We start from the raw sequence: 72,089 nt of genomic DNA, 5'->3' as shown, positions 1-72,089 counted from the left end.
CGTCATTATGAGAGTACAATCAAGACAAAATGAAGTGTAGAAGAAAAAAAATTTCAATGCATTGGCTGTATGACAGCTTACTTAATATCTAGATGGGAACAAAAAGGTTGAGAGGCATGAAAAAATAAATTACTTTTTAAATGCATTACTGGAATGCCAGTCAAAATCAAGTATAAGAAAAACAAGCAGCACTTAACTCAAACCACTTCTCCTTGCACTGCAGTTCTAATTATAATTTATATTCAGCTTTATTAAAGTACCAAGTAACATGTTGAAAGTAGTAATCTCTGTGATACCCCCACTTGTAAAAATGTTTCTTATCCAAAAAAGACCTGCTGCCTGACAACAACTATCTACTTGTTTCGTGGGGAAAACATGATCCAAGTAAAAAATGAAAAGCAAACAAGAAACAAGCTTAAGATACATTGCTTAAAGGATTACTGCACAGGTTATGGACCACACATGATAGATTTGCATTCTGTTTAGTTTACAGGTAAAGCCTGCAAAGATGACTGCAAGTCTCCAACAAATGTAATGAGCTTCTTAAAATAATGTAATCCTGTCCTCTGTTACAAATACTGTCATATGCATTTCAATACCCAAGGCTTATACGTTATCTAGTTATGTAAGTATTCCCTGCATGGCAACAACAGAAAGGCTTTCAATGTTGGCAATTCTTTAATAGTATGCTTATTAAAGCTTACTTGCATCTTACAATCTCAGACAAGCTTATCTGATGGTCATTAAAGCATTGCTACTTAACTCAGAGCAACAGGCACTTTCTGAATAATAAGCATAAATCAACAGTATAAAAATATGACAGAAACTAGAACATTCTGCAAAATCAAGGACAGATGAAAAGTCACTGTAGTACTTGTAACTACCTTGGATGGGGGGATACTCTGCACATTTACACTGCATAACTGCTGCTTGCCTTGCTTGGACACATCCAGAGTCACTACATGGGGGAGTAAGGGTGCAACAAGTATGTCACAATTTGAAATATCTCTGGCTGACTGTGATGGCCCTGACACATTTGTCATACCTCTTAACCTAAGAGCAAGACATCTGGACAAAGCCATGCATAGAAGTGGGACAAAGGCCCAAAAATAAGGACAAATTTTAAATATTGCTCTTATAAACTTAGAAAGATAATAGAGTAGTAGGTCTTGCATTAGTGTGAATTTTCTGAAGGGTATGAAATCTGAAACTCAAATGTCTGTCATTATTTTCTAACTTAAGTCTTTAATGATTTGCCACTAATTTGCCAAAAAAACACAATTTTATGAAAAATTGACCAAAATGTGATGCAAAAATATAAAATAGCCACACAATACAGCTGGGAACCTGTCAAAGAAGGGACATTTTTTTTTAATATTAGTACTGCTAACTTGAGCAGCTGACAAAAGAAAAGAGTCTACATGCATTTCTGAAATAAAAGTAATCTATAACTCTGATTATTACAATTATTTATTAATTGTAAACCCTCCATGTTTTCTTCTAAAATTGCTATTTTGTGGAGGGATTATTAGGGGAAGAGCAACATTTTGTGCCAAAATCAGGGACAGTTGAGAGGTTTGGATATGCCTAATTCTATAAAGCAATTTATTTGCATGTACCTCTCAACCTGTTAATGCAGAACATCTGGACAAGGTCAAATATATTGGGGGAACATATAAACTACTAAAAATTGCTCTTATATTGTATCAACTGTCTCAGTTTATACAACAGGTCTTGCTTTAGCATGCATTTTTCTGAAGGTTATGAAGTCTGAAACTCAGTGCCTGTCATTATTTAGTGACTTAATTCCTTAATGATTTGTCAGAAAACCACAAATTTTATGAGGAACAAACCAAAAATAAGAAGCAAAAATCTATTCATTCTGTGAAAATCTGGACAGTTGAGATGTATAGTTCAGCTGGTGCTGTCTTTGAGTTTGCTGCCCTTCCCCCTCACATCATTGTCGAATGGCGTCTCCCCCCTGCAGCCATTCCAATGAACCATTATTTGGCTATTTCACCCCATTTACCATAAACACTAATGTGCATACTGTTTTACCTCTACGATGATTTGGACTTCATTTGAAAGTTTTATTTTGCATTTTACAACACAACTACTAAGACATCTGCTAAACAAAGCAATGCAGTCTCACAATGAAAACAGACTTACCATTAAAACTTCTCTGCCCTTAAACCTCACATTCATTGAAACAGCATTGAAACCTACATTCAAAGAAAATACATTTTGCCAGTGGCAGATAAAGATTAACTTTGGGCTGTTTTCAAATCATAGACCCCTTGCACATGAAACATACACATGATCTTTGATACACCTTCCTGATTGAATTAAATTATATTCCTTGTACAATACAGTACAGTTGTTAGAGGGCATTTTAAATGTATTGTTTTAAACATTTTTCCAGTAAACAATGAAACAAAATGATTGCACCAATAATGACAAAACTGCCCAATTCTGAACATTTTTCCAGTAAACAATGAAACAAAATGCATGCACCAATAATGACAAAACTGCCCAATTCAGAGCATTTCCATCATAAAAGTCTATCAAACTTCTACAGTCCACCAGTATTAGTAAATGTGCACAATCTCTGAAGAAGTAAAAGTCATCTAAATAATTCCACATTAAAGAAATCTGTAAATAATGAAGAGGTTACTGCTAGCAAACAACTTTATATTTCATTCTTTCATCTACAAATAAAGTGCCTGTTGCCCTTGAGGAATAAATTACCTATGTTGCATTAAAAAAATGATAAGATAGTAATATTGCAATAGGGACTGGATGGCAAACTGATAACAGGTTCATAGTTACTAGGTATCTTCACCAAAAAGGACTGCAGCATCCACTCCCTTTACAACACAGTACAGTATTAGCAATGCATCTACCTGCTGTGGGAGTAGAACCCACAGCCTTATGCATCAAAAGCAAGTATACTACCTGCTGGGCTAGTAACAATGCAAGCAGGCTCACCATAAGCAGCACTAAACTTTTGTTCCCCTGCAGCTCTCAGCTTCTTGTAAAATCTACTTGACACTCAGCTGTATCTCTGTACTTTGCAGCACAAGAAATCTGGAAAAAGCCAACATTTATTGGGGGGGGGGGGGGCAAAAGCCCAAAAACCAGGGACACATTTTACACATTGCTTGTATAATGTTGGAAAGTTGCTAGAATAAAATAATGTGTTACCACCATACATTTGATTTCTAAGTATTGAACCTAGGACCCTGTGCAAAACAGTCAGAGAAACATACCACTATGCCAAATTTTCGGTTTTGTGAAAGTGAGGAAGACAGAAACTTAAATGGCTACCATTTAGTGAATTCAGTTTTCACCATAGTTGTCAACCTCTTAGCACAAAACACCTCAACAAAGCCAATAATGGGGGAATACAGCCCCCAAACATATTCAGTGAATTCAGTTCTCACCATAGCTCTCAACCTCTTAGCAACAAACATGTAGACAAAGCCAGTAATGGGGGAATATGGCCCCCAAACATATTCAGTGAATTCAGTTCTCACCATAGCTCTCAATCTTAGCACAAAAAACCTGGATGAAGCCAATAATGGGGGAATACAGTCCCAAAAATAGGGACAAATTTAAAACACTCATGTTATAAACAGAAAATTGCTAGAATTAAAGGTCATGTACTTTCTGAAGAATATGAAGTCTGAAATTCAAATGCCTCTTTATTTTTATTTAACATTTGTTAACCAGGAAAGTCTGACTTGGAACAAAAGCCAATTTTCAGCAGAGCAGGGAGAAACACTCCAGACACATGCCTTTGTAAGATGGGAAGACATGCAGACTCCATGCAGAAAGCACCCCAGCCAAGAATCATACCAGAGAACCTGTAGCCAGTAGGCAACAATGTTACCAGTACACCACTGCACTACTGACTTTACCAAGAACAACAAGCATATAGAAACCACAGATTTTATGAAGAAAAGAACAAATACGATGCAAAAATCTGCTATTTTTTTTACAAATGGTGGTGGGTAGGGAATTCAGGCCCTTACCACCTGCGCCCAAGGTACAAGGTTCAAGCCTGAGTATTCTCTACCCACCACCATGTGTTCTCTCTAGACATCAGCATACAGCAAGTGGGGCATTTTACAGAGACACACACACACACTAGCAGCCAGATCAGTCCTGCATACACACTCTACCTCCATAGCAGCAGATCAAACTCCTCATTTGTCATGCATACACACCCTACCTCCATAGCAGCAGATCAAAATCTGTTCATCCTCCATAGCAGCCTGAATCCATCCTCTGCAGCAGCCCACTCTCAAGCTATACAGATTGTCTGTCCTCCGTAGCATCCCATGCAAGCTGTTCTGGTTTCTTCGTGAGACGAGAGTAGGCTGGAGCCTCCAGCCTACGGGTGATGCAGTCCGGTGTCCTTCCAGTCTGTGCAATCATCACCACACAGACTTATGGGGCTGCAGGGCAGAGATCCCTTTCTTTCCTATCCGGACTGCCTAACACAGCAGTCTGGAGTTCAACTCCAAACACGCATGCGTGGAGTTCCAGGATTCGTGATATTTTTTTTATTCTTTTTTTTTTTTTCTATTTACAGGTGGGGGGACTTACAATTTATTTTTTATTCTTTTTTTTTTCTTTCTATAGGTGGGGGGGCTGCAGTCCTGAAGTCCGATAACATGAGCCGCCCCTGAAGACAGCACATGTCTACAGGTCTACAAGCTCCAGCATGGTGTCTCTGTCTACACAAAAGCATCCAGCTGTATTTCTGTAGTGGAAGCGATGGTAGATTAGGTTCTGTGAGATCCATCTACAACACTGAGGGTGATGGTTTGCACTGTCATGGATGCTGGCATTGAGATCAGACCCTAACATATGCAGTACAGCCAATGCAGGTGCTACTCCTATATCCTTAGTTTGGACTTTCCCTTTCTCTCTCATTTCAGCAAGAAGTGATGATGCACAAAAATACTCCCAGAAGTGACTCATCATTCAGTGTTTATACATGTCTAAATCACTCTGCTGTGTTGTTTATCCTCACTTGTATTTACAGCCGATCCCATTATTGTCGCTTCCCATGCAGTTGTTGGTCATTTGCATATGATTCTGATCACACAGTTTTCCCAGGTAGCATGACTTTGCTTACTGTCTCAGAATTGCCCCTTCCCTATACATTGTCATTCTCCACAGTATTTCACATTTCACATTATGGTAATTGTTACTAAATACAGACCTCTTACTGTTTTACTTTTCTCTTATAAATAAATACATTGGAAAATCACATAGACCTGATTGATATAACTTCATTAAATAAACTCTCCTGACATCAAATATTTTACTTTATTCATCCAGGACATGCCCCCTGAAAATATTTTGGCTTGTTATCAAGATTATTGAGTCTTAAGAAGTTATAATGACAGCAGGGAGATAATGTGACCGCAAATCCATAGTTTATTCTGAATAAATAAGGCAGAGGGAGATGTGCCTTTACAGAAATCAAACACAAAATGACAATGCCATTTTAAGCCTACTCACTAATGAGACAATTAAAATTGTCGGGAGGAGCTATTCTTGTTTCACTAACTACTCTTTTCTAGACCCAAACCTGCCAGCAGTTAAAGGAATGAAAGATACAGTCATAATATAGTATAAAATGTCATACAGAACTAAAATTTGCAGAGCAATTAAGATAAATCTCACTGTGGGACAAAAAAACTTACTTGTAGACGATGTCTAATCTAAAATGAAAGCTGTCAGCTGACATTCTAGGCCCAAGAATGGATTTTACTCCTACTGGGGACTGTGCACATGGACACTGTTGTTACAGTTCATATGCGATATCTTGGCAGTCAAAGGGCAAATCCAGATGTTGTTGGGCAGTGCAACAGTAAAAGGGGTACAGCAGATATATGTGGAAACTATAAGCACCTTAAAAGGATAATGATGTCTTAAGCATTACTTTGTCCATGACAAAGCTCATTTCCTAAGCACAAAAAGAAGGCAGTGATACTTAACATTGGTTGACTAAATTACTGATGTGAGGCAGTGTAATGTTTCTGAAAGCAAGAAATAGCGTTAAAGTGCAATTACCTCTGTCTTTCTTGTGTACAGTTCTCTGTAAACATTCCATCAGCAAAAAACAAAGGGAACTTAGTCATGTTTTGCATTTGATCTGAGAAGGCCTTGTACTTGTTTATCAAAACTAAGGGAGGGTGAGGCGGTCCTTACCACTATCAGACTGTAGTGTAAGCCTACACACACACACACACACACACACACATATATATATATATATATATATATATATATATATATATATATAGTTATGTGTCTGTGTGTGTGTGTATTTATATATATATATATATATATATATACATATTTATATGTACGTGTCCCCACACACACACTCACATACACATGCACATGTACGCACACGTAGGGTCAGAGGCATAGCTATATAAGGTGAAAGGGGACAACCACCCAGGACACAAAGTGTTGTGGGCATAATCGACTGACAGATATCAATCTTTTCTTTTTTTTTTTGCTGATCACCTAAGAGTCGAAGAGTGTCAATTATGAAGAATGGCGCTTGAGGGGGAGCCTCATCGAGGGCTGGCACTGGGATCCAGAATAACTAGCTACAACTCCCTGCACAGTGTTCATTTGATTAATTACTTCACTTGTCAAAAGTCATCCTCTAATGAGCTCATTTAATTAATGGACTCAGACTAACAAGTTTAGAAACTCAGCCTAAGGTTGAAGAAGTTAGGTAGTTTGGGCTGTCAGGCCAATGGCTGTTGCATGTGGGAGTGAGGGAAGCAGTTGGAAGCTTTTTTCCATTTAAGAAAATCATTAACATTCTTTGGTTTATGAAAACCAACTACCAAAGAATAGCATAACACAAAGAGAATTTTAATGCAAAGCAAAGTATGTTCTCCTAATGTTTTTGCAAATATAAAAGGTTACTGTGATACGAAACTTATGGTCATGCTACGGTATATGAAAATATATGAAAGAAAACTGTCAAAAATACATGTTTAATGCTGAGTAGATCTTGAATAATTGCTTTCACATATTGAGTAACTAAGTTAGTAGCCATATGGACAGAATACTCCCCAGTTTAGTTCAAACTGTAAATTATCATTATAGTTTGCACTGAATGAGCCCTTCAGGTTTACTTGTCTTACATGCACTTGCTGTGATGTTGCACCATACATACTTAGACAGGCACTTAGTTTGCAAAGGCAGTTATTCATGCCGATTATTACAGCTATGTGGCTTGTGTACTGGTGCTTTATTTACTCTAAAACAATATTCCTGGGATTAAGAAAGGCTTACAGCAATGCAGAAGCCTTATTATGGGAGGCTTTCCATATAATGGTAAGCTCTCCTGATTCAGAGACTGCTCTGCCTTTACAGTTTTCCCCTTGTGGGGGTTTTAGTCCAGAATGTGGCCTCGCTAGGGAAGCTGTGTTACAGTCTGGTGAAGTGGCTAATGTGAATTAGCCATGTGCTCACCCAGGAAATGTCCCATAACTCCCAATTAACTTAGCAGAGTGATTCCCTGCTGAGCTATTTCTTAGCTCTAGGAGGAAAAGTGAATGCAGTCTTTTGATAACTTTCACCCAGACACTCATTAGGGAGTATGCATTGTGCAAGCAAGTGTAGCAGAACTCTGTGTGTGTGTGTGTGTGTGTGTGTGTGTGTGTGTGTGTGTGTGTGTGTGTGTGTGTGTGTGTGTTTGTTTGTACATGTAGGGGGGAGTGCATTAGCTCCCATAATGTATAAGCTGCTAGAGAGAACATCAGTGTGGTGAGGACCAGCAGAGCAGTGTTCAATTCAGAGAATGGTAATGAGCTTCTAAGGATATGGTTCTCTGCGTGGCTTTGCCATTTTTCTCCCTCACAACACACATTGGCCATTTACTGAGGGTGGGGGGGGGTCTCTCTGTTTCCAGCACATATCATTTGGAAGCTCTGCATATACTATTTTCACTGGTGTAATAGTAATGGTGAAGCAAAAAGGTTTATTTTACATTTAGGCTGGAATTTATAAATACTGTGCACAACTGTGCTGAGTTGGTGTGTGGTGCAAGCAACACAGAGCCTAGTGAATTTCATAAACAGACTGGAGTGCAATGGAGTATTGATGTGCGCTACTGTGTAATCGAATGAGCCATTGTATGCAATAACTATGCAAATGTGGATCCACAGCATGGTCTGTGACCCATCAACATGTGAGATGTGGTGTATACTGCAGAAGGGTTGCCAGATTTTATATTCATGCAAAAGCATATTCCAGTATAGACAATGGTACACACAAGCGCCATGGTGCAATCATATACTGTCCTGCCAGAACATCATTACATCAGCAAGCTCCTGCTATTGGAAGCACATTAATCATCATATTCCTTCATCATAATAATAATAAAATAATCCCTACTCTACTGTTAGGGCAAAGGAGTCTGAGGTTATCATGAATTTCTCCCTGGCAAGATGGTGAAGTAGGCAACAGACCCTGGGTGCTGCTATCCCCCACACATAATTATACTGATATTGGTACCACTTGCATGTTGCCATAGCAACTGCTAATAGTGATGTATCTACAAATGACTGCTGCTATGGTTTCATGTCTGCTCTGCACCCAGTGTATTACCCACTCAAGAAATTAAGGGAGGAGAGTCATTGCTTTATTATGGCTCCTAACAGATTATGGGGTAAGTTGTACTTGGCCACATTTTCAGCTACTCTGGTTACCTTTGACCAGTTATGCATGCATGACTGTATGATCAGGCAGAGTGAACACGTTGGGCTTAGTATTCCCATAGCTGCTGTAACATACAGCATAAGCATTTCGGATGCTGCATGCAATGTTTTGCTTCCTGGCACCAAGGTCATGCTTGCAGGTGAAGCCTCTGTAATTAAGATTACTAACCACATCATATAAAGTAGCAAAGTCATCCTTACTGGAGATGTCTACATCGGCTAAAACATGAAAACCATGGGACAACATCAGTTATGTGTGTCATGTCCTTCCCAGTGCACAGACAGTCCAATCAGTCAAATTGCTGGTGATGTGAAAAACATTGATTTGGAATGGGTGTAAATATCCCTTTCTCATAAAATCAGGATCTCAGTCATGTCAGTGCAGTTCATAAGGTTCAACTCTTAACCAATATCTCTTCTGTCTTGCTTACCATCTCTTTATATTGGATAGCATATAACTACAATCTTATAAAAAGTTGTGTTTTCATCAAAAAATTTTACAAGTTTGCTTACATATCGATAATAGTCTTTACCTAAAGTGTACATCTGTGCATTGTCTGTAAACTGCATTATAAACATACTGAGTGCTTTTCCTGCATTATTTATATTCTATAATACACTCTGTTGTCAAAAGTTACATTCACAGAGCCATAACGTGATGTGCTGTTCGTCTTCTTCACCAATTATGAGTGGTGAGTCAGCAAATGCACAACAGTGCCACGACTCACATCTAGGCATCTGACTATTGTACAGAGCCTGTACAGGGATAGGATCACACAAATGTATGCCACTATGCCTACTATATTGAATATGCTGGGTAATATTTTGTTTCTGTAAGAGTAGTAATAAATTAATAAATGCAGAGGTCTAAACATAACTTTGCTAATAGATCTCTGTTTTCACTCATTTAATAACCAAAAATATTTACACCAGTTGAATATTTTTTAGAAGTTAGAGACTGCTTTTTAATACCAGCTATTTAACTTCATTGTTGGCGGTGAGAGCAAGTCTGCTTTTTTCATGCATCTATTATAATACAATGCAATATTTACATTGTGAAAGAGATCTTAGCCACCACCTTTCTTCAAGGAAAACTATTTTAACAGTTAGCTATTCTCTTTGAACCAAAGAACATTCTGCAAATCTTTCTTCATGACAGCAAACAATGACAGTAGCAATGCTTTACACATAAAATGAGTCTTTTATATTTCAAATAGCTTTATGTGAGAATCTATGATGAGCATAAGAAATAGCTGTACATTATGGTAAAACATATGTAGGAAAGCAGTTTAAAAACAGACTGTATTGTCCTGGTCTTACTTTTCCCAAAGGGTACGTGACAAGCATATAGGCTTAAAGGAAAGGGCCAGACTCAGAGTGTAGGGAGGGATTAGGGCTAGCACAAAAGAAAGGGACAGAAGTAAGCAACTGTAACTAGGGGCACAGTCTAGGCAGCTCTGTTTCTTAGAGGACCTGATGCAAACTCTAAATACAGATTTGTTTGATTTCTTCTTGGCTAGTGAAAGGTGTGGTTATTATTAATAATAATAATAATAATAATAGTAACAGGACAGGATTTGCTGAGGTCAAGTTGCAGCATCACATAATTAAGGGCTTTCCAAGATAAATTTTTGGGACATTAATGAATTCAGTATATATAAAATGAGAACATGTGGAAAGGTGTCAATGTTCTGTTGCAATTAAATACAATATTAAAGATCAGTGGTACTTCTGATGTGTCTCAGGCATAACAGTAGTGTGAGTTATTTACTGTTTGAAAGTTAATTCTAAATGCACATTAAGTAAAATATATGGTTTAAATCCTAATTTTGTGGAGGAACTGGGGAGTTAAATATAAAGCATGTTAAGTAACAATTTGTGGTTTATATCTTAATTTTATGGAGGGACATGGAAAACTGGGGCAATGGTGGGAAATCCATGGACAGGATGAGTAAGAGCACTATTCTGATGGAGTGGGCTTCAGCGGGATGAAACAAAGCAGTATTTCTGTACAAATGGGGAGAAGAGCTATATGGTGGTAAGTGATGTAAAGAAAATATATCTGAGTTATGAGGTCTGACGTAAAAATTACAAAAAATCAGTATATGGAGATATAATTCCTTTTGAATTATAGTGTACATTGGAGTCTAATACCTTTTCAGACCCTGAACTCAATTAACAAACTTTGTTTTATTTTTTACATTGTGAGTTTTTACTTACTGGTATGCTTTCTGTGTTACAGAGCTCCAGTTTTATTATTTATTTGTGCTTTTTTTTTTTTTTTTTGCTGTAGTGGTTATGTGCATTGAGGCACACACAGCCTGGAGAACCTAGGGAGTGCATTGAGGCACACAGGGCCTGGAGAACCTTGGCTGTAAATTGAGGCACACAGGGCTGGGAGAACCTCTGGGCTTTAACATCTTCCTAAAATAGTGCTTGTGTGAATGGATGAGCTTTTCAGACCCTGAACTCAATTAGAAAAACTTTACTTTGTATTGATATTGCGAGCTTTTACATGGTAATTTCTCTGCGTGCTAGGGCATGTTCATTCTTATTTTTCTGCTGGGGATGCGTATATTGAGGCAGCTAGGGCCTGGGCATGCTAGTAAACACATGGCTATAGTCTTTATTTGATGAAAAGGCCGGCTTCCAGCATGTTCTTTAATCAATATGCAGCTCATCCAGCAACAGTTCTGTCAATGAAGGCTGAACATAATGTAATAAGTGCAGCTCACTGGTAGATTTAGAATCAGAAACTGAAGCAATAAGAAGAGAGGTTGGAGATGATAATCTTGAAACTGTTTTGGGTGAAAATTTTAATTTTAAAAGTGGTTTCTTTTCAATGAAATGCTTTGACAGAGTGTCTTAAGTGTAAAGAGATGTGTTGCAGCATATACAAACCGATAATAGTATTTTAATAAGTGATGTTGGCATTCAGATCAGTATTTGTCAAACAGAATATAATAACAGCAGGTTTGGTGTACATATTCAGGAAAGGGAAAGCCTGAACTTAAACATTAATATCTGAAGTGAATTAATGAGGGTCGTGCTTATAAGGGCAATGATCATTGTTTAGAAAAAAAAGATCTAAAAGGAATAGAAACAGTAACGATGATGATTCTATCAGATAAATACAAATAAAAAGCTTAAAACACAAGCTGTCCGTGACAATCAGCTCAAATTTTCAAGCTTAGGAAATGAAGATAACACCTCTAAGCCTTCACGGCAAAGTGGTGTGTCAATATTGGGAGATTTACTTAACAAAGAAATCTATCAGACCTGCCTGAGATATTGAAAAGAAAAGGTAACTGTCTCCAGTCTTAGTGGATGCAAGTTATCTGATATAACTAAGGTCTTAAAAATGTACTGTCTGGTTAAAGATTCTGACTTCATTATGATCCCTAACTGTGTCAATAACTTTTTTCATATTCCATTATCCTACATGCATGGCCAGATTATGGTGAGCCTTTGTGTTTCAGAGATTATACTATTTTGACCCTTATCTATCAACTTTCAAAGTCATTATTATTTACTAAGTGGGTGTCTATTTTTTGTAATACAAAGGATTTTGCCATTATAAATGTGTGGGATTTTTCTAGAAAATAAGATCTTTTTGACAGAGCTAACTTCTGTTTGAATTTTCATGGAGGCAATTTTATTTTATCACATTAGTGAACATTTTTATAGGGAAGGGAGTTGGGTGGTCATCATTAGAAGTTTGTCCTTCTCCCGACTGTAGTGTGATGCTGGAGTTGGTATATATAAGCGGGGGTTGGTGTAGCCTCCAACCTTCGTGAGTTTGAAATAATGCACTGTGTGTGACGGTCACTGTGGTGGACAAGTAATTCCTTTTCCTATGAAAAACATTCGCTGATATGAACATTTGATGAATGGCTGATTGATGCTTTGTGTTTGATGAACAGCCATTCACTGTAATTAGTTTTCGACAAAATAATACAAACCCGTGGTGTGTGTGTGTGTGTGTGTGTGTGTGTGTGTGTGTGTGTGTGTGTGTGTGTGCATGTGTGACTGTGTGCGTAGCTATAAGAGATTATTTTTAGAAATTCATTTTACAGATTATGTCCCTATAATAAAAAGGCAGGCAGAGGTCCAAAGCTGTTTCCAGTTTCTGTTGCATCATTCAAATATACAAATTAAACTGATAATTGAAAAGTCAAATACACAACTTACAGTGTCAAGTTTATTACTTCAAATGATGGTGTAGTGATGCAGGAGCCAACCACAGAGCCATTATAGATCAACATTACATTATCTGCATGTAAGAAGCACCCTTTCAGAGATGTTTTTTTCAGACATTCAAAACAGAAACACAGAGGGAATTTTTCTAGTATTAGCAACACCAAATTAGTTCATAGGTTCATAGGTGTGTACTAGGCTAATGGCCCTGGAGTCTTTGCAAGCCTAGCCCATAGGATTACCCTGGCATTGTGCCCCCCGACCTTAGTTTCCAGTGCTTCTGTCGAGTAGAGCCACTGGAGTGATCCCCGGGGTGAATTTTCTATTTCCCATCCACTCATCAAGATTTCTGTTGAAGAGGGCCAGTGAGGTGCTCTGTTTGACATGTATGGGAAGTCTATTCCATAGCATGGGCAGTCTCTGGGTTATGAACCTGTCCCTCCAGCACATTCTGTTGATTGTGGTAATGAGGCTGAGGTCTCTGGAATGTGTGGTGCAGAGGGATTGGGATTTCTTTAGATGTAGCATTTCTAACAGCTGGGTCAGCCATGGCTTTGTAAGTCAAGCAGAGATCGCCTCTAAGTAGGCGATATGAGACAGAGAATAGTTCATATTTTTTGAGTCTGTCTATATAGGACAAGTGTTTAAGGCCTAGGATCCTCTTTGTGAGGTACTTTTGTGGCCTCCCGAGTTGTTGCAGGTGTCTAGTAAGGTACATGCCAAGTGGGGCATTGTACTCTATGACTGGCCTAATGAGGGAAGAGTAGAGGGAGACAACGACCTCTTTCTTCCTGGATAACAAACCCTTAGTAATGAGATGTGCCACATAGAAGGACTTTCTGACCATGGTTGCAGTGTGGCGGTCAAAAGAGAGGTTGCTGTCAACCTGTGTTCCCAGGTCTCTTATAATGCCTTCTGTGTTCTATGGACTACCATCGATGTGGTAGTTCATGGCAACTGGGTTTTTCTCAAAGGGGATGACAATACATTTTTTGGCATTGAGCTTATGGCCATGGTTCTGACACCAGTTGTTGGTCTCAATGAGGGCTTTCTGTAGGATGTCAACATCACTCGGGGAGTTAATAATGGCTCCCAACTTGCAATAGTCTGTGAACTTTGTCAGCCAGAGCCCCTTTGTGTTGGCCTGGACTTCTGCGAAGTAGATACCAAACAGGAGAGGACCCAAGACTGATCCCTGTGGGACTCCACTCATGACTGGTTGGTAGTCTGACTTGGAGTCAGCTACTTTCACACTGTGTGTTCTGTCAGACTAATGAGTGATGTGTTTATTGTGGTGATCTGGTTACATACCTTATATTTTCAAATCAGGAATTCTGTCCACGTATAGCACTTTTGCTTGAAAGTTATTCTGTCAGCATAATCTTTATTATGGGGTTGGGAGGGTGGCCTAATGGTTAAGGTGTTTGCCTTACAAACACAAGGTGCAGGGTTTGAGCCTCACAAGGGATAATTGGCTAGGCTTAAAATAGCTCGCAAGGGCAGTTAGCCTAGTACTAATCTATGAACCTCTATGAACCTTTATAATGTTCAACAAATCAAATGCTCAAGCTGTCTTTACCTGCAAAGCTAAAATAATTTACTTTAAGTAACATGGAAGTTGAACATCAGCCAATAATATGGACATGACTATTTCATTAATGTGATAATAGCATATCCATGTTGGCACTAAGACAGACAACCAATTTTCCAGTTATGACAGGAAGGACCAGATTCTTAAAGAGTTGCTCTCAGTGTAAGTGATTTACTTCAGTGCAAGGCCTATCTATAAACAGGCTTACAGTAGGGACCACATTCCAAAACACCTGCTCTTAGCCTGCTCTGTGTAAGTAGTCACTTACACTAGGAGCAAATCGTTTAGAATCAGGGCCAAAATATGTTACATTTTCCAAAAACATTTGACAATGACTGTGACAGTGTTATATGGAGGCAAAATATAAATATTTAGATCCTTTTCAGTCAAGAAGTAAAGCACTATCTTCCATTCAGTATGAACAAATACATTCTTGCAAAGAATGAACAGTAAAAGATGTTAGTCATTTTAACATTCTAATCCATGTTTATTAAACTGAAAGGTTATTAATTTGATGTTGTACTAGTTCATTATTTTTTATTTCATCAAAGACATTTTAAACATTTATTTTTTTCATATAGTTGTACAGATCATCTCCTTAATTAGTCCCAACTGGTGTAGCCTAGACAAAATATGCATATTTAAAATTCTTCCATATTTAACACCATTACTGTTCTTTACAATAGGTGGATATCTGTGTTTCATAGACTGTATCCCAGAGATGCATGAACAATTACTATTTGCATACTCTTAATAGGAAGCAGGCTATACATATATATATATATATATATATATATATATACATATATATATATATATATATATATATATATATATATATATATATATATATATATATATATATATATATATATATATATGTATATGGTTCTACCTGACATAATCGACACGCCAGAAGACCGACAACGCAATCTCCGAAACCACATAACCGACAGTGCAAAAACACGAAACCCCACATGCCCGACAACGAAATAACCGACGGTACACAAACACGAAACCTCATACACTGCACACACCACAATCACAACAATCAACAAACAAAACACATTCCCTGTCCAAAAACCACATACACAACACAAGCACACCAAAATCCCTACAAACCCACACTAAACCTCACATACACAACTATCTACAACCCTAACCCAAACCCTAACCCTAAGGTCCGTCACTATTGCATACTCAGCTAACCTGCGCCCTAACCCAAACACAATCACTACCGCACACTTACCTGACCCGCTCCCTAACCCTAACTCACTTAACCCACCCCTAACCCAAACACAATCACTACCGCACACTTACCTGACCCGCTCCCTAACCCTAACTCACTTAACCCGCCCCTAACCCAAACACAATCACTACCACACACTTACCTAACCCGCGCACTGACCCTAACTCACTTAACCCACCCCTATCCCCACAGACCGTCAATATCCACACTTACCTTACTCGCACCCTAACGTCCGTCACTACCGCATACTTACACAGCCTTTTCCCATGTCGGCATCCTCGGCGTCGGTGTTTTCATCCGTCGCGTCAGTCTTCTGAATTGTCGATCTTCTGGGGCTCGCGATTCGCTTGTCGGTCTTCTGGCGTGTCGACTAACTCAGGTAGACCCATATATATATATATATATATATATATATATATATATATATATATATGTGTGTGTGTGTGTGTGTGTGTGTGTGTGTGTGTGTGTGCGTGTGTGTGTGCATGTGCCTGTATATTTAATATTTAAACACTGTTACATTTGTTAGAAACTAATACACCCAGACCTGTAAATAGGCCTTCCATTACATTTCACATTTTCCTGATTAAACTTGTAATCCATTTATTACTATAATAACTATTATTCCCAAGTTAATACATTATAGACATAGAAAATAAGCTTATTTTATGTATTCATTACATAAAAACAATGTCTCATCTACCATCTTCTCAAAATACAGAAGGAAGCAAGCAATTACTCTAAGTAAAGAAGAAAACATAAGGACATAGACTATCACAATGAAAACAAACTAATAACTGGAATTTAATTATGTAAATAAATGAAGATGCTTATTACTTACTTCTTCCGATACAATGTACACCATGATCTGAAAAATCATCCAAATTAAAGATCCATTCAATTAGTGACTCAGTTTCACCATGTGGATTGAATACTACAATAGAAACTATAAACTGCTTAATTTCAAGATCAAGTATCTGTTTAAAAAGAATCAAGTTAGGAAAGAATCTTTTCAGTTAAAGCTACCTACCATAAACTGATAAACAGATGTCTACCAAAAATATTAACCCTGTAGTAGCTTTCTGGTAAGTAGTTGCAGATAATATAACTCAGACAATATAACTCATCATTGTCAACTAGCAATGTCTGCAAAAAAATGAATCATTAATATTTCAAAAAGTTAAAAAAGTTGTACTCCCATCCACAGGCTTGCCCCTTACATTTCTTACTAGAAAATACGTTGGAAATGTCAGTGCCTCAGAACTGTGTTCATGAAATGTCAACATTTTATTTCAATCGTAAATATCACGTTTATAAACAGGGCACTAAACTGCATATGGCACCATTTTATTTAGTAGAAAACTGCATGTTCATGTTGTAAATTATAGCAAAGAAATAGTAAGACTCACTTGGGAGTCTTTTTGTTACCGCAAAATGGGATACACTGAAACAAATATCAACACTATGTACATTGTGCAACTGCAACACAACAAACTGACACACTTGTGTATGAGCATAAGGCACATGTGGCTACAGTCACAAAACCTGTAGCATTCTGCCTCAGTAAGAGAAACAGTGGGTAAACCTATCTTGTGAATGACACTTGTATAATATATTAAAAGTTAACACATATTGTTAGACAAATGTTTTTCATTGCTGCTTTCACTACTCATTCATGTCCACTAAATTCTCATACTCACAGGAATTGATTTCAAGATGCCTCTTTCAAACCAACATACAACAACAGTCACCGCACTGCAAACATTGGATAAACAGGCAGATCTTCTAAGAGGTAATGCTAATGTTGCAGATAATTTTAAATATTCAAGCACAATTTATCTACTTGCAGACTGGCTAGCTAGTGACAATTATAGAGCATGGTTGGATATAAAAATGAATTCTGTACAAGAGCCAGGCAACACCATATTACAGTCTGCCTCATACAGCCATACATTAAGGAAACCTATAATAATCCTTACATGATTTGAAAGACATGGCATTACTCTGAAATATTAAACTTCAAAGTGACTACAAAACTTACAATGAAATTACTGCCATTGCAACAGGTTATGGATGTAGATGGAGATTCTCAGACGCCTTTTATATCAGACCATTCTGCTATTGTTGTCAGTTATTGATCATAATTTCCTACTTTAATTCCTCTATTACAGAACTGCCACACTGTTTCAATGTATGTTACAGATATTTGGTTAATAAAACTAGTTATAAGGCAGAAATAGGTTATAATTACAAGAATGCAGTTGTAATATTTTACTACTAATCACCACTGGCCTTTATACACATTTTCAGCTGCAATAATATTTACTTAATGCAACATCTGTCTCAACTACATGATAAATTATTCAGCTGGTATGCTGATAAAGCATGGTTATTTTCCAAGGCTGCTCTGTGTAGTATGATTGCTTTCTTTAAGCATTTTAAGGTAACATTACATCTTTATATTGTTACACTGTGCAAACGTTCATCTCTACAGCACATTCCACTTCCAACTGGCCTTACGTTAAGGATATTACATGCTACGGGGTCTGTCAAATTCTTAATAATTTATTTTAGAAAATGTGAAATATGGAAACATGAACAATTTACATTCTCGAAACAACGGATGAAATTACTAGACAAATGTTTGAAGTTTTATTAAAAATTGTGATGCCAGAAGACTTGTGTAAAACAAATACAGGTTTCTTTTTCTTCTCTTTGTATCTTTCAGTGACCTGAAGGACTGAGCACATCTGCTTCCATTGTTATGTGGCTCATAACATTTCCGGATTTTAGTCTTCAGCCTGAACAAACAAACTCCCATCCTCTATCCATTTTAATTTCATAGTAGTATGGCCTGCTTCTCCAATCCTCCACAGATGAGAGTAGCTGCAAGTAAAGAAAATGTCAGCATAATTAAGGAATGAATTCAACAACTTGGTAAGAAGGATGGAATGGGAATTCATTTTAGCCACAAGCCAGGCAAGAATAAGCAACTGCCCAAGTCAAACAAAAGTCATGCACATGGCTTCAAAATAACAGCAAATAACAAAGAAAACACATTTAAATACATACATGATTTGACACTCAGCTATACAGAATAGAAAAAATAAAAATGGGATGCAGCACTAAATGGTTAAAACAATGGAAGCGTAATGTTCTATATGCTTAAAACAAATACAACCCATTTAGTTTCCACATCACAAAATGATTTTTGACAAATGACTGAATAAAAAAAATCACCACATGACTGAAAAAAGCTAATGACTAAACGTAATTTGAAAATTCACTACAACGCACATTTTGTAAAACAGTCGCATTTTATACATGCTTTTTTTACAGGACATGCAAATTATGCCTACTTTTAATATATTTTATTAGAATACTGTTAAGCCTGCACAGCCCAATAATAAAAAAAAATGCATTGGTGTACATTTTCTCCGTGTCCTACTCATGGATTATATGAGCTCAGAATAAGAATACCCTAGTAAGTGCTGTGGGGGCTGCAGGCTTGCACACGTGCATGCTGGGTAGGTTACTCACTGAAAGAAAATCTGTTATAGTCAAGTCAGGATACTGAGTTGGTTTTTAATAAGATAGCACTTGGTCTTTTGTTGCGAGATTGGTTAAAACAGGAATCATGACTTATGTGCACTTTGGCAACCTCAATTTCTTTTTAAATTAGAACTCAACCATTGATTTTAATTCATTGGTTTTAGTTTTAATCTTTCAGAAAACAAAGAGCGGACTTTCTATTTCTAGTATTCAGATATCTACATCAGTGTTCTACTGTCCACATTCTTACTGCAAATGGTTATGCTTTTCAGCTTTACAAATGTCCAACAGATTTAAGTCAAGTTTTTGTAATCATCGAGAACTCCTGGCGGCAAAGCCCATGAAATCTTCCTTTAGGCCAAGTTCCCTTTATAGTCAGACTTTAACTTTTTGACCAGTCCCATAAGGGGTTCTACTTTGTCAACTTTTGTCCTTTATTGCCTATTGATCTGATGCCTAAGCTTCTTACCAACGTGTTTCTTATCTTGTAGTTCCAATCACTGAAATAACCCATGCTATGCAGCTTTAAGGATCCACAGCTGTTCAGTTATCTCTTAATTTTGGGCTTTGTAAACTCATATCTGTAACTCTTGAATCCTGCTGTTGTCTATACTTTAATTAAACACAATTTGCTTCTATTGCGTTGTTTGTTTGATGTATATCTTCACTTTCTGAATTGATTTATTTACTTCTTACTAAGCAAAGATGTAGGGTCCTTCCTAGCTGGTACACCTTCTCTAGCTCCAATATCCTTACCTCGGCAATGCCTTTACTAATCAGAACCTTACTACCCATGAAGGCTAACTGATACAACAAGAGAGTCAAGGCTGAAAATAGGTTATGCTTTGATCCTGAGCATGCAATCTTTAAACCATTCCAGTATATCTTCTAGTAGATTGTGTTCAATGATCCCCCTTTTTTCTTGTATCCATTGTTGATGTTTATCTTCTGCCAGACCACTAAAACCCACCTTATCTCCCACACTTTGTGCTATGCCGCACCAAAGAGTTCCCTAACAACTGACCATTCCATTGTGTTGATCATTAGTGTTATTTTTTTGAGTTCCAGCATGGACCATATAACTGCCTCATGAGTTTGGCTCCTCCCTGTTAGTCCTGCTTTCAAACAAAATGGTAATACTTTCTGAATGCTTCCAGCAATTTTGAATTCATGAAGCCATGACTAGAAGGTCTACCTATTAGTGTTATTATGACTAAACTTACATATGAAGTTAGGAAACACTCTTCCCTATGGCCAAACATTTGGCACACGTTTGAGAATCCTGTAAAATGAAAAATATGACAGAGTTTCAGCAGTGGTATAACCTCATATTATGCACATATTCTCCTCTAATAGGCATATTAGACTACATCATCATGTGCACTGTCTCTCCATAACTTATCATATCCTCTGGCACTTGGCTCTATGCTTATTCAAGATTACCTCAAGTGCTTTGCTTTCTATCATTGCAGCATTTAAGTACATCTGGAGGATTTGACTGCCAAGCCACCCAGGTTGTCATATTTATATGCCACCAAACTGTTGCAGAAACCTCTGCACCTACCTTTACACAATCCCCTCATCATATCTGTATTCAGCCACACTCAATACAGCCCTTTGCCTTGTTTTTGAGTCAGAACATTACATATACCTTTTATAATGAGATACTGCATGAAGCTACCTGTACATAAAAGCTAAGTGCCAGGCAAATCCTGGACCTCAACTGCTGTGATCTTGTTCTTAGGTAGCATTTTCTCTATCAAGGCTTTTAGCACCCTGATTTTTGTGACTGAGAAACACTTTCACTTGGCACATAGAGGGATCCCTAGAAAACCCAAGTACTTCACAGGCCAACCATTTGTTATTATGTATTAATTTCCAAACCTGCTGCTTGTTTCTGCATTGGAAGCAAAGGTAATGTACCACCCAGCTTTCCAAACTACCTTACACCAGGAATGTTTGCAAGAGCCCAAATTCAGTATTAAACTTTTGAAAATATATTTATTTGCTTATTTATTTGTATTCTACTTTTTCTGGCCAAGGTCTGTTGACTATGTCCTATTTTCATGGGTGACATGAGGTGGGATTTATACCTATTAGGAGAAATCTGGCCATAATATTGTAGAAATGCTCTCCCTGTGCTGCAATCACTGCAGCTGTAAGAATCAAAGAGGAAATGTTGGATACCCTTGAGAAGGAGTCGATCTGTATAGACATTGTTGTTATAAAAGCACTGGAATCATGATAAAGAATTTAGATCCTATAAGTCTAAGAGTTTTGTTTGAAATTAAATGAGTCATTGATTCTCAGGCTGTGGATGGAGAATATACATGGCCTACTGCTGCTGATTGCAAAAACTAAAGCATCACATACAGAGGTACTAACTAACCAGATGACGAATACTTGTCTTTGTGAGAGTGATTTGGAACAGCGCTGCCAGCCTGTGAAGTTATAACAGGATTAGTGTATGTCTATCAAAAGGCAGATCACTTCATCTGATGTTTACAAACAGAACAAAGAAAGAATATATCTGCAGCATTACTGGATCACGTTCCATGGGTCTTCACTTAAGTTGTGATTATGGAAAGTAGTTCTCTGGTTTCTTTCAAACAGAATAGTTTTTTGTTAAGATTTTGAATACTATGCATCTGAAGGCCCCCAGTGGGCAGGTACATACTTTGCAGAATATTCTAAAGCTATTAGGCATGTCTTCACTTCAGTGAAAATCTCTAGTTCATTGCATTTTAAAAGCCACTTACAACTTGTGTTTATAGACAAAATAGGCTTCAACAACTATTTGTGAAGCAGGCAGTTTAATAAGAAGTTTAGCATTGTTGTCAATCTTTTCCAAGACTTCATTAAAACAAAGTTTCACACTGTTACCTCACCCTTTTTAAATATGCAAAAATACATCATGTGACTCAACAAAACCAATCACACTTAATGTTCTTTTAAACAAAGTGGAACATGATAATACATGATGACTTGCCAATGCAACTCTTTTTAGTGCATTGTGTAAGTCTCAACTTCTTTTTTAGTGTATTGTCTAAGTCTCAACTCCTTATGTCAAGATCCACATGGCAAGTTCCAAAGAACAAAAACTTATAAAATTTGGAACAGCATGCTGAATATTTATAAAGAGCATTGCTATCATCCTTTTAGAGAATTACATGTAAGTGCTCATAAATATGTTTAGACAGTTTCCTAATCATCTTTCCTAAATAAAAAAAAGCTGTCACATGTTATACAAGCTGCAACATAAATAACACCACAAGACTCACAGGTGTAGAGCATCTCAGCCTCAGTTAAGACCTTCCAAATGTATGCTTGGCCCTTCAAAAATGTACCTAAACCTTTTGCAGGTCACACATATGAAAGTACCCTGAGGTTAATTGTTCAACCTACTATTAATGTTGTCAAGTTCTAAAAATGATTTAATCTTCTCACTCTTTTTGGCCACAAAATGTGGGATGCTCCCAAGAGTTTGATGTAACTCATTAATCTGTAGGATACTTTTCCAAATATGATGAACTCGTTTTTATACTATTACTGTCTACTGACACAATGACCAGAAACAAAATGCTTTGATTATGACTTTCCATCTCTTTTTGTTTGACTATTGAACACAATTTTATAAAATGGGATCAAATTTGTTAGCTCTCAGTTGCACGATTTCTTTCATTATTTGGTCTAAAATTTCGCTGGAAAGCCACTCTCCAAAAACATATCCTTCAAAAGTTTCCATTCAGCACAAAAATTCAGGAAGAAGTACTGAACTTCTTATTAAACTATCTGTTTTTCTCTTTGGTGTTGTTTCCTTTGTTTTACATTACTTTACAATGAGTTCCTGTTTGAAGAGTGTATTTTGTCAGTTTAACTATTTGCAAAGAATTTGATGCACATAAGGACAAATTTCCTCAGAATTTGCTCAGTTTTTATTATATGTATTTGAACAAGAAATGCAGAATAAAGATTTATGCCAAAATGTGTTTCTTGATGCCTAGAATACACTTATGGATATTAAAAAAGTGTGCATAATAAGTCTGGACTTGACTAACCTAAAAGACAAATAACTGTATTTGATTGGGAGATTTGAAAGGAACACCAAAGTGTTTAACATTAGTGGAAAGTATTTGATTTTCTCAGTAGTAATTGCTTGACAAAATAAGCTGGACAGCTAAAGAAGAATTTTTCATGCAGTAAATTAGGTCATTATAGGATGCAGTGTGCAATTTGTGGACTGCATGCAATTAAATGAAGTATAATAAGAAAACTGTGATAAAAGTGTACATGGGGTGCGGTAGCTGAGAGCATTTTAATGGATTTCCTAAAAAAAAATCAATAACAAAAATGGTAAAGAATATGATGACTCAAACAAAAATGACACAATACTGATTAATGAAGATAACATCCCTTCAGTAGGTAATAAAAATGCACTCATGAGAAATAACCAGCTTAAAAAAAAATCTCAGATTGCAGAAACTAGTAATAAATAAGACAGGTAAGAACATGATAGTAAATAGACAAAAGAGGATTTAAGAAATGATGCAGATAAAAAAAAGGAAATTATGTACAAGGAGAAATAGAACTAGCATAATTCAAAAACATGAGAATTATTGTTTTTACTCTAATAATTTCAGTTTTACATGGCTTGAGGTAGTTAAACATGGTTGATAAACATGATTTGTTGAGGTTTCTCAAAGAAATCATTGGTCCAAACACTAAGGATACAGAGATGGGTACACAAAAAAGTTGTAACTTTAATGAAACAAAAGTGACAGAAAGCAAACACAACCTGTTTTAAAACATCAGTGTGTTTTCATCCCCTAAAAACACAAGACTTCATCACAATGTAAACCAAATAAAAAATAAAATGCATATATACAATTTAATATCATCACATGACAAGGATAATCCAACCACTGGCCCTGAGGGTAAAGCTACTTAAATGAGATGCTTAAAGAAATAGTGAATTAAAGTAAACCCAAAAACAGGTTACTTGTAACATTATAGCAAATAAAAGAATAATACATGGAAATGTAGGAATAAATGACAACAGAGACAACTTTCAACACTTATAATTAAAACAATGAAAATGCACTTAGTAATGGAATATAAAAATGCATATTAAGGTCCAATAAATCTCTCACTAATAAATAAAACTAAAACCCTGCTCTCCATCAGTAAACAACATTCCTCCCTACTTCCTTTAAGTAGCGGAAAACTCTCTGGCTCTTCCTGTACTATTCTCATAAACCGTTCCATCTCTGAATCAAAAGTTCCCTCCATTTGGAAAGAATTCTATACTCTGCCTACATACAAAGGTGGTAACTCCACAGAAATCTCCAATTTCAGGCCTACTGCTATCCTCTCAACCCTCTCAAAAATCTTATAAAAGTACATACACAAGCAAGTCATGCAACACTTACTGCAAGAAAATAAACTCACCCCAACACAACATGGCTTTTGCCCAAAACACAGTACTGCTACTGCCCTTCTTTCCTTCATCAACACTATCTCTGAAGCTAGAGACAACAACAAACTTGTCTCCTGCTTATTCCTTGATTTTTCAAAAGCTTTGTTGCCTGGTTTTCTAGCTATCTTTCTGATTAACAACAATCTGTAAAGTGGCTCTCTGCTCTCTCTCCCCCTTCTGCCTATTAAAACTGGTGTTCCCCAAGGTTCTATTCTTGGTCCATTACTTTTACAATATCTTCACTAACCTACTTTACACATCTTGCCCTCAATCATCATTGGTCCAATATGCTGATGACTCTACACTTATCTCTATTGCAGACACTCCCTCTAATCTTATTTCACTTACTCAGTCTTCCTTTAACTCTATCGACACATGACTATCCAATAACCAGCTTATACTGAATCCTAAAAAAAAACCTCTTCTTTTTCTTCCCCAAAACCTTAACAACATTAAATCCACATTCTCTATACTCTCTCTCTCTCAACAACACACCAATCACTGTCGAATCTTCTACTAAACTTCTAGGTGTCATAATTGATGACCAATTAAAATTTGAACTACATGTTAACAACTGCATCAGGAAAACTCACCAAAAACTGGGCTTCTTATACAGAAATAAGAAGATCCTCACTAACAAAGCTAAAATATCCCTCTTACATGCTTATCTGTTAACAAGCCTATTGTACAGCTCCCAAATCCTCACAAACATCAACTCATCACTCCTAACTTAGTTAGAATCTACCTATAACAAAGTGGCCAGATTTGTAGCAAACCAAAATTATAAATCCCATCACTATGCATTCCATATTATATCAACCATCATACTGTCCCAACCTATCTCCCCTAGTCTCCTACCATATTCCGTCTAGGACTCTTAGGAGCTCTGGCCAAGACCTACTACAAATCCATCAAGCTAAGAACAAAATGGGCTGTAACCTTTACAGCTACAATCCAGCCATATCTTGGAACAAACTCTCACTGGAAATAAGGACTCGCAATAAAGCTGAAGAATTCAAATCAACCACAAAAGAATACCTGAAACGTCAATGGTCCTGCTACTGTACTCACCCTCCATAATCCGTCTCTTCATATCCTAGTACAGCACACTTGCCTGCCTCTCTCCAGTGTTTATGTTCTGTTTATTACCTACATAACCACCCTATCTATGTATTTTTCACTTTCCACTCAATCTAACCATACTCCCACTCTCATATCATTTATATTTACCACTTCTTACTGTGTCTTTCTTAACTAAGATATCTCTAAATGCTGCATCTACTAAAACTTAACTGATAGCAATCACAATCAAAGCTCTGTAGCATTGTTGTTACTTGTTTCTTACTGACAATTTAAATTGTAATAGTCTGCATATAATATAAATGTACATTATAAATATTTTTATATTTTAATTACTCTCTGTACTTGTATAATTAACCCATTGAGATTTTTTTTTTCAAAGTTTTTCTTTTTTATTTTACTTTAAGTACTGTCTGTACTTGCATTATTTAACTGTGGAGCTTTTCTCCCTGGGCCTCTCTGCTGAATAAGGGCTATCAGCTCAAACGGACTAACCTAGTCAACAAATGTAAAATATAACAAATAATAATAAATAAAATCATTTCAACATCCATCAAAATAAAAATAGAAGAAAAAAATGCAAAACCTTACAGATAAAAAAATCTATCTAAAGATACGTATGATATAATGTTATATGAGAACTCGGAACAAATGCCAACATCTTCTCTGGTATTAATGACACAGTATCAATTGCTACTATTTTAAAAATAAGGGCTGCCAAATTATGATAATATTATGATTTACACTATTTCTTTTATTGGGGTCTCAGGTATATTTTAACATCCTATTGGCATTACATATACACATTCTTTATGGAACAGATTTTTTTAATTTTCAGATCATCTTCACCATGTGTATTACAAATGTATTTTAACATTATATCATCCATATTTTTAGATGGATTTTTTATCTGTAAGGTTTTTCATTTTTTTTTTCTTCTTGTATTTTTATTTTTCTTGCTTTTATTATAAGTGTGGAAATGTTTTCTCTGTTGGTATTTATTCCTACATTTCCACGTATTATGCTTTTATTTGCTATAATTTTACAAGTAACCAGGTTTTGGGTTTACTTTAATTCATTATTTCTTTAATCAGTTCAATTACGTAGTTTTAGCATCAGGTCCAGTAGTTGAGCTATCCTTGTCATGCAATGACTGTTAAATTGTATATAGTCATGTGATTTTTATTTGGTAAATGTTCTGATGAAGTCCGGTGTTTTTAAGGGATGAGAGTGCATTGATATTTTTAAATGGGTTGTACTCAAAACTTTTTCTATCACTTTTGTTTTATTAAAATTACAGCTTTTCATGTACCTGGATCTGTGTCCTTGGAGTCTAGAGCAATGTACATCTGCTTTTTGTTATTACCAAATAGTGCATAAACATCTGTCATTTCAGCCCCAGTAGAAAAAACTATTGCACTGAATATAAAAACATTGATCCTAAGTCTTTATTCATGACTTATATATAGCTTTAGAAAGCAAACCTCAAAGTCATGAACCTTACAAAGAAAGATGGCTAAATGAATCCAAACCCAAAACCAACTAGGTAAAGCATGGCCAAAGGAGTTGGAGAAAATGGAAAATGTGGATGTTAGGGATATAGTTTCTATCACTGTATGATGTACAAGCATTGAGTCCATTAGAAAAAAAATGTACTATAGAAATGTTTTACATTACCATATTGATTTAGCATTTAAATTAAAATATATTAAGGAAATACAGGGGAAGATAATGTAGACACAATTTTCCAATCATAAATGTACAAGGATCAATATAGAAGAAGGCATGGTTCTTAGGTAATGAATACATAAAATGAATACTGAGCAATCTACTATTCAAGGCATTAAATAAACCATATACAAAAAATATTGGTGGATCATTTGCAGTTATGAGAATGGTGTTATATCTGCATAAAATTGTGGTATCCCCCAAATATATATATATATATATATATATAGTAAGCAAAAGCAAAGATATGTTGAGCATACAATAATTAAATAGATGTACAACAAATTTTCTGAAATAATATAAAGACATCCAACATCACATATTTAACAGAAATACTGAGAAAATGATGCAGTGGTATAAGAGAGAAATGTATGGAATTTGCCAAAAAAAAGAAGACATGTTACCTATTTATAGAGAGGTTAAATGTGAAGAACATTGAATGGAACCAATTGATGGACAACTATATAGTAGTTATAACACAGATGTGGTAAAAAAAAGTTGTATGGTAAAGGCATTTCAAAATGTTCATCGTTTGTTGTAAAAGGTGATATGTGGATGGAGAAAGTGCAGATGTTACCCTTATATTTGGAAGAATCAGATATAGAAAAGAAATGACTGTTGTGGTACAAAAGAATGTGATATGTGAATGTCATTCCAGAAAAGTCTGAAAAAAAGTATTTTTGAAACAGTTGGGGAAGTGGCCTGAGTCCAATTAAAAGGTGCACCTTGTGACACTTAATGAAGAGTAGAGATATTTCCTTGTTGCTCTGCCCAAACTTCCCTTATGCAGTAGAGATACAACCTCAGTTCATCCTTGAAAAGAGGTCTTCTGGTCTAGTGAGACTAATCTTGTCAACAAACCATAAATAAATAAATAAATAAATAAATAAATAAATAAATAGTATCAACCTAAACATTGTAGAGGTTTGGAAATAATACATCCAATAATTTTATGATAGTATTATTTTTTTCAATATTTTGGAAAACTAAAAGCACCCATATTAATTATTTTGTTTAGGCATGAGAGAAAGCAGCTAAGGGTCATAGTATATAGTAAAATGCTGTAGACTATAAAATGCGATTAACAAAGATAAGAAAATTAAACATTACACTAGAAGAAATGTTACATAAAGAGAAAAAATGTACTGTAAGAGTATCAGTACTACTTAGAAAAAAATGTTGCGATGCCATCAATGTAAAAGGCCACAAATTATATTTCTGTTTATTAAATATGCTACAGAAAGAGATATTTTAATGTTAAAGTATTTCACATAGAGACTGACTCGCAGAAAGATTCCTATAAAAGGGGAAAGTGTACTACAAATGTTTAATGGAAAGAAGTTGTTTCTATGGCTAGTGAAAGTGAAAGACTTTCTGAGATATGATAAATCATATGCAGGGAAATCTGCCTTTTGTTTTTTAAGGGATGCAAATGTTACCCCCACATGACTGGGACTAAGTAGCAAGAGGGTGATGTGCTTTGAATCTCACAGTATTGTTTCTAGTTATGATTTGCCAAAACAGTTTACAAATATCCACTACTATTTTGAGGTATGACTAATACTTGCCACATGCAAATAAGCTTTACAATGCACAGCTCCAGAGCAGGGTAATAATGATTAACTCACCAGCATTTCATTCACCTTAGTATGAGCTCAGTTTTCTAGAGCAATCTTTCAACAGTAACTGAGACTTAGCCAACCTAATTTTACACATATGCACCCAGACACAAACACACATGCATGCACTTGGACACACACATACACACACTGACAAAATGTTTCCATGAGGGGCAACTGATACCTTTCCAGTGACAATATGTTTTCCTATGCCTTAATTACATGATACCACTAACTATATTGAACTGATATTAAGGCTTCAGTTACTGAGCAGTCTTCCAATGGGAGGAACAATATGTTAAATAATAAAAGTTTATAGCAAAACACCATCTTCAAAAAGAGTAGATGTGAATACCAACAATCACATTAATTTATCTTTTATAAACTAATATATAAGATGTAATTAAAAGAAAAAAAAACAGCTAAACACATTGAAAAAAGACCAGCTTATATATACAAACCATAAAGACCAGCTTACATATACAAGCCATTAAATTACTTGCAAGAGAAAGAAATAAAAAAAATAATGAATAAATAAATCGATAAATATAACAAGTAATGACAGACCAATCCTAATTATAGCTAACTAGATTATTTTTTTCATTTTCTCAGGCAACTCTTGTCTAACTGGTACTGTGTTAGTAAAAATCTGCATTGACTGCAGATGGATGAAATACAAATAGACTATTACAGTTTACGTTTATAGTTTCTGGAAAAACAGGTTTTATTTGCCTTCTACAGTTCCTGTAGAGATTGCTTTCCAGATTTTAAAATATGGCATTAAATATTTTATCCAGATTGAGGAATTATCAAGTATCTTGATTTACCTATCTTTGGAAATTAGAGGTTTCAAAAATTCTAACCGTTCCAAGCAGAAGAGCAGGAGAAGCAACAACCACTGCTCAGAACTACTAAGTGGTTAGTATGATTTCAAAACCAAGCCGTGTGCATGCATCAAATCAAGCTTTTACAATGCAGGGAAGGCTTCATTCCAAGATGAGCTAATGCAGCTGTTAATAATAATAAGTGAATATAAAAACAATAGCCATAAATTCCACATCTTATATAATATAGATCTCTTTACATTTCTACATCTTAAAAAACATTCACCTCATGCTAAAGGAAATGTAACTTACTATTGTTAAGATGAAAGCAAGGAATATTAGAAATGCAAACAAAAAAAATGTTAATATATGTTATGTAGTTAAATTGAAAAAGCAGATGTAATTCTGTTTTATAGATTTGAGATGCCAACAAAATGTATAACAGAATCATGACATAAGTCTATACTGCCGTTTAACTGTTGCTGGAAAAGCCATTTTAATTGTATTTACTTGTTTTTATTATAAATTCTGTCAAAAAGGATCCATCATTCTCTTAGCTAAATGACATAGGATTTTTTTTTATATCCACTCAAGCTACCATAGGCAGATGTGAAATTGGTTAATCTTTTTCTTTCAGCTGATCCCCTTATGTGTCGCCAGAGCAGATCATTGGTCCACAGAACAAGTGGCAATAGAGGTTTACAGTGTCCAGTTGCCAGCCTGGTGCCCAATCTTTCTCAAAAGGCACACACTCATACCACACCTAGGTCCAAATTAGAATGTCCAGTCCACCTGCAGCATGCCTTAGGAATGTGGAAGGAAACTGGAGCACCCAGAGGAAACCCACACAAACACAGGGGGAACATGCAGACTCGACACAGGAAGCACGCCAGCCGAGAATTGAACCAGAGAACCTCTTGCTGTGAGGTGACAATGCTAACTGCTGCACCACTGTGCCACCCCATGTGAAATTGGTTTAATATCTCATCTAAAGGATGGAAACTGAGATCAAGCTAATCTGCAGCCTAAGAATATCTCATCCATATAATAGCTTTTGCCAGCTATAAAACCCATATTAGGCCAGTCATATATGCTAAGTAAGAGGAGCCTATATGTAACATACTCTACCTTTCCCAATAATTGGCCTACCTTCATACAAGGACACTCTGCATAGTAATGATTTTAATGTTGGCACACCTTCACTGTCTCTTTTGAGACTGTTATGAAGACATCATGTCTGACATAGTTAATAAGACATTTGGAAAATTTGGAAAATCCTTGACCATTCAAAAAAAATCTTGCATATATTCTTTCTTTTTTATTTAGTCTGTAGCTGTGTCTTTCTCAATATTAGGCAAGAGACTGTTTGAGGTGAACACATGATTGATATACTTTGTGCAAGTTACACAGATCAGACATTTGCTTCTATTCCTTTTTTGATTATAGCGTATTAGATGCTCAAACTGTTCAGCATTTTCAGCAGTCTTGTGTGACATTCCTGACTGCTTTGTCATTAGTAGTGCAGACAGTACAGTTTTGTACCTACCATAAATGTAGATGTTCGAGTGTATATACTGCTGCAGTCATCACACTTGGGTTATCCTGCCGTCAGGCAGTCCCGCAGTCGGCCGATTCCCAAAGTCTTGGTCCGGTGTCGGTTGTCGTCGCTTCTTCCCTGACATCAGTGTGACAGGGGGATAAAAGAGGTAGCCAACGCCATTTTCTTCAGTTTTTCTTGCCCCAGATGTCAGGTGCCCCCAACTAGGAAGGCAATACAAATAACTATGCAAAAATACCTTAGTATATAAACAATAGTACTAGCTGTTAGCAAATACACCATATAGACATGCATCCAATAGATTGATGTACATGGAGTTATAACTAACACCCTGGTATGTAGAGGGGATGGTGGGAGGGTAACCTGGACTGCAGCAGTATATACACTCGAACATCTACATTTATGGTAGGTACAAAACTGTACTATGTTCATCGTGTTATACTGCTGCAGTCATCACACTTGGGTTGAATCCCAAAGCTATGGATGGGTGGCTGGTACTAAACTGGGTTAGGTGAAGCTAGGATGCCCTGCAGATCTGCAGTGGCAAAACCAGCTCTGGTTTTTGAGTATAATGAAAGGTGGTAGTGCTTGGTAAAGGTGTGCACTGAACTCCAAGTAGTTGCCTCCAGAATATCCTTGGTTGGAACCCCCCTGAGAAAGGCTACTGAGGTTGCTGTAGCCCTAGTAGAATGGGACCTAATATTAACAGGCACTGCTTTCCCATGGTGCGAGTAGCAAAAGCGGATACAATGTGCTATCCATTTGGAGATGGTCTGTTTTGAAATAGCTTTTCCTTGTGAACCTGCAGCATAGGATACAAAGAGTTGGTCAGTTTTTCTGAAGGTCTTTGTCTTATCCAAATAGTAACGTAGCTGTCTGTGAATGTCCAAAGAGTGAAGGAGTCTTTCTCCTTTATTCTGGGGGTTTGGATAAAAGGTGGGTAAATGAATGGTCTGATTCAAAGCCACACTGGATACTACCTTTGGCATAAAGGTAGGGTTAGTTCGTAAAGAGACTCTGTCCTGATGGAAAATGATGAAAGATTCCACTGCCATAAGTGCCTGTAGTTCTGAGACCCTGCATGCTGAGGTGATAGCCAGCAACAGAACTGTTTTCCATGATAAGTATTGTAGTTCTGCTGAAAAGGCTGGTTCGAAAGGAGGCAGTGTTAATTTTTCTAAAACGAAGTTGAGGTCCCAAGCTGGCGTTGGGGGTTTCTGGGGGGGTCTTATATTCTTAGCCCCTCTGAGAAACTGCCTTAGTAAAGGGTGTGAGAATATGGGAGGATCCGTATTATATTGAGCTGAAATGGCTGAAGCATGGATCTTAATGGATGAGAAAGAAAGGCCTTTGTGTAGCATCTCAGTTAAGTATTGCAGTATTTGAGGAATGTTTGGTATCCAAGGATTTTGGCCTTTAGCCTGGTTCCATGCACAAAATCTTTTCCATTTGTCTGAGTAAGTTTTTCTGGTGCTGGGCCTCCTGGCCTCCAAAATGACATTCAGGACGTCCTTTGAGAGAAGTGTTGATTGATAATTCAAGGTATTCTCCATGCAGCTAAATTTAAAGTCCTGAGCTGACTGTGAAGGATCTGAAAGTTTTGCTGAGTCAACAGAAGTAGGAGTTGAGGTGAGATCTATGGAGGGCTGCGAGTCAAGGTCCTTAGTAATGGGTACCAGTGCTGACGTGGCCAGTCTGGAGCAATGAGGATCATTTGTGGTCTCTCTGATCTGACTTTCAGTAATACCTTGGTCAAGAGAGGTAGTGGTGGGAAGGCACAGACTGTCAATGCTGTCCAACTGAATGATAGGGCGTCCACTTTCCAGGCTAGGGAATGATAAGTCCTTGTGCAAAATTTCTGTAGTTGGCAATTGTTGGGGGAGGCAAATAGATCTATGTCTGGGTGTCCCCACCTTTGAGTTATCATTGAAAATACTTGCGGGTGTAGTCTCCACTCATGAGGATCTGCCAAATTTCTGCTTAATTCGTCTGCCAATATGTTTTCCTTTTCTGGCAGGAATTGTGCTTGCAGTTGTACTTGGTAAGTCAATGCTGTGTTCCACAAGGTCATTGCCTGTCTGCATAAAGGGTAGGAGTGTGTTCCTCCCTGTTTGTTTATGTACCACATAACTGTGGTGTTGTCTGTCCTTATTAGTAGTTGTCCTGGATGGAAGAGGTCCTTGAAGGCTGTCAGTGCATTTTGCACAGCTAGCATCTCCTTTTGGTTGATGTGTAGATGCATTTGTTTTGCAGACCATTTGCCCTGTATGCACTGTCCTGCCATGTGTGCTCCCCAGGCGTAGTCTGGAGAATCTGTTATCATAGTTTGGTTTGCTGGAGGTAAGACAAAAAGAAGACCCTTGTTTATTTGACATGCTTGAGCCCACCATAGGAACTCTTTTTGAAGGCAGGGAATGAGAGGTATACTTGTTTCGAGGCTGTGCCTTTGTTGAGTCCATACACTTTTCAGGTACCATTGTAATTTCCTCATATGCAGCTTTGCATGTGGAATTAGTTGAATGCAGGATGCCATGAACCCCAATGCCTGCGGGATTTTCCTTGCAGTGAGCTGGGTAAAAGTTGCCATCTTTTTGAAGTATTGAGTCAGTTGTTTTTGTTTGTCTGGCATGAGATAAGCCATCTGGGCCATTGTATTTAAACTGGCACCCAGGAATATTATGTCTTGTGAGGGTATTAGCTTTGACTTCTTTTTGTTTACTGTGTACCCTAGGCAACTTAGCAGCTTTGTTACAAATGCCAGATGCTGTAATAGAATGGCCTTGCTGTCCGCTTGGATCAGGCAGTCATCCAGATATGGATAAATTTGTATTCCTCGTTGTCTGCAGTATGCAATTACTGATGCCAGGCATTTCGTAAATACTCTGGGTGCAGTACATAAGCCAAAGGGCAATGCAGAGAATTGATAATGCGTTGTACCTGCTAAAAATCTGAGGTATCTTCTGCAATCTTGTCTGATAGGGACATGCAGGTATGCCTCTTTGAGGTCCAACGTTACCAGCCAAGACTCCTTGCCCAGCATGGGAAGAAGCTGCTGTAGTGTGAGCATTTTGAATTTGGGTACCTCCAGGTATGTGTTTAGAATTGAGAGGTCTAAAATGGGTCTCCAGGCTTTGTCCTTTCTTGGTACTAGAAATAGTCTTGAGTAAAAACCTTGACCTTGCTCCTTTGTAGGTACCTTTTGAATTGCTTTCATATCCATGAGAGCTGAAATTTGCGTTTGTGCCTCTGCCCATTGGTTTGGAGGCAGATTTGGCATGCCTCTCATCTGTGGTAAAGTGTGGAAATGAAATCTGTAGCCTCAGGTAATAATATCCAGAACCCATTTGTCCTTTGTTATGATGCACCGATTTTGTGGAAATAGAGCCAGTTTTCCTCCCAAAGGTGCTGCCAGGGCAATTTTGCTTGGCAGGTGAAGAGGGAAGTCATTGTGTTTGTTTCCTGAAGGGTTGAGATCTTTTGTCTCCACCTCTTTGAGTTGTTGTATGCCATTGTCTAGGCCTGAAAGAACCTTGTGGCTGGCCTCTGCCCCTTGGGCGTCTGTACCTACCCCTTTGGGGTCTGTCTGATGCAGGAAAGGACCAGTTTTTTGATGGCCAGTTTCTGCTGAAATGAGGAGGTTGTACCTGTAAAAAATCTTTAACTGTCTGCATAGATTTTGCCTTTTCTTCCATTTTCTTTAAAACTTCCTCTGTTTGACACCAAATGACACATCTTTCTGCAATGGAGCATCCAATAACTTTGCTTTGACATGTTCTGGTAAGGCTTGCTCTTTTAGCCAAGCATGTCTACGTATTACAGATCCTGTGACAGCTGCTCTACATGAGGCTTCCAATGAATCAAAACCACACTGTAAGGTATGCTTTCCCACCTGTTCTGCTGCATGCAGCAAATCCTGCATCTCTTTGAAATCAGGTTGATCTGTCTGAGGGATCATTTTCTGCTTTAACTGTGTAATCAAGTACTGCTGGTATTTTAGCATGTGGAAGTGGCAGTTTAAGGCCCTCATGGCCAAAGTGGCAGTCGTATACACTTTCTTCCCCCATCTTTCTAATGCTCTGGAATCTCTTTCAGAAGGTAGTGGATTCTTAGCAGTAGAGGCCTTAACCCCTTTGGGACCCTGGGAAATGGTTTTGGGGTCTGCAACAGGGCTTTTATATAGAAACTTATGAGAATCAGGAACTCGGTAGTATCTGTCTGGTTTAGCTGGTGCAGGAGGTAAGGAATCTGGGTTTAGACTAGATTTGGTGTAAACATCATCCAAAATGTCTAAAACTGGAAGAATTGCAAGGGGTCTATGCTGTGGAAGAAGAAGAAACTCACGGAGTCTTTTCTTAGAGTCAGAGTAATCTTGGCCTTCCCAGTAGAAGTGTTCCCTCATGGTGTGTAAAGTTTCCCCGAAAGAGTAGTCTTCAGGGGGGGAGACAGAGGGAATGGACTCTTCAGCATCTGAGTCTTCATAAGGAGGGAAGGAATAATCCTGTTCCTTAGAGTTAGCTGAGGAAATGGATGCTTGGTCAGAGGAAGGATAATCTTCCTCCAGTCTAGGCCTTTTGTCAGGAGGGGGTTGTGAACCCCTGATAAGGGTAATTAAATCCTCAGCCATCTTAAGCATCTGATTTTTAGGCATAGGGGCCTGTGGGGGGGGGTATGTGGACCCGGTTTCCTAACTTTTAAGGGGGCTTTAAGTTTAGCATAAGACTTAATAGAGATAGTTGTTGGTTTGAAGACACCTTCAGAAACCGAAGGCCTTTCCAAAATCTCCGGATCACCGTCAGGGTTGGCGTCCGAGGGGTGAGATGGAACCGGCTCCTGAGGCCCAGCTGATTCGGTCTGGGAGGCCATCAGAATTTCTAAATCAGCGGTAGTCAGGGGCTGTGTAGGCGCCTCGCTGAAAACCGGAGAACCGGCGGCAGGCCTTGCTGAGGCCTCGGTATCTGGTCTTGGCCTTGGTTGCCTGTCCTTATCCTTGCGTTATTTAATCATTGCTGATGTCGGTTGCTCCGATGACATGCTATAGTTAAATTTTCTGCCAAAATAATGTCGGGCGAAATCTGCCCGACGCTTGATTGTACGTTTGTTGAACCTAGCACAAAACCGACAACCAGAGACGTCGTGGCCTGGGCCTAGGCAAGGAATACAATAAGAATGAAAATCCTTATGAGGTATTTGCTTCCCACAAGAAATGCAATTATTAACTTTGTCTGATATCGGTCTGAGGCATGAAAAGTTTCCCCAACGGGGTACTTTGCTTTAGAGAAGACTTCGGGCTGAAATTCAATTCGAAAATCTCAGGAGCTAGCTGACCGGCACTTGCGAACTGTTTCTGCTTCGGGCACCGCACGGCAATAAAGACTGAAGAAAATGGTGTCAGCTGCCTCTTTTATCCCCCTGTCGCACTGACGTCAGGGAAGAAGCGACGACAACCAATACCGGACCAAGACTTAGGTATCCAGCCGACTGCGAGACCGCCTGACGGCAGGATAACCCAAGTTTGATGACTGCAGCAGTATAACACGATGAACATCATATCGTTCGCCTCTTTAGTAATGCCTTTAGTGACTCTTTCAAACAATTCTGATACTAGCAAAATACCGAAGGAACATCTGAGAAATGTCTAGTCATGATCTAAAAATGGGAAAAATAAGATTGTCTCTGCTCCATAAATGCCATATATTTCCTACTCTTCTAACTACAATGTAAGGAAGCCACTGGCAAATGAGTGCTAGTAACCCTACTGGAATATTCTTTTCCTATTATTGCCTCAATCTCTGTTACTGACATACTGAAACTACAATCAGTGTAGAGCCATATTTATCATTTCATCATACGTTAGGCTAAATCTATGCATTGCTTTTCAATTAAACAGCTAGGTTGGCTTCAGTCCCTCTTAGAATTATTTATCTCATCGGTATGCTCATCTTTAAGATTCTGTTACTGGATCACTGTATGGTATTAAGTAAACTCACTTCAAAATAATTCACTCTCCTAGATCCTTTGATTCCTCTGTCACACTTACTATTGCACTCATCTCTTTAGTTTGTGCTCACACAGCCTTCTATCTTCTACAGCCTTCTATTTGGAATCCCATTCCAAGCACTCTTTGTCTTCTGTCCCCAAATAAGGCAGTCCCATCTGCAACATCAGCTATGTACATGTATGAAATGTATAACCTAATTTCAAAAGTCTCCATTGTTCTGCTTCATGTTTTACAATTTCCTAACACTCTCTGAATTGTACTCTACAACATATATATGGACTGTTTTATAATATTATACTTCACAGTATTGGTTGTTACATGACTCCATACTAAACACTTCTGAGCACCTTACCTGCCTTCTGCTTTTTGATGATCTGTTTACTGCCTAAGCTTCATACTTGTATGAGCATTTCAAGAACTGTTCTGACTTGCTGCCAGCAATTAGTTAATTGCTTAGCAAATTATTTTTGTATTATGCATATTATATCTTCCTAAACCTCACTTGTAGTTGTGTCTTTCGGTTTTCCCGGTTAGGGGTCGCCACAGCTGAACTCCGGTCTGCTAATGATTGGCAGTAGATTTTAACGTGCCAAGTTGCCAGCTCTGACACACAACCTTCAACGAAGGTATGCCCATTCACGCATGTCTCCACACAGAAGATGCTCTAGCTGAGAATCGAATAGGACGTCGTACTGTGAGGCGACAATGCTACCGCAGCACCACCAAACCTCACTACCTGTGGATATTTTACTATTTAAGATTCTGTCTTTATTGTTACCATATGTTTATACTTGCTTGCTGTTTGCCTTTAGCTAAGAATTTGCTAATCATTCTTTTAATTATTTTTGTTGAAAATTTCTATCCATGCTATATTTTTGTATTATTTTATTAAAAAAACTCATTCCCAAGTTCTCTCTTTAAACTTTAATTGTTAATGCCTCTAATGACTGTATATATTACATTGTAGTGCATGGAATGCCATGATTATACTCCAAAATCAGAAAAAAGACAAACCTGTTACGTGTAACTGAAGCATGAGAGCCAACCATAACACCACTTTTAGAGGTTTGTAACAATTGTTACATGCTCCCCAAGCACTGTGACAGTCAGGTATAAGGGAAGGGATGTTCCTTCCATCCCTGAATATCTTTCTTCCTATATCCACTGAAGTTTACAGATATTACTCTGTATATAACTTTTTAAATATGGGCAGCATTTAACATCTGTCTCTGACTTTTTCCACCTTTTTGCACCTGGTCTTAATGACCAATTGTGAATTCTGTGTTTGGATTGGACCATGGGTTGGATCAATCCATATATATATGCATGTACTGTGATATTCTGTTTTTTTCATTTTGTATTTCACTGAAGAAGGCTCAGTGGAGCCGAAACCGGTTTGAATTAATATCATTGGAATGTACTGCTTTTTTGTTGTACTATAGCAGTATTTCACCAGGGGAGGTTTTTTTTCCCCCCTCTGGTTAATAAATACAATATTTTTTGATATGGGTTTTACCAACACTTGCTGGCTTTTTTGTTGACTGTTGTTTATGGATTTTGCCGTGCAAGGGTTCCACGGGCACCTGCCGTTTTGTTGGATGCCTTTTTACAGTTGCTGGGAACTGTCGTTGGTATATTATTCCCATTCTATTTGCATTTTTTACTTTTTTGGCGGAATCACAGTACTCAGGGATTTACTACTTTTCATACCTGCTACTACTCGTTATTTGGGCTATGTTCAGTGTTGGTATAGCCATTTACAGCCTTTTTTGACTGTTATCTTAGCCCATTTGGACTTTGTTTAAGTGTCGGAGCAACTGTTGGCGCCTTCTGAGGAGTTTCGGATGTTGACGTCATCGTACTTCCTGTTTGCATCTATGATATGTTGAATCTCAACACCGGAGGACCTTCCAACGCTTTCGGCGATTTGGATTTATTTTGAACTATCCAGTCTAGGGGTTGTTGGACCATATGTGGACTTGGACTTGGACTTTCATTTCATTGTAGTATGTTTAGTTCATTTTCTATAGTTTGTGTTATAGTTACATATTTTTATAGGTGGCGTATATAGTAGTGTCATTTGACAGGGAGTCCGGGATATTTGTCTTTAGTGCTCGGTTGTATTTGTATTTAATTCAACAGTTTATGACGAGCACAATCATTCATTTTTTGTATAATATGCCATTTGGCAGACTTTTTATGCAATTTTTTGTCTGTTGCTCAGGGCACGTGTTTTTCTGTTTATGTGAACATCATTTTTTGTGTAATTACTGATTAGGGATCACGAGTCTCATGCGTGACTGACTGATTTAATTTGAGCCATTTGCATTTTTTACTATTATCGTAATTGTTTGCTTTTGGCCATATTTGATGTTTTTACATCAATCGGTTGGTTTTGGTGAGCTCCGGATGTTTGGATTGGTTCTTTCCTTGTCCGGATTCACCATGTGGTGATCTTTATGATATTCAGATGTTGTACTTTCAATGGTGATGTTTGATTTTTTAAAAAACTAATATTTTTGTTTATTGCATTATTTGGATTGTATATAACCATGTCTCATATCGTATGACTCCAGGGGATGTCAATTATCTTGGATTAAGGGGTCTTATTCCTACATGTTTTTGTTGTATTTTGGCCTATGTTATGATTTTGCTCTCCATACTCACATAAATTTATTGAACACTACATGGACACAGTATAGTGCTTGTGGGTATGATTGTTGGCCTGTACGACAGGTGGCAGATTTTTCAGTTCTCTTAGTTTATTTGCTGGTCCAGGGTTCGTGTGTAGTGTGAACTATTGGATATAACATCCCATTGTCTGAAGGGTGACTAGATGGGGGTGTGATTCTATGTAGGGCCCAGCTTTTGCCTAATGCCCCTGGCTTGTAGGTGATTTTTTAGTTTCATTTATTCCATATTTGGGGGTCCATTCAAACTTGTTGGTTCAGATTCATCCGTATTTGGTCATTTGGTGAATTCATCCAATTGCCCTTTTCTTAGTTTGCATATTTATGGATTACATCATTTTTCATATATATGCTGGTGGGGTTCATGTTTGGGTGTTGAGTTGAACCATGCTTTGTTCACTAAACACTATGTGGTTTGTTTTGGCAATATATTGATTTGCCCTATCAGCTTTATTAAGTTGATGCCAGTTTGGTTGTGCTTCAATGAATACATTCTAGCTCATATGGGGCTCACATTTCCATTTTTTTGATTGATTAAATGACCATATAGGTTGGTTCATGTTTTATATTATTTTTCAATTCAGTATATCATATACTGTATTTGATATTTTCTGATTGTTGAATTTTTGATCACAGCCTGTTGGTATTTTTGTTTTGATAACATTGAGACCCATACACAGCATTTCGACCTTGGATGTTTTTTGCAGGTCGTTTGGGCTGTTTATTGTATTGGTCTATTCAATTGGCTATTGATCCATCAGACTTATACACATATACCATGTTATTTATATATTATTTATCTTTTGGTGCTGATAGTATAATGGTTTGACTTTGGATCAACAAAATTCTTCGATCTTATGTTTGGTTTATATACAAAATTTAATTATTGGTGTGCCAATATTCACATCAGTTATTCTTGGGCTTTAAACAATATTTGTTTTGGGTGGTCAATTTTTGAAGCACAATTTAATTGGTGTGGTCTGAGTAAGATAGTCTATTAACCACAAATATGGCATTGTCACCGATTATACAGGGTTTGTCAGCTGACATGCATGATTTATCTGTGTTTGGTTTGGACAAGCAGGGTTCATCTATTTTGGCAGATGTGGTTGGAACAGATGTGGATGCACAATGTGATATATTCTTTAACAAATTGGCCAAACAAATGAAGATGGTTAGGACCAATGTGTGGCATTTACGCCTGTTTAAGGCATATCAACAAAAACATATTACCCCACGGGGTCTTAGGGTCAAAATACAACCTTTGGTCTCTGATATTGATGACCAGTTGATCCAGGATTGGGGGCATATTCAACAGTTGGCCTCATCCCAATTTGTGGATGCTTTGGCCGATTTTTACGGGCGTAAGGTACAACAGGGCATCAAGGATTTGGATGTTTTAAGTTCACAGACCAATAAGTTTGAAGCTTGTGATTCCTTTACAACACAGGTTAAGAAACTAACCATAGATTTGTCTAAACTTGAAACCACCCTTAAAGACAGGAAGATTAAAAAATTTCTTCGTGATGTAGGTGATTATGATAGGGGGAAACCTTTTGATAATTCTAAGAATGTATCTTTCAGATTGCCTAGGGATGATTATAAACATGATAAAAGAGCATCTACTCCAAAAAGAAAAAGGCCTAGGTCCATTCTCAAGACTAAAACTGGTTTGTCTAGTGGGACTTCGGGGGAAGATTATTCCTCCAATACTGAGGGAGAATCTGATTCACACACATGTGAGGGACCACCAATGTCCAAAAGAGACAATTTGACACACCCTCTCAATTTAGATACCGACGAGGGGGGAGGAAGCACAGGAAACACAAAATCCAAACACAGTTTGGAAACATTAATGAAGATCATGACACAGCAATAGGTCTAGACTCTAATGTTCATAATATTTCATCTTATGATCTAACTAATGTACAAATCAAAGTATTGAATAAAGGGCTCAATTTTGTTCCAGGATTTTTTGTCTCCGAGCAGTCTCTGGCACAGGATGTCACCAATTTTTGTCGAATACTAAACTTGAAGGTATTTTTTGACAACAATGTTGATACTAATGTTTCCAATGTGCCTGGGGATATAGTTGGCAATTTTAGATTTAAAAAATCAACCTTCATTCCACCGATGAATCATTTGGTAGGGGTATTCCAAAAAAATGTCCTACGTGACATACATTGTCATCTCAAAGATTTTCCAGTTACTTACAATAATTTGACTACTGAGGAATTAGGTTGTTTGGATGAGTTGATTGGTAACAGAAATTTGGTTATTATCCCAGCTGACAAAGGAGGAGCGGTAGTGATCATGGACAAAATTGCTTATGATGATGAAGCCATGAGACAATTGGGTGACACACAATGCTACAGGCAGATGGTAGTGGATCCTTCTCCCCACTTCAAGTGCCAGATTGATGGTTTTTTAACCAAAGCAGTGGATGAAGGTATTATCACTCAAGAAGTGAAAGAACAGCTATTGGTTGGGTCACCGAAAAAACAGTATTTATATCTGTTGCCCAAGATTCACAAACATGCCACTAAGCCACCTGGGCGACCAATAGTCTCTGGACATGGGTCCCTTACGGAACCCCTTTCAGAATATCTGACTCTTTATCTAAAACCGCTATTGAGTCAAATTAGAGCTAGGATCCAGGACACCACCCAATTTTTGGATATCATCAACAACTCCCAACTTCAACCTCACTGGTTACTATGTACCCTGGACATCACCTCTCTTTATACCAACATTCCCCATTGGGCGGGTTTACAAGCTCTGGATTATTGGTTGGCTAGATCAGGTTTATATCCATCTGGATTTAACACCTTCCTTGTATGCCTTACAGAATATGTGCTGTCTAGCAATGTTTTCTATTTTCAGAATCTTTGCTATTGGCAGAAGCAGGGTACTGCTATGGGTGCGTCTTTTGCACCCATATATGCAGATCTGTTTATGGCATACATTGAAGAGATCATAATTTATGATGTGACACACAATATATACATATGTGAGATGGATATATGGCGTCGGTATTTGGATGACTGTTGGTTGGTGTGGAAAGCTGATGAACAGTATCTTTTGGAATTCCTTGAATATCTGAATAACAACATATGGGGAATTGAATTTAAATTGACTTATCATAAATCAAGGATAGTATTTCTAGATGTAGAAATCACTAGGAACCAAGATCATACTCTATCCTCCAGGATGTTTAGGAAATTCCCTGAATTCAATTCTATATTACATGCCACCAGCTTCCACCCACAACATGTCATCCATAATATACCGAAATCTCAGTTTCTCAGAGCCAAGAGAATCTGTTCTAGCCATGAATCCTTTATGGATCCCCAAGATGATCTGACTTGTAGATTTATTAAGAGGGGTTATCGTCCAGGTTCGATACATGTTGCCAAAAAATTTGTGTCCAGTCTAAATAGGGAGGATTTACTAACATATAAAGATAAGAACAATTGTCAGCAGTTGCAACCCATACGTTTGGTTACTACATATGGACGCAACACACAAGGCTTTAAAAACATCATACAGAGACATTGGAACATTCTTAAAGCTGATTTAAAACTTGGTTCCATGTTGCCAGACTATTGCTCTTTTTCATTCAAAAGGGGACAAACCATTGGTTCAAAATTGAGCCATTATAAGAGAGTGGGTGCTGGTTTTTCTGAACCTACTCAGCGATCTATTTCAGGGAAACCTATTGTTGGATGCATACCTTGTGGGCACTGTTCATTTTGTATTCGTGTTTCACGTACTTATGAATTTACTAGTAAAAATACCTCACAAGTTTTTGATATAAAGTTTTGGGCTAATTGTAATACTGAGTGGGTCATCTATTTGGTGACCTGCACTTGTTCTGCTTTCTATGTTGGAAAGACTTCTCGAGCTTTCCGTTTCAGAATTTGTGAGCATTTGAGTGATATCAAAAAGAAACGTACTAGCAATGCCCTGTACAAACACTGTTTGCAACATGCATCTGCTTCATACAAATTTGTGGTCATTGATTATATTAGAGGGAAATGTAATGATAAACAGTTCTGGCAGGAATTACTCAGCTCCAAGGAGAAGAAATGGATTATTAAACTTGGAGCTCTGTTTGCACCTGGTCTTAATGACCAATTGTGAATTCTGTGTTTGGATTGGACCATGGGCTGGACCAATCCATATATATATGCATGTACTGTGATATTCTGTTTCTTTCATTTTGTATTTCACTGAAGAAGGCTCAGTGGAGCCGAAACCGGTTTGAATTAATATCATTGGAATGTACTGCTTTTTTGTTGTATTATAGCAGTATTTCACCAGGGGAGGTTTTTTCCCCCTCTGGTCAATAAATACAATTTTTTGATATGGGTCTTACCAACACTTGCTGGCTTTTTTGCTGACTGTTGTTTATGGATTTTGCCGTGCAAGGGTTCCACGGGCACCTGCCGTTTTGTTGGATGCCTTTTTCCTTACTTGCCATCTGTGTGATAGCACTTGCTGAGTGCTTTACTGGCCTTCAAAGCTTGTAAAATAAATTGTTTGTTTTTTTCTTTAGTCTTTTGTAACTGGTAGTAGATGGACCAGATGAGACTCAATGCACTACCAGGAGTTATGATCAGGTCTCACTAATCATAATCCATTATTATGTGTTTTCTAAGTTTATTGTCATCCATGTCTCAAACAGATAATACTGTGATTACAATTGGAGACCTGATCGTAATCATCTATGTTATGCCTTTGTTTAGAATATTTAATACAGCCAGGGCATGACTGAAAACACTCAATAGACTAACCTGCTTACAAGGTTAACAGATTGCAAATAAGCAAATGAATACACAAATCTCTATACAATTTCTTGCTGAGCATCTCAATGTCTTATATAATGTTTGGTCATTTTATTTTTTAACATCTTTATGACTGAAAAAGGGTCCTAATGGTGCAATTTAACTATCTGATGTAAGTAAATAAATACACAGATACATATGTAAATAAGTAAGTAAATAAATTCTATTAAATGAACAAAACTTTGAACGTTCCTCATCTAGCTAAATCTTCAAGAAATCATGATTTGCATACAGTGCTGGAAAGTATTTTGTATAATTCATAGTGGGCACAGCTTCGCCAGCTGTTACAAATGGATAATCCTCCAGGATTCTGAAGATCCTTTTGTTGTATCACTGCTACTAGGTCCTGAGTGAAATGGTCAGTTTCTAGTAAAGTGATGGCGATTATGATCAGTCATTAGGGTCATGATTTACTTGATAGTCTTTCCCATTTTCAGTTCTGCAGGTTGTGGGCACTAGTTCCAGAAGGCGAGGTGAATTCATCAGTGATACCAGTTTGTACCACTGGCAGCTCAAAGTGGGGGAAACTGATTCGGCAGTCTTGGGCATGGAGCACAATGTAAGGCTATGGGTGAGAATTAGCTTCTGTCTTGTCCTTGGTAGATGAGCTCAGTTCCATACAGAAGGTGGTCAGTACACATAGCGGCTAGATATGTGGTTCACATTTAGAATTTAGGATAGGCTGCGTGGACAATTCAGTTACACCTGGCAACTCTAAGTACTGTGGCTTAGGTGTCAGGCACATCATGTTACCAAACATGAGGAATTTAAAGGTTGTTGGGTTGGACAGGGTGAGAAGTTAGGCTATGGAAAGGAAGCTCAACATCAGTAGGGATATCCTAAGGTCATGTTTGAAAGGTCTGACCTGGTGTACATTAATTATTAAACTTATGCTTTGGGGATATGTTGTCTGTTTTCTTGTATGAGCTTGCATTTAAAGGGACAATCCCAGAGTCTAAATTACTGACCAAAAGAAACTTGTCCTGATACCTCCCAGTTGTTACCACCCACTTACCATGTCATCATCAGCCCTGCTCCTGGCTTCAGTTTACTTTATGCAGCCCTGTTTTCATTCCCTCTGGAGAACACAATTAACAATATTCAGTTCCTGTCAAAGATTTCAGTCCGAGTCGAAACAATAGGGTTATTACATTTTTGTATTTATCTGTGATTTCTACTAGCTCAGTTTTTTATGCAGCCCTGTTTTCATTCCCCTCTGTTGAGCACAATTAACAATATTCAATTCCTGTCAAAGATTTCAGTCCTGATCACTGGGAAATAATAAGGTTATTATACTTTTGTGTGTGTTTGTGGTGGCGGTGGTTAGGCAAGACTCTCAGTGTTTACTTTTTATTAATTCATCAAAAAGCTTATCTTAATTGTGCAGCTCTTTATTTGCTTTACTTATCCTATATAGCATAACTGCGAGCAGTATATTCAAAAGAGTACAGTGTAGTGAATCCATATTAAATCTTAGCAGTCTCTTGATGTATTCCCCTTACTCTATAGTAAAACAATCTCAGAATTAGTATGTATAACTATCATAGGTTGGTGTACTGTACAGCCTCTATTGTGACAGTAAGTTTTGGACTTCATTGGTTAGAATGAATCTATTGTTTGCGTCACACTTTTTTTTTTTTTACAGCAGGTTAGAAAACCATCACACTTGGCTAAAAACATGGAAAAAAGAAGACTGCTTCTACTACTGTTCAAAGCTTGCATCATTCTAATGCTTTCTACATAGCAAGTGGCAGGCATGTGTAACATCATAGCACTCAAACAGCATTCAGAAATCTACAGAAAATAAAATATGAAATGAAATGTTGAAAAAACTCTGTTTACTAACGTTTTAGCTTTGCACTGCTCAGACACTTTCTTGCAAGGTAGCAGCAAGTGACATCATAACATTTGTTGAAAGGCTACTTTTCTCTGAGGATAAAAAGCACAGGTAAAACTAATGATTGACTTGGTGATGGTTGTTGTGACTACAAACTGCAATTTGAGATGGAATTTGACTAAGACCATTGAAGCTTCCTGCAAGCACCCCTCCCCCAACCTCCGCAGCTAAAACTGGGACATACTCAGAAAGCTAGACTAAAAATGTAAACAAAGACCAGAATCAAAACAAAAAATGACAAGACATACAAGTGACAGGGACAGCTGTTTTGGAATGGATTGGCAGATCAAAAACTGATTTCAGGTAAGGGCCACAAAGTGCTGCAGAAGAGGAATTCTGATCATTAGCTATACCCAGTGAGTTAGGTCATGATATGGCTAGAGTTGTCAGCATGCAAGATGAAGAGCCTGGTCTTTCAGTTTCCAAGTGCAAGGCTGGCAGACCCCAGAAAGTTTGATCTTTTGATTAGGGAGGCATTTGCTACTCAGGATATTCTGGAAAATCATTATTTACCTCATTCCTTATGGATAAATAGGCCATCAGATTTAATGAAGGAATGGCAATTTAGTGAAGTGATCAAATGGGTGGCTAGGTGTTCATCAAATGCCTTTTTATATTATGTTTGGTAGCTGAAGTAGTAATGTTGGAATGGGCATGCACTTGTTTCTATTGTTTGTGTTTCAGTGCACAGAACAGTGTTGATTGTATGGCATTCTTTTATCTTCTTGGACAACCAGGACAGCAGAGGTGAGATCTGGAAGAACATACCAGGGATTTCATCCCAGTCTGGGATATTATTGAGAAGCAACCCAGAGGAATGTCTTGGAGTCACCTTTTGCTGTTCTTTGATACAATGCCAGAAGGGTTAGGTCATCCACACATTGCGGTGAGAAGTAATGATCTGTGTTTTGTGCTGAAGCACAGGCCGCTGTCTTGGATTGTTAAAGATTCAATTTTAATTCAACAGAGATAACCTGTTGTGGTTATAGTGTACTTATATTTTACTCCCAAGATGATATGCAAAGGACAGTCAAGTGGCAGCAACAGAAGCTGTTAGGAAGCTTGTCATCACAGGACATGCCTCTTAGCTGTCTAGATTTTTGCCTTATATTTTTGACCTGTTCCTCATGGAATTTGTGTTTTTTGGAAAGTCATTGAGGATTTCAATCACTAAATAATGGCACATAAGTTTCAGATGTCTTATAACTTGAAAAAGAATGCATACTCTTATAAAACCTGTTATTTTAGCAACTTTACATGTTTCTAATAGCAATAAAAATCTTCCCTGATGTTGGGCCTTTGCTCCTCATTATTTTTGGGTTTGTCAAGATTTCTTGCACTTAGTGGTTAGGGATATGTCAGAGGGTAGTGAAAGAAATGTCATCTTTGGGTTTTTTGGCTCCTGATCCATGTGACTTTAAAGAGAGAGGTCCTATGTCGTTTAGTGGTTATGGAATTCATCTGAGTCTAATTGGTACATATTTTTTTAATGTACATTTCTCATTGTTTCCTTAGGATTTGGTAGGCACATATCACAGTCTGTAGGAGATTTATAGTCATTCTAGCCAGGTCTTAGTCATGGCAAGGAAAGGTTTGGAGGGAACAGGCTGCCAATGGAATAAAGCCTGTTGGGGAGTACATATGAGTTCGCCCCCCTTTGCTGTATTTTTCTTATTCCTTTCCTGGGCTGATATGGGACAGCGCTTGCACTCCAAGGGTGGGTTGCTGAAAACATTGTTGTGGGAGAAGTGATTTCTGTTTGACAGAAACTCACCAGTGCAAGCATTCTTAAATACTGCTCTATGTCTTGTTTTAGACAGGTTCCAGAGTGAGCACTTCATTATGCTGTGGGTCGTGTTTTAGAAAGGTTCCAGAGTGAGCACTTCATTATGCTTCTCAGACTGGCTTACCTGTAATGAAGGTTGACTATTGATTATGGTTCTGTAGTGTTTAACAATATGATACATACTGTGTATTATATATATATATATATATATATATATATATATATATATATATATATGTTATTGTAGTCGGTTTTACTATCTGCAATGATCAAATTCCTTTTTCTTTTTACAAATGAATGCTTGCTAAGATTGGTGTTACTATTAACATGATAGTCTTGATGTAATAAATATGTCACAGGTCATTTTAGTGATGTGACTTATTGTGGAACTGAGTGAAAGGGAAGAGTGTTTTCTTCAGACAAACCCATTTTGCTAGCAGATATTTTTGTCCCAGACCCTCCTTTTTGCTTTAGGTGTGTTAAGGTGTTGTTTTAAGTATGGGGAGGAGGAGGGACAGGAGATTGGAGAGTTGAGCTCAGATTTATGTGCAGAATGGGAAGTGGTATAGTTTGAGGTAGGTTGCCAAAAAGGGGTATTTATACAGAGATCATAGGGTTTTTCATCTCTTCTTCAGCATGGTAGGGTCGGGCAAGACCTCATACCTTTTAAACTGAACATAAATGCTAGTCTGGGTTCTTATGTTTTTGAATGCAAGTGATGAGCAGATACATAGGAGTTCTCTCTCCATGTTGTATTCTCTCCACTTTCTTCTCTGGACCATGTTTCGGGAATAGTTTGGTTCCTAGATTGATCTAATAAGAAAACGGTTTCAAAAGGAGTGATTTCTGCTTGAAGGGGACTTACCAGATTAAGCAGTCTTAAACATTGCTCTGGGTCTGGTTTGAGACAGGTTCTGCAGTGAGCTGTCTGGACTAGCTTACCTGTTCTGTATACTGCTTAACTATATGAAACATACCATCTGTTACAAAAGTTTTACTATAGCTGGTTTTAGTGATTGTTGTAATTCCAATCAAAATGATGAAACATTTATTGAAATTATTTATGTATTGCCATTTGATTACAGGGAAAGTCCAACAGGGTAGGAGCCTATTTTCAGAGGAAGCCTGGGTTGAAAAGCTCCAAAGTATTACAAAACATTTTAAGACTAATAGTTTTACAGACATTAAAATAATACAAAAAAACAAATGCAGTTTAAACAATCATATCAAATTAGACATAATATGAAAACACTGGTTAAGAGTAGATACAAGTTATATGACAATGATTTAACAGTTAGTGAAATTTTAGCCAGTTTATAGAAAAATTAAAGGTAAGTTAATATAATATATACAAAGTGAGAGAAAATCAGGCGTATGGTATATTTAGAGGAGAGAAATTGCTGGAATTATGGAAGTGAGTGAAGAAGAGAGAATAAAGAGATGTAAGCTAAGAAAATGTATTTGTCCACATTTAGGGATATAGTTTATCTTGGTATTGAGCAAAAACAGATAATGGTTTTGAAGGCTGGGATAGAGGGTATTAGCCTGATGGATAGAGGTAAAGAATTCCAGGCCTTAGCAACATGGTACAAGTACAGAAAATGTCCAACAGATTTGATAGGTTTATGGACCAACAGGAGTTTGTGGTCATTAGATCATAATAACAGACTAGGAACACAGTTGTGTAGAATGTTATTTAGTGCCGGATAAGGTGATGGATTCTGGATAAATTTATAGGAGGTAAGAAGCTGTGTATATGTTAGTTAATGGGGTAGTTTTAATCAATTTAGGCTTTTTTAGTACAATAAAGTGGTGGGTTATGAAAGGGGTGTTTGCTGTAAATTTAGCAGTTTTGTTATAGCATTACTCAGGTTTTGATTTTTGTGATGCCTGAAGGTTAGAAAGGATGGGAGCAGTATAAAGAAGTCTGGGAAGGAGATATGTAGTGGCAAGTGTGGATCTAGTTGTGTCAGTGAGAAAGTTTTCTGGCTCTGTAAAGCATCCCTACTTTTTGATGATTTTTTTTTCATATGCAATTTTGTATGTGCAGGTCAAATTTAAGATTATCACCCATTATCATCCCTAATAATTTACTATGAGAAGTGACTTCAGTGGTTGTATTATAAAGAGAGAGGACTTCATTTTTTTTTTTGTTTGTTTTTTATGTTTTTTGTTTTAAGGTATTCACTTGGAAGGTCATCAGCTGAAGTACAGCATGGTTTAAGTTTCTTTAAGCATAGTTTTATATAGGATGTGGGCACAGGTTTGAAGATGACAGTGGATGTGGTGCTATGTGGCTGCTGGGTAGGGTTAGGATTAGATGTTAGGGAATCCTTGGTTACAGATGATATAATATTTATGAAATATGAGTTGAACTGAATTGCGGTTTCAAGTTATGAGTTATTGGGAATGGGATTAGGATTGCATTTATGGCCAGGATACAAGATTTTTTTAATGGGTGAACAGAATATTTTATGGTTGTGTTTACTATTATTCTGAAAGTTATTATATCACAGTTTTTGTTTTTATTAATTTTTTTAGTGTGATTGCAAAGCATTATGAAGTTTTCAAGATATTATGGTGCTTTATATTTTTGCCATTATTTTCATGCTTTCCCTCTATCCTGCAGTAGTATTTTACTCTTTCTAGATAGCCAAAATGCATGATTTGTTTTTAGTCTCTTCCTTCTAGGACATAGAAGGCTGTTTAGGATATTCAGAAAAGTTTTATTGAATTCATTTACAGCATCATCTAAGGTATGATTCTTAGGATCTTCCAGTTAATAGATGATAGGTTAGTAATGAAAATTTCCAGGTTAAACTTGGAAAGGTTGTGTGTTGTTTTATAAAAGTGCTGTTTAAGTGAATGTGTGAGATGTCTGGTTGTATAGATCAGGAAATAACCACTGAGACAGTCAGACATTGTACATGAGGTGGTGTATTTGCTGGGTTCTGATTCTAGTATGTTGTTAAAACTAATTTCCTGCACAGGCACGCATGTATTTGACTAGATTATGTTAAAACACTGACAGGTTCTTCAAGTTAAATTTGTTTACATTGTACAAAGACAAAATTCTCAGTGAAAAAGTTTGGGAGTTGGCTCTTGTGGCAGAGCTTCAGCAGTATCTGAGTCAAATATAATGACCAGAAGCTCTGCACTGTGTGGAAAGTTGGTGACAGAGGGAAAGAAGAGAGAATAGATATGAAAATGAAATGTTGGTCTTGCTGTAATAAACCTTGTTGCAAGTAAATTTGGTAAGGAGTATTATTATGCAGTTGAGTGGATGGGGAGAACTGGGCAATGCAACAAACTTTTTTTCAGAAAAATTATCATCACGTATCTTAAGGCTACAGTGTGTGAGGTTTGGATTTTCCAAAATCTTTCCCACACACCGAAAGAATCTCATAACCATGAATTGTCTGACTCTCAGTCACGGAGTGTTGAGCCCTTGGTGTGCCATCCTACAGGGACAGTCTGTATTTCCATCCCACACTTAGGTGCCATACTTATTATGTAGTTAAATCTACTCACCTCCCCCACCCCCAACATCCACTACAGCAATCAAAGTAGCACTGGCGACATTATGAGCTAGAAATATGTGTCACTTGCCCTCCAGTTTACTGCAACAAAATAAACATCCCTCAGTTCCCACATACTACTATATTCTCATCACCATTGTTGTCATGTATTATCATGTGCATTTATTTACAGAAATATTTTCTGACAAACAAAGCCAAGATATGCTCTGAGCTTAAGCATGCATATCCTTAAAAAAACACTGCCAGATTCATTAAAATGAAGTGTTGCTAATGCAGTAGAAAAAAAAATCATCTGAACAGTGAAACCTAAACTTTGTTATAATATTTTTAGCAAAATGTAATATATAAAGATGAAATGAAAACTAAGGAAGGAATATAGTTACAGACAAAACAGACAACATGAACAGACTGTGACATAAGAATGATAATACTGTCACGTCCCTTCAGTTTTCTAGAGGTAAAGACACACAAATTCACAAACTGATAACGTTTTAGATAATTTTAGCATGTATCGGTGACATTTCTTCACTTTGATTAGACAGATAGCATTCTTTGTTGCAAGTCTTATGTAATGCTCTATATTTCAACATCATGTGAATAGCAAGATCATACCAAACTTTTTTTTTCATCTTTTTTTCCTACATTCTTTTTATTAACACTTTTTCAGCAAAACATAAAAAGTTATGCATCATTTAAGCATAATCACTGATTTCCTTTATGACATCAATAACATTTTCTGTTGAAATATGAACCAAAGATAACACAAAAAAATATGAAAGTTCCCCTGATTCCTGACTCTTTCTGGTTGGAGAGTGAGTGTCTGTGCTTAAGGTACCTAATTGGTCTGGTTGCTATTCGAGGCATCTACCAGAAAAAGGCTACAAGCCTGCAGACCCCTTACATCATCTGGGACTAGACTGTGGAGCACCAAACAGGCCATGGCCTGCTTCTCTTCTTGGGATTGGTGCTAACATTTTGCTTCTGGTGAGAGAAGAAGCAAAGGAGTATTGTATCCCAACAGAGAGAAGCTGTGCTGAGACTAGCATTAGTAGTAGCCAGGCAGTAGCCATTCATGTGACTCCCCTCTTTTCATCATTCTTGAAAACCTAATTTTTTTCTATTTTTCACTAAGTACTGCTTGTTTCTTTCTAACTTCAGAATGTCTGGCTAAATGCTTCATCCTTAAATTTTCATGGTCTACGTATCAGTTTCCCCCCAAGTGTTTGGCGGTGCTCTCTACAGACTCAGGCACCTTGAATGACATTTTCCAGTACTTAGTAATAATGACCATCCCTCCTGGCATGTGTAAAGGTCAGTTCCCTGTGCTTTCTCCTATTAACCTGGTGAGCTTGGGCATTCTGAGGCATCTCCTGTTACCTCCCAACACTCAGAGTTGTGAGAGATGTACTTATATATCCAAATTGGAAGCCATGCACTCTCAAGCCAAGACTGGAATAGCTGGTCAAGAGGAGAAGGTCAAAATTTGCACCACACCACATGCAACACATAGCCCTACAGAGCACCCACCATCACAGCTCTCGCATAAAAACACAAACCACACACCCACCTTCTTGGAGGCTCTCAATAGAAATCTACTCAAACAGCAGAGACCTCCAAGGCAGAAACTCACTCCACCACCACAACACAGCACAAACCACAAGACAAATAGCTAACCATCACAGTGTGCCCCTTAACCTAAGTCCCTAAGACAAAACAGATTGCACAATACACTAATCATAGGTGACTCAGTAGTGTGGCACACTGATGTCCCACTCACTAGGTTGAATAAGGAGAATGTAACAGTCAGCTGTCTATCAGGTGCCAGAATCCAACACATAACAAATGCACTCAGGTCACTCCACAACAAGTACAAGTATGACTCTGTCACTGTCCATGTGGGTGTGAATGACCTGAGATGCACCTCCTTGGACTACATGAAAAGAGACATAGAGGAGCTTTCTGATCTTGTAGCACAGGCAGGTATGACCCTAGCCCTGAGTAGCATCCTGCTATCACCCAGAATGATACCGCAGTACAAGGACAAAATGATTGACTTCAACAATTGGCTAAGCTTCTGGTGTCATTCTAAGGGGATCCAGTATCTGTCTGCCTGGGATGACATGATTGACAAACCACAATGCTTTGCCAGAGATGGCCTCACCTATAGTGCTTTTTTAGGCAAGATTCAAATGACAAATTCACCACCGTAACAGGTACAAGGAAGCAAAATCTTAGGGTAATGCTACTCAATGCTAGAAGTCTAAACCTCAAAATGTACTCACTCGAGGCACTCCTTAAAATGGGGAACATCGACAGCTGTGCAGTGGCAATTTTGAGGGTAGTCGAACTTTAAATTTTTGATCATTTTATGGTTTTAATGTTAGACCATTTTGTTAAAAACTGTATAATATTCTATATAATTTACACATTTAATTCTTGTATTATGTATGTGATTTATTCCAGTTTAGGAAGTAATGATTTCCACCTTTTCTGTAAGGTAATTTCTAATAGTCCAATATTCTCCATTATATATATATATACATATTTTCTTCGTATTCAGTTTATAGAAATCATATATCTTTAGGAAGAAACGATATCAAAGGGTTGTTCTTGGATTATACTGTTTATTAACTACTTCTAAAAAAGTACCTTTTATTATTTTTTTCAAAGAAGCATCGGTATTCCTTGCACTGTATCCAAGTCATTTGATTTTGTTGAATTTAAATGTTTTACTTGGTTTAGGCGTAATTAGAGCAACTGTGGGTTTGTGTCGTATTTGATTAATTATTCCTTTTTTACTTGTTATACTTTTATTGTGATTCCATTTGGGAAATAAGGAGTATATAAAAGGGGAAGTTATTTCGTGATGTATTTTCATTTTGGTTTTCTAATGAAGTTGGTGTATATTGAACTGACGAAAAGCTCGTGTGAAGCTTAAACAATAAATTATCTTGCAGTTTTACTTTGCGACTGGTGATTTATTTGCAGTTCCTGAGGACTTTAGGAGAGTCGTCCATCTCTTTTTTATCGTAGTGTGTTTTTTCTATTTTGGTTTGACATCTGTGCAGTGACAGAGACCTGGTTCAAGGCTCCAGAGAGCACCCCAGCATTAGCAGGCTATAATTCGTACCACACCTTTTGGCCACCTAACTTGGACTGAAGCACTAAAGGTGGAGGTGTGTCCATATTCATTAAGGATATCCACATCTCCAGGCTAGTTGCTCAGCATAATGCATCTGAGATTATCCAAGTGCAACTAACTCTGGGCAAGACCACAATGCAAATTGTAGCTTGCTACAGATCCCCCACCATGCCCCAGGATTCCCACTCCTCATTTCTTGATACACTGGAAAATATTAGGGTACAACCTAACGCCCTAATAATGGGTGATTTCAACTAACCCACCATTAACTGGGAAAACTACTCATGTACCAACTCTGGTGCTCAATGTTTTCTGGAATTCATAAATTCCAATGCCTTGGATCAACTTATCCACACCCCCACCACAGGCAGCAATATCCTAGACCTGGTCATTACCAACATGGGCAACCAGTGTTCCACACCAGAGGTCAATTCCTCGATGGTCAGATCCGACCACAAGCAAATCACCCTAGACATCCACATCCCAGCCCCCCCCCCCATTAGGGAAACCACCGTAAAAATTTTTTCCAAAGCCAACTTCACACTTCTTAAGACAGAAGTGGCAAACTTCACGACACCCATGCTAATGGACAATAGAGATACGACTGCTGAATCCTATACAATTGCACTTTATAAGCACTTACACGAGTGCATGAATCGTGCAATCCCTAACAGAACCAAGATGCTATCCTCCAAAAAAAGGAAGCCCATCTAGTGGTCCCCTGCTATAAACAACTTCTACAACAGAAGAAAGAAACTGTTGCAAAAAAGAGTAAAATCCCATGATTGGAGGAACTCCGTGGTCAGCCTCAGTAAGAAGCTGAGATCCCTCATAAAATCCTCCAAAGCTAGTTATGAAAACAAAAGCGCTACTGATTCTAAAGACAACCACAAAGCATTCTATAGCTATGTCAAGAATCTCAATGGCAACACTCAGATCTGCTCTGAGTTACAGCACAATGGCACTAAATATACAGAACCAACTGATATTGTCAACATCCTAGCAGAAAGGTTCAGTGCTAACTTTACCCCTCTCTCATCCCCTAAAGGGCCCATCTCTATACCAGAAGAATACAAAGAAAGAACTGCTCCCAGATAGAACCTTAACGCAAAAGTTTATTTACAAATACAAACAGCGTTTTCACTACTCTCAGTAGGTAGCTTCATCAGAGGTTGAAAAAAGCGCGAAAACAGCGCTTTTTAAATACCACGCCCCCTTGCAAGTGAGGCTCTGCCTACGTATATTCTTTACATATATCAATTAGTTACATAAAATGAAATAAAACTTTAAAACAATAATTTAACTAAACACAGTTTAAATACTTGTAATCATTTGCAATACATAGCAAACAAGTCAGGGAAACGGAAAGACAAATAAGAATGCATAAACCTCGTATAATGAATTTTGAAGCATATATGCAATGTTAGGTAGAAACAAGATACTATAAAATCAATCTACCTTAAATCCAATTTGTTTTGGATATAATACTTTAAATGGAAAAGTTGTAAAGACAAAAATAAAAGGCAAGTACAACATCCTAGTGAAAAGCCTTTTGTGTCAATGTAAAAAATATTTAACTCATTACAACTGAGTGACGCCTCCAGGTGCATCTGCAGTTACCTCCTACTGCTCCTCTAGGTGTCAAATATTACTTGTGCATGTTTGCATTAATAATTCCAGAACCATGCTACATAAAAGGTTTAAAAATATTTTACCTTGAAGCATACAGTATGGCAAACACAATTGTATTGATTTTGACCTCTGTCAATGAGTATTTGTTAGACTTGTAAGGTGATAATTTAATTTTTAAAGGCTCAGGCCACACCCACTAGGAGTTAAAGGTACATATTCAAAATAGTTGTACTGGAGTGAATGAGTTAAAAATATTAAAAAGTATTATAAATAACTTTATAAACAAGAATAGCTAATAACAAGGCAAATAGTGTTATGGTATAAAACATTTAAAACATTAATCATGGGACTGGGCAAGAAATGCCCTATTTCGTTCTACCATTTAAATTCACAGAACCTTTACCAAGATGCCTTTTACCAAAAAACCTCATTAATAAACAACTAGGGCATCACCTCATGTAAGACTTGAGTTTCAAATAAGGGGCTATATTGCAGCTTTCATTCAAGCCAGGTGCATTAAAAGCATCCAGCTTGAGCTGCCATAATAACTCTCGATTTTCCAGTAGGATAGATGTGGGACCACCTCTAAAAGGAACTGATAAATGGTCAATCCCCATGAACAAAAAAGCATGCTCGGGATAGGAATCAATATGTTTGGCCAATGCGTTTTCACACTTCTTATTCTTGATAGCATAAACATGCTGATAAATCCTATCTTTAAACCTTCTATCGGTTTTCCCGACGTAAAAAGCAGGACAGCATGAACAAAATGCAATATAAATAATTGACTTAGTGTCACAATTTATTCTATGGCCAATAAAGTATTTTCTACCTTTTAGAAAAAATGTACTGCCCGTTTTAATATATGTACAAAAGTTACATGTCCCACAAGCAAAAGACCCCTTTATTCTAGTACAGTGGTCAGCAAATGAGCCCATTTGCAGAAGATCCTTAATGTTTCTCCCTCTCCTAAAAACCATAACAGGTTTATCTCCCAATTTGTTAAGCATCGACACATTACTGGAGATAAAAGACCAGTTCTTAAACAAAATATCCTGAATGGCAAAAGAGTTCAAGCTATATGTCGAGATAAAACTGCATGGGAACTCATTTGTTGGGATGGCTACTGGAAGTACATCAGAGTCCATAGAATTTAAATTTACAGAAATGTCAGCTTTTAACTCCTGTCTAAAAGACGTAGTAGACATAGGGGAAAGGAGTGCTTTATAAAAACCACTAGTTCTTTTGTGTGTCACTTCGACTGTCAGGTCCTCGACCAAGCGCTGCGGGTATCCACGGTTGGTGAATAGGTCTCTCAAAGTCTCACACTCTAATATGAAGTCATCATCTTCACTACACATGCATACTGCCCTCACCAGCTGACCCTTTACTATAGCTTTTTTATGCTTAGAGGGGTGTGAGCTAGTGTAGTGAAGAAAAGAATTTACATAAGTGTCTTTTCTGAAAATTACAGATTTAAGTAAACCCGATGATCTAGCCCTAGATAGTTTGACATCCAGGTAGTTCATCACTTCTAAGTCAAAACTATAAGTAAATCTCAAAAAGGCAGTTGTGGAATTCAAAAAGTTGACAAATGAGTCTGCTAAACCAGCGTCACCCTTAAAAAGGATGAAGATGTCGTCCAAAAAGCGGGTGTAAAATACTAGTTTATCTTTCCACTCCAGATTAGTAAGAACAAACTTCCTTTCCCAATATGACATAAACAAGTTGGCCACGGCCGCTCCACAAGGGGAGCCCATGTTCACACCTTGTTTCTGGATGTACACATCCTTCTCAAACATAAAAAAATTAGAGGACAAGATGATATCCAGTAGTTCAGTAATACTATTAATTTCATTTTTAGGGGCCCCAAGCTCATTCAAGAGTAATTCAATCCATTCAAGGGCCTCTTGATGTGGGATGGATGTGTACAAATCCACCACGTCAATGGTCAAAAAGTTGATGCCCTCCCCCATTACTATTTCGTTTAAATCAGACAAAAAGGACCATGAGTCTTTGCATATACTGGGTATAAGTTCCACATACTTCGTGAGCAGTGAATCAACGTATTTAGCCATCTAGGAAATGTGATGTCGCTAGGGTCCTGCTTGACCTTAAATGTTATGTCAGGAAATTGAATTTGAAACTTTTATTTAATGACACGTCAAGGTCCACTGTCCCTAAATTGAAGCTCCCGAGTGTATTTAATCCACCCCTTCATGTTACTTTAAAAATTTTTGAGAGTGCATGTGAGCTGGATATTAGACATTTGGTGAATTCTAGTAGGACCAGTTCTAACCAGTTTAATATTTCAAAAGAGCAACTTTTTGCTCTTAATGCTTTGCGTTTTTCTGGGGTTAGAATCATTAAACCAGACAAGGGTGGGGGCCTGGCCATCTTTGAGCAGAATGATTACGTTGAAAGAATGCACAGAGTCTTGGATTCTAACTCCTATGACACTTCTTCCATTAATGAGATGAATATGTGTTCAAATAGAATTAGGGGCTACTTCAGGGACCTTTTTATTAGTGGCAGAATAGATGAGGACACTCTGAAGTATATAGATATCTTGTATGCTAAGACCCCTGTGATGTTTGGTATACCCAAGGTTCATAAAAATCTTGGGGATCCCCCAATGAGAGCTCTTATTGATGGCAGATCGTCCATCACCTACCCCTGTTCTAAATGCGTTGATTCACTGCTCACGAAGTATGTGGAACTTATACCCAGTATATGCAAAGACTCATGGTCCTTTTTGTCTGATTTAAACAAAATAGTAATGGGAGAGGGCATCAACTTTTTGACCATTGACGTGGTGGATTTGTACACATCCATCCCACATCAAGAGGCCCTTGAATGGATTGAATTACTCTTGAATGAGCTTGGGGCCCCTAAAAATGAAATTAATAATATTACTGAACTACTGGATATCATCTTGTCCTCTAATTTTTTTATGTTTGAGAAGGATGTGTACATCCAGAAACAAGGTGTGGCCATGGGCTCCCCTTGTGGAGCGGCCGTGGCCAACTTGTTTATGTCATATTGGGAAAGGAAGTTTGTTCTTACTAATCTGGAGTGGAAAGATAAACTAGTATTTTACACCCGCTTTTTGGATGACATCTTCATCCTTTTTAAGGGTGACGCTGGTTTAGCAGACTCATTTGTCAACTTTTTGAATTCCACAACTGTCTTTTTGAGATTTACTTATAGTTTTGACTTAGAAGTGATGAACTACCTGGATGTCAAACTATCTAGGGCTAGATCATCGGGTTTACTTAAATCTGTAATTTTAAGAAAAGACACTTATGTAAATTCTTTTCTTCACTACACTAGCTCACACCCCTCTAAGCATAAAAAAGCTATAGTAAAGGGTCAGCTGGTGAGGGCAGTACGCATGTGTAGTGAAGCTGATGACTTCATATTAGAGTGTGAGACTTTGAGAGACCTATTCACCAACCGTGAATACCCGCAGCGCTTGGTCGAGGACCTGACAGTCGAAGTGACACACAAAAGAACTAGTGGTTTTTATAAAGCACTCCTTTCCCCTATGTCTACTACATCTTTTAGACAGGAGTTAAAAGCTGACATTTCTGTAAATTTAAATTCTATGGACTCTGATGTACTTCCAGTAGCCATCCCAACAAATGAGTTCCCATGCAGTTTTATCTCGACATATAGCTTGAACTCTTTTGCCATTCAGGATATTTTGTTTAAGAACTGGTCTTTTATCTCCAGTAATGTGTCGATGCTTAACAAATTGGGAGATAAACCTGTTATGGTTTTTAGGAGAGGGAGAAACATTAAGGATCTTCTGCAAATGGGCTCATTTGCTGACCACTGTACTAGAATAAAGGGGTCTTTTGCTTGTGGGACATGTAACTTTTGTACATATATTAAAACGGGCAGTACATTTTTTCTAAAAGGTAGAAAATACTTTATTGGCCATAGAATAAATTGTGACACTAAGTCAATTATTTATATTGCATTTTGTTCATGCTGTCCTGCTTTTTACGTTGGGAAAACCGATAGAAGGTTTAAAGATAGGATTTATCAAGAATAAGAAGTGTGAAAACGCATTGGCCAAACATATTGATTCCTATCCCGAGCATGCTTTTTTGTTCATGGGGATTGACCATTTATCAGTTCCTTTTAGAGGTGGTCCCACATCTATCCTACTGGAAAATCGAGAGTTATTATGGCAGCTCAAGCTGGATGCTTTTAATGCACCTGGCTTGAATGAAAGCTGCAATATAGCCCCTTATTTGAAACTCAAGTCTTACATGAGGTGATGCCCTAGTTGTTTATTAATGAGGTTTTTTGGTAAAAGGCATCTTGGTAAAGGTTCTGTGAATTTAAATGGTAGAACGAAATAGGGCATTTCTTGCCCAGCCCCATGATTAATGTTTTAAATGTTTTATACCATAACACTATTTGCCTTGTTATTAGCTATTCTTGTTTACAAAGTTATTTATAATACTTTTTAATATTTTTTAATATTTTTTACATTGACACAAAAGGCTTTTCACTAGGATGTTGTACTTGCCTTTTATTTTTGTCTTTACAACTTTTCCATTTAAAGTATTATATCCAAAACAAATTGGATTTAAGGTAGATTGATTTTATAGTATCTTGTTTCTACCTAACATTGCATATATGCTTCAAAATTCATTATACGAGGTTTATGCATTCTTATTTGTCTTTCCGCTTCCCTGACTTGTTTGCTATGTATTGCAAATGATTACAAGTATTTAAACTGTGTTTAGTTGAATTATTGTTTTAAAGTTTTATTTCATTTTATGTAACTAATTGATATATGTAAAGAATATACGTAGGCAGAGCCTCACTTGCAAGGGGGCGTGGTATTTAAAAAGCGCTGTTTTCGCGCTTTTTTCAACCTCTGATGAAGCTACCTACTGAGAGTAGTGAAAACGCTGTTTGTATTTGTAAATAAACTTTTGCGTTAAGGTTCTATCTGGGAGCAGTTCTTTCTTTGCATCACGGAACTTTTTGTTTTGCTGGTCTGTTTGTGCCTTTGAAGTTTGGTGAGAAGAATACAAAGCACCTGTAATCACGGCTGCACAGGTAAAAAACACACTCTCCAAAGCCAAGAACAGAGCATCCATGGGACCTGACAACATCCCAGGCTGCATTCTACATGAACTACAGAATGAACTGGCACCCCACCTAAATACCATGTTCAATCATAGCCTCACCTCAGGCTTTGTGCCCACTGAATGGCACACAGCAACGGTTATCCCACTCCACAAAAGGGAGCCACCACGGACCCCGGGAACTACCGCCCCATTAGCCTGACAAGCCTGGTCTGCAAGGCTATGGAGCATATCATCATGGAACTTATAAACAATGACATTGGTAATCTCCAAACTCTGGACCCTACCCAGTTCGGGTTTGTAAAAGACAGATCATGTCTCCTAAACCTGATAGACTTCTTTGAAGCGGTCACCAAAGCTGTAGATGAGGGTAAGGTGGTACACACAGCCTATCTAGATCTCGCCATGGCTTTCGACACTATCCCCCACTCTGGAATTATACACAAACTTACTAAACCTAGGTATAAATCCCTATGTCACAAGATGGGTTGCCAACTGGCTCACTGACCGAACCCACACTGTGAAAGTAGCAGATGCTAAATCCAACTTCAGACCAGTGACAAGTGGAGTACCACAGGGTTCAGTCCTAGGTCATCTCCTGTTTGGTATCTAATTCTCTGAAGTACAAGCTAACACAGAAGGTGTTTGGCTAACAAAGTTAACAGATGACTGCAAACTAGGAGCCATAATCAAATCTCCTAATGATGTGGATATCCTACAAAAGGGCCTCACTGAGACAGATGCCTTGTGTCAAAGCCATGGCCTCAAGCTCAATGCCAAAAAGTGCACTGTCATCCCTTTTGGTAAAAACGCTGTACCCATGAACTACCACATATACATTAGTCTACTTAACACCGAAAGTGTGATAAGAGACCTTGGGGCACAGGTGGACAGTAGTCTCTCTTTTGATTATCACATCGCCACAGTAGTCAGGAAATCCTTCTACATGGCACACCTCACCACAAAAGGTTTCTCATCCAGGAAATAAGAGGTCATTGTTCCCCTCTACTCATCGCTCATTAGACCCATTATAGAGTACAACGCCCCTTTTGGTACGTACCTCACAAGACATCTACAACAACTGGGAAGGCCACAGAAATACCTCACAAAGAGGATTACCGTCCTCAAACAGATGCCCTACACAGACTGTCTCAAAAAACTCCAGCTTTACTCTGTCGCATATCGCCTACTCAGAGACGATCTCTGCCTAACATACAAAGCTATGTCAAACCCAGAGTTGTTGGACATGCTCCATGTAAAGAAATCCCAATCCCTCTGAGCTACACGCTCTAGGGACCTGAACCTTGTCACAATAAACAGAACATGCTGGAGGGATAGATTCCTGTCTCCCATACTCTGGAACAAGCTTCCTATCTATATCAAACAAACCTCCTCATTAGCACTCTTCAAGAAAATTCTTGATAATTGGATGGGAGATAGGAAATTCACCCCGGGGATGACTTCTGTGGCTCAGCTTGACAGGGGCACAGGAAAATAATTTTCTTGGGTGGCAAAAGCCAGGGTACCGTTTGGCTAGGCTTATATAGGCCCTAGGGCCAATAGCCTAGTACCTACCTATGAACCTATAATATAGACAAATAAATATTTTGCAGAAGGATTTAATGACACAATGTGCATGGTATGTTTTATTTGGATTATTTCCAATTTTTGTTTTGCATGTCTAGAACATAAGAATACGAGATCTGTGAATTGTGTTCCATCGAAGGCCAAATCTAATAGTTTTTTAAAGAATCAGACTATTACATATGTCTATGCCTTTTTTTCTTTTCAGCTTCCCGGAATGTTAGCCACAACGGATAAGTCCCAATGTGATTTAGTGCACATTTTGCCAAACTAACGATGACACAAATGTTCATACACCTCTAAAGCAAAGATATTGCAGTCTTGAACTAAGTGATACAGTTAGTAGAATTTATAATGCCCCCACTTGCCATTGTCTCTATATTCTGAGCACCTTAGAGACACAGCTAATTAAAAATGTTAAAAGAAGCATATTAACTACAGCACTTGTTCTTATGAAGCATTGTTAATAATATGACATAAGATAGAAGCAGCTACTCTAATAAATGCTTCCTTCCTGGAGATTTGTCAGTCAGTCCTCAGTCTGGAGCAAGACAGTGGTTTAACTAATAAAATCACATTATGTATGCATCTGCACCCCCACATCAACTGCTTGAGAGCTGCTTATTATCTCTTTGCCACTGCCACTGTCTTTCCCTATCGCTATTTTCCATATTTACTGACTTGGAGCTCTTTTCTGGCATGTTACCAAAAAGGGTGCAATTGCAATAAAGTTGACGCCATAGGGCTTGTTACTCACTTCCTTTACTGTCCCTAGTAAAAACGTCCATACAGGCTGTATTGATGACAATGCTGTAGCCTAAGGCTCTACCTACTATACAAAAAACAGCAACAAAATGATCATACGGGTTCAATCAGGATTAAATATTTTCTGATTAATAAATGCGTAGATAAGGCATGTGTTAGAAAAAGTTTTAATGCTATTTCCTGAGCAACACAGACTATATTGAGAACTACATGTGTTTAAATAGACGATATGCATTTACTGGTTGACATATTTGTAGATGGATTGATGGTCAGAGCTCACTATTAGCATTCATCAAGGATAAGTAGTAAAAGCACTCAACTTCTAAAATGTAAGACAGAGGTATTATCCAATAGCATTACATTCCCGGATGTTGAGGTACATAAATTAAATGGCAGCAACATTGGAACTAGGTTGCGTAAAAATGTGAACATAACACATGTTTATACTTTACCAGCATTCATGTAAAGTAGGTACATAAGAATACAGTTAAGCAACAGATGACTAGAGTATCACAACTTACTACAGACAATGATGACGTATCCACTATGATAAAATCCATGACAGTGATTCAGAATGGGCTACTGCCAGTGGTAAGCCCTAACAGAAGTGGCCAGCAACTGGTGGACACCTCTTTTGATTCAAAGAAAGGCCCACCTCAGTGATTCTACACAGTCAGTAGGATCATTACAGTAGCCTGTCTCCATAGCCATGCACCATGCTAATTAGACATGTGTGCTCTCTCCCAGAAATGTCTGTGGGAGGAGAATTATGCAACCAATCAATTAAGAGAACTGCTTGACTGCATAACTTAGCATAGCCAATCATTTTAAAGAACACAAAAACAATGTTGTGGTCTCCCATTACAATGAATAGGAAAAAACGAATTGCAGGTAAAGTCAGACAGGAATATTGAGTGGTAGTGGTTATGGGGTGTGAGTAAGTGTGTTTATGTCAGTGTGTGAATATCTGCTGGGGTATGACAGCTGTAAGATGACTATGTGCACATGTCTGTGTGTGAGTAAGAGTGTGCGTGTCTGCTTGAGTGGTCGCAATGAAAGAGGTTACATAAGGGATTGATAGCATAGGTGTGTGTGTGTGTGTGTGTGTGTATGTGTGTGTGTGCACGCGCGTGCATGTGTTGTGCATCTGTGTGCCGTGCGTGCTTGCGCATGTGCACGTATATATGTGAATGCCTGCAAGTATCTGCAGGAGTGCTTGAGAGAGGTTCCTGTGCCAACCTGGGCTACCTGTGGTAAGCACTGCTGGCATTTATGTGTGATCTAGAAACACATAAATTAGCTATTAAAGATGTATTTTTCATTATGGTTAAATATGTCTCTGAACTGCATTTTCCACAATTCTGTAAACTGCACCGTGCAGCAGTTACAGTTTACATAATCACAGGAATTCTTTCTGAATCCCAGCTTATGCACACATTTTGTGGAGCATGGATACAATCCAGCTGTAGTTGGTGAGATAAAAGATGGAAAAATGGCACACACAGATACATCTGCTAGCCCTTACTTTGGAGACTAATACACCAGGCATAGAAAGGAGAAGAACAATTTAAGAACATCCTTAACTTATTCAAATAGTTCATGAAAAATCTGTAATATTATTAAAAGGAGGCAGAAAATTCTCACCACTAATAGTGAAATAAATAATGATATAAAAGAAAGAGTCAGTGATGTACCTAACTTCACATTTGAAAATAACAAAAAAAGACAGTTATGTGATTTAACAACTGGAGAACTACAACAGTAGGGTCCGAAAAATGAGGTACACATCCATGCAGAAAATGTGCACAGCACAAATATATTCCTTACAGAATGTTATAGACATCCTGTAGTCAGAAAGTCTACACATTTAGCCATCAGTCAGATGGCACAACCCAGAACTGGGGATTATTTAGTGGACTCCTCATCTAAAGAGAGTTCTGTTTACTGTTGCACTAACAGATGTCTCGTGAATCATGCAGTTTAACTGCAGTTTCATTCAATTCTGCTTATACATTTCTACCGTTAAAAGTTGTTCTGTTTATACAGTGGCTTGGCTGTTACTGTATTGCTAAAGTGATTCTGGTATCTGACTTAGTGTTTTCATTTGATCCTACTAAATTTTGCTGCTGTCTTTTAAATTGACCAGCTAGTGTTTTTTTTTTTTTTCCCTAGTGTAAGCCATTAAGAACCAGTTGAAGTGGTTCTGCTGCACAGAAATAAACTGCTGTTGCATTCTGGATGCTGGCATTTTTTGCTGACTTCCTAGCTAATTTTCTATTAATTCTTTCATTTTTCCTGCTGGGATAAACACAGCAATTTAAAACACAGTACTTGACAGGTGGAGGATCTTCCAAGCTTCAGATTCTCTACAAACCCAAACATTCTCACCAGGTAGTTAACATCTCCAAAATTACTGCACTTATATAGCCTTCTAATAAAACTGTGGTAGTGATAGGTGACTCTGTTGTTAGGCACATTAACTCAACTCTCACAAGGCTGGAGAAAGAAAGGGTGACTGTGAGTTGCCTTTCAGAAGTGAGAATCTCTGACACACCAGCGGTCCTAAAGACTCTTAAGCCAAACAAATATAGCAATGTAGTGGTCTATGTGGGTGAGAGTGACCTGGCACGAAGAATCCAGAAGGATATGCAGAGAGGCATGATACAGCTCTCTATGTACAGCACAAATCCAGGTAAGACCCTAGTTTTGAGCAGAACACTTTCTTCTTCTTGAATGATGCAATAGTACAGGGAAACTGGGTGGCCTTAATATTAACATGTAAAAGCCAATTGATTTAAAGGTCTTAAACTACCTCATTGAACAACTGACACAGCTAGCCAAGTAGCCTACCACATTCAACCTTTTGACCAAAACACCCCCCTCATTGATCTCATCATCTCTAATATACACATATGAACTTATGAATAGCCCAAACACAATTTCCAACATCACAATTCACTTAATCTCATTCAGTGATCGTTGCCCCATCAGCTTTTCCATTTTATGCCCAACTTCCAAAACAAACCCAAAATGAATCTCCTTCAGATCTAAATCCACTGGTACTACACTGAAAAACTATCTTCATCTCGGTCTCTTCCCATGACTGGACCCCTATTCTAGACACAACAGATCCTAACAAAGGAGCTCAACTCCTTACACACACTCTCGCCACTCTACAGGACAGACTCTTTCACTTAAAATCTAGACTTTATAATTCCAAACCCAAAAAGTGTCTAATCCATGGGTTAAAATCTCTCTTCAAACTCTGAAATGAATCTTGGTACTCATGGAAATCTAATACCTCTTCAGAGAACAGGGATCAGTATATGAATCCAAGGAACCTCGTCAAAAAATCCATTAGAAGACACAAAAGTCATTACATGATACCCTTCCAAAAGTCTCTGAAATACAACCACAGGAAATTTTGGAAAGAAGTAAATAATCTCACAGGATGTAACCTGCCTCACATTTCTACAAGTATGTCCTTCAGCTTGTTGGCAGATGATTTCCACAAACACTTAAGCAACCTCCCCAAATATCCAGCAAATATTCTCTCAAATGATCCCACATTCCACCCACAATATCTTCCTCTCTTTTATTTCTCTCAGATGTCATTGAAAACCATTATCCCTTTACTGGAACAAATACAGTTGGACGGTATCCCAGGTACACACTACCTACATTCATAGAGACTTCACTGCTGCATGCCTAAAAGATATATTTAATCTCTGACTTGCTATCAACACCATACACAATGTATGGAAATCTGTATAATAAAACCACCAAATAAAAATCAATCCATACTGCTATAACACTATTGCCCTACTTCAATATGCTTAATCCTGTGCAAAATCTTGGAAAAACTGTCTACCTTCAACTCCCAGAATATATTATTAAATATTAACTTTTCTCACAAAAAAGAAAAAAAATTAACATGGATTCTAGTCAGGAAGGAACACTGCCACAGCCATCTAGTCTTTCATCAATGAAATGTTCATGTCATTAAGAAAAGGCATGTTCTCTGACAGAATTTCTGTAGACCTCATCAGAGCACTTGATTTTGTCAATCACGCTTCTCTTATAATCCACCTTTCATAACTGCATTAGCCCTGATGCCCAACCCCTTGGTTCAAAAGTTATCTGACTAATCACCATTTCTTGGTGAGCTACAACTCTTGTACCTCTCTCTCCTCTCTACTATTCCAATGCCTACCTCAAGGAAGGCTTACACCACTTGTTCCTGGGCTTCACATACTGGCTAAAGCCTTTGCTGCCTCTACACTGCCTTTTTAGGTAGAGAAAAGCAAGTGGATCCCTGGATAATGGGGGACTTAAATGCTCATGTTGGGATAGACAGAACAAGATATGAAGTGGTACAAGAGGAATAAAGAAGGAGAGCCCACCCTACAAGCAGAAGGACAGGACTAAGGAAAATGAAGCCAGAGAAAGCAGCAGGATCAGATAAGGTCATGGCAGATATGATCAAGATGTTGAGTGAGTTAGGGAGAAATGGCTCCTGAGGGTATTTGTAGCAGTATATAGAGAAAAGCATCTCCCAGATGCCTGGAGAATAAGCATCTTGGCCCCAGTATACAAGACCAAATTGTTTATTCTTAACTGTGGGCAGCATAGAGGTATCATACTTCGGTCACACTGCATGAATGTCCTGGAGAGGGTGAGTGATAAATGAATATGCAGAGTAGTAGAAAGTAAGATGGGAGATGAGCAGTTCAGATTCAGATCAGGGATGCAGCATAAATGACCCAGTGTTTGCAGTGAGACAGATAGTGAAGGCAAAGTTAGAAATTAGTAAAGAATTCATTCAACTGGACATTTCTAAACTTGCAGAAAGCATACAACAAGGTTCCAACAATGCTTAGTTGGACAGTCCTGTGAAGGTCTGAAGTCCCTGAAACATATGTAGAATTAGGGTAGGCTTTGTATAAGGACCCAATGACACAAGTATGAGATGTTCAGACTCACAGTGGGGTTGCCTGTGGGAGTGGGCTCACATCAGGGTTCAACTCCTAGCCGACTCCTGTTTATATTGGTGATGGATGACATTAGCAAACAAGTTAGAGGCACAGATAAACAAAGCTGTTGTATTTAGATGATGTGGTTTTACAATCAGACGCTGACTAATAACTTCAGCAAATAATGGATGGATGGAATGCAGAAGTGAAGGCACAGAGGATGAATATGAGTACAGATAAGGCAGTTGTCATGGCAGTAAATGGGGGAAATATGAAAAAACTGAAAATCAAGACAGAAGGCCAAATGGCGGAAAATGTTATCGACTTCAAGTATCTGGAAGTGGTGGGTGAGGAGAAGAGAAGTCTAAATGAGAAGGTCAAAGCAAGAATCAGAGAGTTTGCAGCCACTGGCACAAAATGAAATGTGTCGTATGTGACAGCAAAATGCCAAAGAAGCTGAAAAGTAAGGTGTATAAACAGTGGTGCTACTGGTACTACCATATGTTACAGAAACCTGGGCACTGAAAGCATAGTAGCTGAGCAAGCTAAAAGTGATGGAGATGAAGCACTTGAGAATAGTGGTAGGATGCATAATCCGGGGCAGATGACAAAATGATGACATCAGAGGTGAGGCCAAAGTAGCAGCAGTTGTAGAGAAGGTCAAAGAGAACTGATTATAGAGGATTAGGTTCACATGCAGAAAATCAAACGATCCATCATCCATCCATCCTCAACCCCTTTTTCCCATTTTGCACAAGGGGTCGGGGTGTCACTTCCGCAGTGACAATCATCTTGAGCCAAGGTTTACAAACTGGGTGGCTAGCCTTGCTGCAGTAGTTCATGATTTGGTAAAAAAGATTTGGGATAGAAAGGAAGAAGGCAAGAGGACAGGATTCCACCCATCAAAGAGGAAGATGAATGGTATGAGAGAAGATATGTTACAGTCTGACATGCCTCACAAAATAGACAAAAAATTCGCACTGAATCAAGATATGTGACAAGAGTTTGCGCAACACCCTAATCACATGTAGAAGAATAGGGAAGAAGGGGTTGATGAAAATTATGATGATATCTGTGAACTGTTGCACGCTACTCAAAACATTCTGATGGTAACCATGTACACTGTGGTGACCACAAAGCATGTGACCACTATGCTCTTGCACACAGCATGGGCATGCCTGTAATGTCCAAACATGTTTTAGTACCAAGGTAGTGTGCTATGTTGCATAACATGTCAATTACAAACAGGTATCTGTACTTACAGAACTACCATATTGCTCCTTAAATGGATACAAGTGAGTGGCCAAGACCAGTTCTTTTACTGGGAATGCATGGCTCAAGTGTGGTGTGCCAGGGAAAACAGGATTTTCCTCTTCTTCCAACACAAGAACTTCATAGAGTGTCTGATGGGCATTTATGATGGTCCTTTGTGGTAGCTGGATTCCTGGCATGGGTTTATTAGAATGCTTAATGGTGCCACTGACATCACTCATTCTGCTAAGCAGTCCACAGGTATAGTGACCTTAGCCACCCTAACCTACTTCATCAATGTCAATAAGAGGTCTAGAAGAGGGAGATTAAAATGTGTGGTGAGCCTTTTTAATGCCATTGTCTTTCAAAATCTTAACTGCTGCACTTGTAAATGTAGGAGCACATGATATGTTTTTTAGCAAAAGAGGAGCAACAGTTAGCTATGGGAGTGGGTTGCATATGCTGTCTATGCCACTCCACTGTACAACTTGATTGTGATTGCATGAAATCATTTTTTGCATTATGTTATCCTGCTGCAGATCAGGTTGTGGAGGAACAGATGAGATAGGGGTCAGTCACCACAGGGTGTTCTGGTTGATGCTTATGGGATAATGGTCTCCTAGCCGGGGATGACTTGGAGTCCTCTGTGTTTGTTTCTCTGGATGAGGAAAATGGTTGCATTTTGAAGGTGGACTGGAGGGGGTCTCTCTCTTGGGTTTCTGCCATCAGTTGCAGAAGCTGATGGCTATCACAGTGCTCTGGAAACCAGATACCCACCTTGGCAATGTGGACCACATTCTAGCATTGCTAGTAGAATTGTGCAACCAGTGAGTCTCACTCTCACTGTGATCAGGGGAGCAACTGGTCAACAATATCAGCAATGTAGATTGGTTATGTCTGGTTTTGTTGTCCTAATGGCCAACCTAGCAGTTTACAATGTCAAAATTCTATCCCACCCTATCCTGTTGTCGTTCATCCCTTATGTGTTTTCCCTAATCCATGTTCGTTGCCCAGCCTTGTTCATCACCACTTGACAACACTGTCTGCACCTGTGTATATCTACTGCTCTTCCTACTTTTTGTGTGCATACCATACCTTTCTGTTTGAATATGTGTTTAATGTTTATGCCTTCTCCTGCTAACTGCTGCTCCCTCTGTGTCTTACGACAGGTGCCCTTTGTTACTTTTCCAACCTACCCTTCTTTTGGAACTCTTATAAAAGGGGCCTTTTTCCTA

Source organism: Protopterus annectens, chromosome 2.part0 (assembly GCF_019279795.1).
Source record: "Protopterus annectens isolate FY-2018-M chromosome 2.part0, PAN1.0, whole genome shotgun sequence".
Classification (NCBI taxonomy): Eukaryota; Metazoa; Chordata; order Ceratodontiformes; family Protopteridae; genus Protopterus; species Protopterus annectens.
The sequence above is the reverse complement of the archived record's forward strand: the minus strand, read 5'-3'. Positions refer to the sequence as shown.